Source organism: Bos grunniens, chromosome 3 (assembly GCF_055505025.1).
Source record: "Bos grunniens cultivar Pamir isolate PY7600 chromosome 3, Bosgru_T2T1.0, whole genome shotgun sequence".
NCBI classification, from domain to species: Eukaryota; Metazoa; Chordata; class Mammalia; order Artiodactyla; family Bovidae; genus Bos; species Bos grunniens.
Genome location: NC_141167.1, coordinates 30748015 through 30820103, shown reverse-complemented (window position 1 = coordinate 30820103; position 72089 = coordinate 30748015). Strand labels below are relative to the sequence as shown.

Here is a 72089-nt window from a genome sequence, read left to right as displayed (position 1 = left end):
TAAAGAGGGGAGGAAAGGAAACTTGTAATCAACTCAATAACAATGATCTTCTAACGCAAATGTTGGGTGCTCTTGATATATTATCTCAAATGTTATTATTCTTACTCTTGCAAGTCTCTATTTGCAGTGCAATGAACTGAAGTTTGAATCTTAGTCCTTTTACTAATGAACTGTGTGGCCCTGGAGAGTGAGTGGTGGAAACAGAAAGCAGCTTGCTTAGAGGTGAAAATTTAATGCATGTAAAGAGTTGATACACTCATGCACTCTTATTGCAGCCCTAGGCTCATGATAGAATCACATTATATTTATTTAGGTCTATGTCCAATGCTGTATAGTTATAACCTTTTAACTCCCCTGCTACATAAATCCCCCCAAACCTGTTTCTCAACCCATGTTAAACTTTCAACTTAAAAACAAAATAACCATTTCATTGCCAACCATCTCTCTCAGCCAAAAGGAGGCAACAAATGCAGTCTTTTAGCCAGAACAAAGCCAGTGCTCATAAGGCACAAGGGAAAATGGACTAGGATAAGCAACTTGCAGTTTCTATCACACTGGCTGAAAGGAAATTTGACCTCACCAACAATGCTTATGATTTGGTTATTGATAAACTGTTTCAGGAATAAAGCATGGAGTATTAAAAATTATTTCCTGGTAGTGAGCATGTGAATGGTGTGGAGTGGACAAGAGTGTTAGTCACGCAGTCGTGTCTGACTCTTTGTGCCCCCCAACAACTGTGGACTGTAACCTACCAGGCTCCTCTGTCCATGGAATTCTCCAGGCAAGAATACTGGAGTGGGTTGCCATTCCCTTCTTCAGGGGATCTTCACAACCCAGGGATTGAACCTGGGTCTCCTGCATTGCGGGCAGATTCTTGAGCCACCGGGGAAGCCATGTGAATTGCACCAAAATAAAAATAATTACTAAAGACAAAGTAATTTGCCTTAGGGATGAATGCATGCATTTCATGCATGTATTCTTTGGATTTCTTCTAGAATGACCACAGCATAAACTTCCTCCTGCACAGTACTTGCCTTCCAGTGCTTCCTTAGAACCAGGTTGATGACCTCTCCTTAGAGGGGCTTAGTGAACCAGTCAAGCAAAGTCTGCTCTACACAATCACATTCCATGTATCAGAACATACAGTTGCAAAGTTACGCTGTAGTGAACTTGGTTTATTGTATGTACACTAAGCCCTAACCCCTCTATGAGCATTGTGTGTACACCACACTCTGCCCATTGCTTCATATGGCAACTGGCTCTTAATGAGTGCTGAACAAATATTTGCTGAGTTAAATGTCAGTTTCTAAACTAAGTTTCTCTTATTATTTAGTATGTTCCTGGTACAGAGCAGGCACTCAGAATAAAAAATGAATTTGTGAATGAATGAGGGTAAAAAAAACACATGAGCAAGGAGATAAAACTAACACCCTTTTCTGTGGGGATTATCCTAATTTCACAGATAATAGCCGCCAGAAAAGTGAAAGATTTCTCCAACAATCTCTCCAGGCTACTAAGTGATGAGATTGAGGTTTAAGTTCAAGAATGACTGGCTGTAAATGCCATGCTCTTGACTCAAGATTTCTTTGGCTTAGCTCTTAAGGCTCCAAAGCATGGACAATGCCAAATGTGCTTTTCATTTTTTTTGCAAAAGCATATAAATTTAAAAGCTCCTTAAATAGCCTGATATTTACCCAACTTCTAGTATCTGCCTTGGGAATTTTTCAGCTAGAAAGGGAGTTGAAATATCTTTTGTAGAATGAGTCTATTTGGTAATATAAAGATGCAATTAACAGAATGTTACACACTTCCTGAAGAAATCTGGCTGTTATTGGGTTAAAAACTATGAGGTTCAACCTATGCCCCTAAACAATTGCCCTAGGATGTCCTCTCCCCCCACCACCCTCAGGAATAACTGGTACAGCAATTACCAGGGTTCAAGGATATATCCTTACTCTCTCTAGAGTCCAGAGGCAATGGAGCTGTTTTCTGTAAGAACACAGATGGTTCCTTTATGCTTGTTCTGTGACCCAAGCAGACAGACTATTCACAATGTCAAATCCATTGCCCCTCACAATGACCTTTGAGTGCCAAGGTCAGCGTATGCTTGTTCCCTGTGAAAGCATATATTATGGTGGGTGCTCCAGTATACAAGGCCTCTCAAGGATCCTGATTTCAGAGCATGCCTCTGCCATCCTCGGGACTCACGGTCCTTCAGCAGCATTAATGATCCCAGAATAGCCAAAATATAATGGGCTGCTGGGAAGCTTAGACTGTGAGGCCATCTGGAATGAGTTTGGAGCCAGGGCCCACCTGTGATGCATTAGGCCTCAACTCCAGAACCGGCTTGGTGGAGACGAGCAGCTAGGGCTGCTAACTGAGGAACCTGGGGGAGTGTAATTAGAGAAGGGTGATTTTGGAGCACAGGGCTTGCCAGGATCTTCATGTCTCCCGAGAGTGTGCAGGCAGGCTGTCTGCTGAAAGGGTTTTAAGTTTCCACATTGTGAAAGGAGAAAATGACTATATATAAAGATGGTTTGTCTTTTCCTCAGACAACCCAGTGACAGAGCAGAACTGTCTCTCAGATTACACCACTGGGCCAAAAAATGGTGAAGTTTGGCGTGCTGGACCTGAGGCTTGGAGGTCAAACAGCCTAAGTTCTAATCTTAGCTCTCACTCCCTTTGCTGGGTGATCTCTTTCCCTCAGTTTTCTCATCTGGTTTATAATGCCCATCATTTGCGTGGACTGCTGTAACAATACCATAGAAGAGTGGATTCTAATTCTCACTATTCTGAAGGCTGACAAGTCAAAGCGCAAGGTACTGGCAGATCAGGTTCCTAGTGAGAACCAGCTTCCTAACTTATAGACCGTTCCCTTCTCACTATGTCCTCACATGGCAAAGAGGAGAGGGGGAGAGGAAGTGAGAGAAGGAGAAGAGAGAGGACTTTTCTCTTCTTTGTCTTATGGCTACACTAATCCCATAATGGGGGCCCTACCCTCATGACTTTGTAATCATAATTATCTCCAAAGGTCCCACCTCCAAATACCATCACTGTATTAGGTGTTGGGGCTTCCCAGGTGGCTTAGTGGTGAAGAATCCACCTGCCAATGCAAGGAGACTCGGGGGACATGGGTTCGATCCCTGGGTCAAGAAGATGCTCTGGAGGAGGAAATGGCAACCCACTCCAGTATTCTTGCCTGGAAAATCCCATGGACAGAGGAGCCTGGTGGGCTACAGTCCTAGGGGGTTGCAAAGAGTGGGACACAACTGAGTGACTGAGCACACACACACATTAGGTGTTAGGGCTTCAAAATATAAATTTGGAAGAAGACAATACAGATATTCAGTCAGTAACAGTCTCCTTGTGAGAATCTACTATAATAGATTTTATATATGTTGGTTTTAATTTTCTGGACAACATAAAAGGGAGATATTAACTTCGTTATTTTACAAGAAAAATCAAACAAAACTGAAACCCAGAGGGGAAGAGTAACATGTACAAAGTCACAAGAATTTGAACTCCAGTTCAATAGGCTTCAGTGCTCCTGTTTTTTTCACCATGACATGCTAACTTGGTTGAAAGAGAGGTTAAATTACATAACCAAGATTCTCTCTTATCTTGTGAAAAAAAAGTCACTTTTTTAGAATGAGTTGATTTGTGTTAGCCCCTTAAGAAAAACAAATTGCCTCAAAGGAAACTCATATTAAAATTTTAGATGCTGATAAATAGAAAGGGCCTATGCTCATTTGGGCTTCCCAGGTGGCACAGAACCTGCCTGGCAATGCAGAAGGCATAAGAGACGCTAGTTCAATTCCTGGGTCAGGAAGATCCTCTGAAGAAGGGCGTGGCAACTCACTGCAGTATTCTTGCCTGGAGAATCCCGTTGACAGAGGAGCCTAGCAGGCCACAGTCCATAGGCTAGCACAGTCTAATGTGATGGAAGCAACTTAGCATGCGCATGCACACATACTCATCTGGCTCACCTCTGATGGGTGAGAAATTGGATGTACAGAGAATAGAAGGGGCCTACATAAATTCACACCACATAGTATAGCAGATTCAGAATTTAAACCCAGAATTTTTGGACTCATTCCCAGCTCTCTTTCCCCCAGTATTATACTTGCTTAGTTAAAATGACTTGTCTATCAGATAAAAGTCAGTTCTTAGATTTTTGAGTTCAACTTGAATTTCTGAATTCAAGTTCCCAAGAGGGGTCATTATTTTTACTATTGTTTAAATGCAAAAACGATCTCACCAACAGGTCAGAATATTCTGAGCTATTTTGTTTTCCAGGTTTAAGGTTTTGACTTAGTAATTTCAAATTGGGATTTTCCCTTACAAGTCTACTTATGAAAAATTTTGCAACATTTCCCATCTACCATAATAATATCCCTGACTGTATGAAGACCAGAAAACACAAATCTGCAGAGGGATCATAATTTGTTTCAAAATTTAGTTGGTATTTTAAGAAAATATTTTAAGAGGTTCTGCCTGAAGTTGACATGGGCAGCTATACAAAGAACTTTTACATATAATTCTGTGAAACCTGCCTTTTCATTTAGAATAGCTTTTGAAAAATTAATTTTTCTCATTATCAATTCAAAGTTTTCTTGTGCTTATGTAAAGAGTAAAATGATAAATGTTCATAGATTGACATAAACCTGGCATTGTATAACTATTGGCAGTTTTTTCTGTCAGTGCAATGAAATGTCATAAATACAAATGAATTAATTTCAACAATGGGCACCTTTTTCACCAAATTAATAGAATCCAGTGAAAAACTTGTGAAGTTCATTCAGACAAAGATGAAATGCTGATACCACCATTTTATACTCAAAAAGTTAAACATGGAAGATAAAAGTGTTTGGAACACATGTATACCTGGTATACCTGTGGCGGATTCATTTTGATATTTGGCAAAACTAATACAATTATGTAAAGTTTAAAAATAAAATAAAATTTTAAAAAATGTTTTTGTGATGGTTATGCAAACAACAATTTTGTAGAACACAGCATTGTGAAAACAATATTCTTACCAAATTAAGTCTCTATGGTACTGTGCAAATATACTTGGAATTGGTTGTGGTAACACATAATTTCCGCTTTACCCCAACTCAATCATATTCTACAATTGAAATGGAATTTATAGTTATCAAAAGTTATTGTTTTAACAAATTTAAAATTTTAAAAATTGTGGCAACATTAATGTTCAATAAAATATATATATTCAATACTACATATAGTGTATATATAGAATAATAAATATGCAGAATTAATAATTCTATATGTAGAATATATATATATTCTAAATAGGAGGAGACTGGAATTCACCACCACACAAGCAAGGGAGAAACTGAATAGATTAGTCGTTGAGAACTCAAACTGTCTGCAACATGGAACTTTGAAAAGTTTTAATTGCATTTTGGAATGTCTCAACTTGAGGAAAGAATCTTTTGATGAAGCTCCTATTTCTAATTGGATAAATGTGTATTCTATTCCAGAACCAAATGACATTGAGAACATCTACACTTCTGAAACATAAATTTGGTAAAAATAATCATAAATAGAGACAACCTAATTGGTCAGTTTTGTCTTCTAAAAATATTTTTCAAAGAAAGTTTTTCAAATTGGAATAAATGATAGAACCCATGAAAATATTTAGGCTATGCACATTTTAATACACACAAAAATAAAAATTATGTATTCATTTAACAAAATTTCCTCTAAACTCACTAGATGCTTCAATACTTATAGTTTCCTCAAAAATATTATCTTAAAAAAATTTATATAGAATTTATTAACTCAAAAATAAAACTTAGAGACTATGTCATCCAATTGTATCAAAAAGCTAAATAATAAGACTACTGAAAAAATTAATTCTGCAGAAAAACACCAATAATATAGTACCACAGAGGGTGGTACGATAAAGAATTAAAGAGGGTGGTACAATAAAGAAATTGATTGAGGGTATGTGTAATTATTTTAAATTTATTTTTTCCTTTTAAAATCCCATTTTCACTATAAAAAATTTCTAACACAAACATAAATAAAAGAATATAATGGACTCCCATCCACCCAGCAATACATAGCTTCACAACTATCAAACAAGGCCGATCTTGTATCCTCTATACCCCCTACACAAGTATGGTCTGTTTTAAGTTAACTATTTGGCCACAAGTGTAGATTATTTTCTTTTCCTTATATAGTTTTTAATTATTCTTTTAACTTTTACTGAAGTATTGTTGCTTTACAATGTTGTGTTAGTTGTGTACAGCAAAGTGAATCAGCTATATATATATATATATATATACACACACATATATTTATCTTCATTTTTGGATTTCTTTCCTGTTTATGTCACCACAGAGCATTGAGTAGAGTCCTTATGTTTCTTTCTAACGCTCACCTAAACCATATAAAGAAAATTTTAATTATTAGAGATATTAGTCTCCGACTTATCTTATTAGTAGGAGATGACTGAGCAACTTCACTTTCACTTTTCACTTCCATGCATTGGAGAAGGAAATGGTAACCCACTCCGGTGTTCTTGCCTGGAGAATCCCAGGGACGGGGGAGCCTAGTGGGCTGCCGTCTATGGAGTCGCACAGAGTCGGACACGACTGAAGCGACTTGGCAGCAGTAGCAGCAGTCTTATTTTAACAGTTTTATTTTTAAAAATAATATAAGAAGAGAATTCCAGAAAACATCCCCTTCTGTTTCATTGTGTTGGGAAGTGCAGCGCAAAATAGCCTTGAAGGAGAAGGTCCTTGGGAAAATGGCAGAGGGCCAGAAGTACCCAGGCTTTGCGATAGCTGAAAAACATCTCCTGCTTTTAGCTATGCTCGGTGCCAAGATTTAATAATATTAAAGATGTTGCCTGAGAAACTGGGTCATGGGATAAACACCTGGGTCATTTAGAACACGCTGTCCTTGAAATATCTTTTATTGATTATGTCTTAACCCCATACATGCTGTGCTGGCCATATACTCTTAAGCTCTTTGTTCCTGCTTCTATAAAAAGGCTTGACTGCAGAAATAAATTTGTCAGTCCTTGCAAGAGACTGTCTGAGTGTTGTTCTTTCAGGTTCGTCGTTTCCATGTCCCGGGGAGAAAATCCTCACACATTGACTATGCTAAAGCCTTTGTGTGAATCACAACAAACTGTGGAAAATTCTTAGAGATGGGAGTACCAGACCACCTTACCTGTCTCCAGAGAAACCTGTATGCTGGTCAAGAAGCAACAGTTAGAACTAGACATGGAACAACTGATTGGTTCAAAATGGAGAAAGAGTATGACAAGCCTGCATGTTGTCACCCTGCTTTTTTAGCTTATATGCAGAGTGCTATGCTATGCTATGCTAAGTCACTTCAGTCGTGTCTGACTGTGTGTGACCCCATAGATGGCAGCCACCAGGCTCCCCCATCCCTGAGATTCTCCAGGCAAGAACACTGGAGTCGTTGCCATTTCCTTCTCCAATGCATGAAAGTGAAAAGTGAAAGCGAAGTCGTTCAGTCGTGTCCGACTCCTAGCGACCCCATGGACTGCAGCCCACCAGGCTCCTCCATCCATGGGACTCTCCAGGCAAGAGTACTGGAGTGGGGTGCCATTGCCTTTTCCGATATGCAGAGTACATCATATGAAATGCCAGACTGGATAAATCACAAACTGGAATCAAGATTGCCGGAAGAAATATCAATATCCTCAGATAATACCACTCTAAGGGCAGAAAGTGAAGATGACCTAAAGAGGCTCTTGATGAGAATGAAAGAGGACAGTGAAAAAGTTGACTTAAAACACTCAGAAAACTAAGATAATGGCATCCAGTCCCAACACTTCATGGCAAATACAAGGGGGAAAAGTGGAGATAGTGTCAGATTTTCTTTTCTTGGGCTTCAAAATCACTGCAGATGGTGACTGCAGCCATGAAATTAAAAGATGCTTGCTCCTTGGAAGCAAAACAATGACAAACCTAGACAGCATATTAAAATGTAGAGAGATGACTTTGTTGACAAAGGTCTGTATAGTCAAAGCTATGGTTTTTCAAGTAGTCACATATGGATGTGAGAATTGGACCATAAAAAAGGCTGAGCACTAAAGAACTGATGATCTCAAATTGTGCTGGAGAAGACTCTTGAGAGTCCCTGGGACTGCAAAGAGATCAAAACAGCCAATCCAAAAGGAAATAAACACTTAACATTTACTGGAAGACTGATGCTGAAGCTGATACACCAACACTTTGGCCACCCTAAGCAAAGAGCCAACTCATTGGAAAAGACCCTGTGCTGGGAAAGATTGAAGGCAAAGGAGAAAGTGGTGGCAGAGGATGAGATGATTAGATAACATCACTGACTCAATGGATGTGAATTTAAGCAAATTCTGGGAGATAGTGAAGGACAGTGGAGCCTGGTGTGCTGCAGTCCATGGGGTTGAAAAGAGTTGGACACAAGTTAACAACTGAACAACAACAAGAATTATTTACAGGTTGGTGAATCTGTTAGCCAATCAAGTACTTAAAAAAATATGTAAGTTTAATTATTTTAATGTACTCAGAGCATCCCAGTTTAGATAATAAATTAATGTCACTATCCATAAAGACAGATGAAGGCATCTGGCTCGTTCTGTGAAATGTAGCCTCCCCAAATTTGTCCTGTGTCCAGTGAAGATTAAAAAATTATTATACCTACAACTATGAGTCTCTCTCAATAAAAAGCTTTTATAATGATGGGGACAAATCTGCAAATTCTGAGAGGCCAGAAATGACACCTTCTCACTTGATTTCTCTGGATTAAGTGAGCCAGGGCATCCTTGTTTAAATTTCCTTCCCAGGAGAGCTCACAAACCAAGGAAAATTACACAAATAGGTCTCCTGTACCAACTAGACCTGGGACAGGGGTTTTCTTTATCCAGTCAACAAAAAATCTCTATGCTCAGCCCTCAGTTTGGGATAGAGAGATGATTAATCCACAGTACCTGGCTCAGTCTATAAGAAACAGTAAAAGTGTATTCAACTAATTCTAAAAAATAGAATGAGATAAAGCTAACTCGAGGCTTATGTCAAAGGCAGCACAAGCAAAAGGAGGCAGCAATTAATCCTGGCTGGGAGATCAGCTGTGGTGACATTAAACTGGGGCTTGTAGGGTTTTCATAGTGAAGACGGACGTTTAGGAAAGGCAAACATGGGGCTTCCCTGGTGGTCCAGTAGTTAAGAATCCACTTGCCAATGCACAACATGAGTTGATCCCTGGTCCGGGAAGATCCCATATGCCATGGAGCAGCTAAGCCCTTGTGCCACAGCTACTGAGTCAGCACTCTAGAACCTGTGAGGTACAACTACTGAAGCCTGTTCACCTAGAGCCCTTGCTCTGCAACAAGAAAAGCCACAAGAGAAGCCTGTGCACTTCAACGAAGAGTAGCTCCTGCTTGCTGCAACAAAGACCCAACAGAGTCAAAAAATAAATTAAATTTAAAAAATAAAAGGCAAAGAATAGTGAAAAGTAGATTATATAGCTAGTATCCACAAAATTAAGTGATAGATGGAGAAATGTTTCTTTTCTAAGAGCAGATTTGAACAACACACATGAGAACCAGCAATAACTGGCAGGTATGGTGTTATATGAGCAGTTGCTCTCAGGATATTTAAAGGGAGATCCAGAGCGAGCATATATACATCTGACCCTCACTTCACACTGCTGAAAAGCTCATAAAAAGATCTGAATAACAATGGATAAAGTTAAACTGAGACTGCAGATACCCCACAGGCTGGCTTAAGACAGCACAAAAAACAGTAATATTTGGAAGTATGAATTTTTACTCCCTTTAGGGAAAACATTCCTTACTTTTTCTTTCACTCCCCACCTTCACATAATGTGATCTGATCTATCTTCTGACCCCGACTGGATACCTACTAGTATACAATGATCAGACAGCCCAACAAGAGGCTGCTTCTGGGATGAAAAATAACAACTGTTATAGAAAGTTTCGAATTCAAAGGGACATAACTTTTTTTATTCATCCACTTTATCTATTTGAACATGAGAAAAAATGTGTGATATGAGAAGAGCATAATTCTCAAAATTTTTACTTATTCACTACATTAATGAAAGTTTTTATAACCTTTTATACAGTAATGTTTGAAAAATAGATAAGGTTCTAAATTGAAAGGCCTCTAATGCCCTTCTAAAGAGTCCAGTGTTTCCATATTACCCACAGTATTAAAATCAAAAATTTACCATGAATAGCACTATCCAATTTGTCCCCTTTAGGAGGATCACTTTAAGTAGCAATATAAATAACTGATTGGAGAAGAGGTATTAAGTGCTTAATCAGGAAACCTATTAAAGAGACATTGTAATTATTCAACATAATTTATCTCTTAGGGTGGTGAAGTAACAGGCTCAAAAACCATCTATAAAGCCAAATAGAAATCTATCATCCTTGACTGTATCCTTTCCATGACATTTTGAATCCAATTGTCACTATCTTCTAATTGGCTGGTGTGAGTGGATAGTAGTAACAACATAACCTGATTGTATGAAAGGAAAAAAGATATTAGCTCTGAGAAGAGAGATATGGTGAATTTTGTTTGGACTAAACAAAGTTTAAAACTGGTGGACTGACTTCCAGGTTGGAACTATCTAGCAGTTGTTTAGATAAATGGATCTAAAGCTTAAAGGAGTAATCAGAACACTGGCTATAATTGTGTGGGAAGGAGAAACATTTCCTAAAATTTTTCTATCAACTGCTAAACTTCAGAGCATTTTGCTCAGAAATCTGGCTAGTATCCTAGAAAAAATTTGGTAGCTGAAAAGATATTTTCTTCAGAAGAAAAGAAAATGTAAGTGGGCCAATAAAAGAAGTTCCACGCCTTGTTCTTACAAAGTTTTATTTCGTTAGTTAGCTGTCTCTGACTTTGCAAAACCCATGTGTTAGTGCATGTCTGTTCTTTCTCTTAATAAAGGTAATTATAGTTTAATGCATTCAGTTGGAATACTGCCAAGAAATTGCAGGCAACGATGTGCAACTGTAACTGAAAATACCCAGTACCCACTTGGCCAAAAACAACCCTACCAGAGACCACCCATTCACACAAGAGAACTCTATACCATGCATGTTCTGACCCATCCATTGTCCCAGTGACCTAGGGAGAGGATGCATCAGGGCTACTAGAAACCTAGACCCTGTTTAGGGAGGTAAGAAGGAAAAAAAGAATATGTCCTGTGAGATTTGAATGCAGGGATAGAATTTGTAAACCCTAGGCTCTGCTTTGTTCCTGGCCAGATTTTTAAAAGTGGCCAGCTCCCTTAGACCAAGATTCCTCCCACATCCTATGCCACTGTAGGAGTAGCCTAGCCCCTGGTAGGGGCTGGCCTTGGCTGAATAACATTTGAATAATTAATTTAAGAAATGTAAAGGCAGTTTTAGGTACTTGATGTATTAGTTAAGGTTCTTTTGATTGCAAATCAACTAGCACTGGCTTAGGTTTAAAGGCTTTTTTTTTTTTCTTAAGAATACTGGGATACCATATGGAATCCAAGAGAAATTAATAAAGCAGCAGAATGGGGTAAAAACCAAGATTTCTCCAGGGACCAGCAGGAGTTTGTAGACCTTTTCTGGAAGCTTGTCAAAAGGTATGAAATGCCTCCAAATTTCTAGGCTCCAGGCCTTGGGTAAAATTCTCAAAGGAGAGATTTTGGCTCATTTTGACCAGCTACATCCAAATGGTGATAAGAAAATATAATACCAGTATGGTTTCCAGGGCCCTACCCTATGGCTCAGGACCCTAATCTATTGCAGAGCAAGGCAGCTAGGCAGACATTCCAATAAATAGCCACAACTCTAGGGAAGTGGCGTTAGTTGGAGCACTCAGCGTCAAGGTTTATCTGTCACCTTTCACTAGGTTCTTCTCTGACAATAAACACATTTCAGTGGTACAAAACTTACCTTTCAATTACACTGCTTGCTGGATTCAGAAAATCAGTGGCTCTATTCCAAGTTATGGGTCAGCTGCTGCTTTGCTCTATGTAGGGGATCCAGGCTGAAGAAGTAGGCTCTACCTGAGTCATGCTATTCTTAAAAGGTTGAATGGCAGAATGGCTCTTAAAGTTTCTGGGGAATATTATAAATATACATATATTACATATAAGACATAAGAATATATATACACATAATTTTATGGGCTTCCCAGGTGGTGCCAGTGGTAAAGAACCTGCTTGCCAATGCAGGAGTCATGAGTTCAATCCCTGAGTCAGGAAGATCCCCTGGAGGAGGAAATGGCAACCCACTCCTGTATTCTTGCCTATGGAATCACATGGACAGAGTAGTCTGGTGAGCTATGGTCCACAGGGTCTCAAAGAGTTGGACATGATTGAAGCAACTTAGCATCTGTGAGTGTATATAATTTTATACATATATATGTGTGTGTGTGTGTACACACATTCTATTCTGTTTCTCCAGAGGGCCCTAACTAACACAATCTCCAACTATAATTGTTAAATTGTCTATTTATCCTTTCAATTCAGTTTTTAAATGTATTTTGGGCTATTTTAAGGAGCATATATATTTATATCTATTACATCTATCATGACAGATTGATGTTTTTATCACTATGTAATTACTCTCCTTGTCTCTAGTAATATTTATCTTATAGTCTATTTTGTCTGACTTTATTAAAATTATTCTAACTCTTATGATTTCTGTTTGTGTTTGTTTTTCCTTTTTAAATTTTTTTCAACTGATTTGTGTCTTTAAATCAAAGCTTTAAAGATGGATCTTGGTTTCTTTATCCAGTCTGAAAATATATGCCTTTTGATTGAATATCTAATCTATCCACATCTAATACATTTATTGATAGATTTATGTCTGCCATTTTGCTATTTGTTTTACAAATGTCTTGTGGCTTTTGTTCATTTTTTTCTCCTTTATTTACTTCTGTTATACAAATATTTTTAGTGTACCATTTTAATTTCTCTGATAGCTTAACTATGGTTTTGAGGTATTTTTAGGGGCTGCTCTAGAGTTTTCAATATTTATCTATTACTTATCACAACCTACTTCAAATTAATGCTAACTGTATCCCTCAGAAGACAGCACACACAGTGGGAAGGAAATCAATCTATACTGGCATGAAGTAGCTACTATTGTCACATATATTACAACTACAAGAGCTATAAATCCAGTAATACTAAATTATATTTAATTCTTATGTTTTAAAAAAAAGTGAGAAATGAGAAAGGCAAAACTGTCTATTATGGAGCTCTTCATTCCCTCTTGTGGATCAAAGTTACCACATGATGTCATCTACTTTCAACCTAAAGGAGTTTCTTTAGCATTTCCTGTAGGGAAATTATGCTGGCAATGAATTCCCTCAGTGTTTATTTGGGAAATGTTTTTATTTCATCCTCATCTTTGAAAAATAATGGGTATAAATTATTGATTTTCTTTTTCTGTCATCACTTTGGATATGTCATCTTATGCCTATTGGACTTCATATTGCCATCAATTGCATTGTTGTGTCTCTGAATTGTTTTTCTCTTTGTGCTTTCAAGACTCTTCTCTTTGCTTTGGTTTTCAGCAGTTTGACCATGTGGTATCCAAGTATGACTAGGTTTGTATTTTTCCTATTCTGGGTTCATTGTAGTTCTTGGGGATCTTTAAGTTAATGGTTTTCATCAAATTTAGGAAGTTTGGACCATTAGTATGTACCCAAATATTTGCTTCTGTCTCTATTTCTAGCTTCTTCCTGAGTCTCCATTATACATGTATTGGAACACCTGACATTGTCCTACAATTGTCTGACACTATGCTCATTTTTGTTCAATATTTTTCTTCTCTGTTCAACTTGAATAATTTCTGTTCATATTTAACTGATTTTTTCTCTGTACTTTCAATTTGTGCTGTTGAACATATCTGCCACATTTTTTCATATCAACTTTGCTAGTTAGAATTTCAATTGATTATTTTTAAAATACTTTTTCTTTTAATAGGTTTCCTGTTTTTTGATTAATTGTAAGATATTTTCCTTTAATTCATTTAACATAGCTTACTTTCTTTAAACACATTTATAATGGCTGCTTTGGAGTTTTTATCTGAGAAGTTGAACCTCTGGATTATTTCACCCACTATCATTTGTTCTGTGAGGGTTCAGTTCAGTTCAATTCATTCACTCAGTCGTATCTGACTCTGTGACCCCATGGACTGCAGCATTCAAGGCTTCCCTGTCCATCACCAACTCCGGAAGCCTGCTCAAATTCATGTCCATCAAGTCAGTGATGCCATCCTATCATCTAATCCTCTGTTGCCCCCTTCTCCTCCTGCCTTCAATCTTTCCTACAGCATTAGCATTTTCTCTGATGAGTCAGTTCTTCGCATGAGGTGGCCAAAGTATTGTACCCTCAGCATCAGTCCTTCCAGTGACTATTCAGGACTGATTTCCTTTAGGATAGACTAGTTTGATGTCCTTTCAGTCCAAGGGACTCTCGAGAGTCTTCTCCAACATTACAATTCAAAAGCATCAATTCTTCAGCACTCAGCCTCCTTTATGGCCCAACTCTCACATCCATACACAACTACTGGAAAAACCATAGCTTTGACTAGACAGACCTGTGTGGGTTGGGGAATGCATATGAAGTTTCAGGCAATTCTCAAGTGTACCTTGGCTTTCTTTTTTTGCCATGTTCTCTTGTGTCTCCCCTACGCACATTTAGTTTTTTAGACAGCAGAAAAAGTGTGGAAAATCTTATCTCAGGCTTTACATCACTATGTCCTTTCTACAGTGTCTCCATAAAGTTTCTGAATCGTCTGTCATTCACCCCAGATTGGAATGGCAACCTTGGTCCTGCACAGATGTGGGTTTTCCCCATCCATTTCCAATTAAGTCTGCCATTTTAGCTGGCAGTCAAATGGTTTTGCTTCTCATTCCTGTCTGAATTAATCACTTCTGGCAGTAAAGCTGCTGGTTTTGCAGTCAATCCCAGACTGACAAAGCTACTGTTCTTCCTACCCATCTGGTAGAGGGAGGGAGGAAGGAAGGGAGCAGACTCAGGCAAGAGGACCACAGTCAAAACTAAATGCTTCTTAATTTTTGTCTGCCTTTAGTCAATTCCTTGTGTTTTGAAATGGTTGCTTTCAACAACTTTGACAAGTTTTATACTTGTTTGTGAAAGGAAATCACCAACTTCTACAGCCACCTTTATTGAAAGTCCTCTCTGTTTTCCTTGTCTTTGAATGCAAGATAGTAACATCTACCTCAGATTTCTGAGTATGAAATTAGGTTACCTATGCCAGTCAAATAGTACTCCATGATTACGCTGACTTATTATACTGAGAATGATGCATAATACTCAGATTCTAAAGAAAGAATTACACCTCTTCTTCTTGGCAAGTTAACAATACATTCAAAGGTGGATTCCACTTTTAAAAAATGACACTTAGCAAAGTTTCCTATGAGGATTTCCAATATAAAACAATGTGAACATCAAATATATGAATGTTCAGTACCTGGATCAGTGAATGTATGGCTATGAAAAAGTTATTAAAGTAAATATAAAGGTAGTCTTCTAAAGTTTTAGGGAAGCTTGACCATAGATAATTTAATGAAAAGAATGACAATTTAACAACAAAAGGAATGAGAAACATAGCTACATCTATTTCTCCATTCTGCAAAAATTATCTTATTAAAAATTTCAGCAGGCTTACTAGCCGAACATTACAGCAATGGAAATGCAACAAAATAGAACAAAATGCAATAATCAAATGAATTTCCAAATGATGGTATCTTTAATGAAAATGTCCATGATGTATGAGTAGGTAACATTTTTAAATAAATAATTAGATTTTGAATAACTCAGTAAAATTGGGAGTTAAGGAATAAAATTATTCATTGAAAAAATATAAAAGCAATGGATTTGTTCAGCATCAAAAGTTTTCTTTTTATGGAAAACTATCAACCCTAATAAAGTTATTGTATACAGTTTTTTAAAGGTGAAATATAATTAAATAAAAATTCCCTGTCTTGGCTAAACTGTTTGATCAGTTTCAATGATGGGACCGAAGCTATGAGGCTGGTGGCAGCTTCTTTGAATTCTAGGAAGGAGTTCAAATACAGCAACATTGGACACACAGGCTGCTTCTATGTGCTTCACATGCATTTGGGAACCTAAGACATCAACTTGTTCTATTTCTTCAGAACTTCAATCTCTCAGAACCAAAAATTAATACAAAATGATTTGTATAAAGTGAACCAAAGGGAAATATCACTAGTTTTAAAAAATTACATTCTAAGACTTCAGATCTGGCCTTCTATCTACCTTTATGAGAAAAGTTCCTTTCTCTCTTTTGACTTCTCTATTATGGTATTTATCCTGTATTTTTTTTTTTTTTCTTTTTCCCCCACTATACTTGGAACAATTTACAAGTAGAGATCATTCCATTTTAGAAACATGGGTTTCTAAACCTTCCACAGAACTGAATAAGGAAGAGGTGTCATATATATAGAGACACACACATGCATCCAATGGGATATTACAGAGCCATAAAAAAGAATAAAATGTTGCCATTTGCAGCAATATGGGTGGACTCGGAGGGTATTATGCTAAGTCAAATAAGTCAGATAGAACGACAAATACTGTGTAATACCACTTATATGTGAAATCTAAAAAATACAACGAACAATTTTTAACATAACAAAAAAGCACATTCACAGATATAGAGAATAAATTGTTAGCAGTGGGAAGAGGAAAAGGGGATTGGGGCAAGACAGGGGTAGGGAATTAAGAGGTACAAACTATTAGGTATAAAATAGGCTACAAGGATATACTGTACAATGCAGGAAATACAGCCAATATTTTATAATAACTAAATGGAGTATAACCTTTAAAAGCTGTGACTCATTGTATTGTACGCTTGTAACCTATATAATATTGTACATCAACTATACTTCAATTTTTTAAAAAAAGAACAATTAAGGACTAACAAATAAAATCTTTCATCAGGAATATGCTTGGATTATATGGTAATAGGAAACAAACAAACAAAAGAAGTATTATGAGAATGTTAATAGCTCATTCGTGTCTGACCCTTTGTGATCCCATGGACTGTGGGCTGCCAGGCTCCTCTGTCCATGGGATTCTCCAGGCAAGAATACTGAAGTGGGTTGCCATTCCCTCCTCCAGGGATTATGAGAATGTACTCTGTAAAACAAAACTGAGCAGGATTCCCTCAAGTAGGGAAAAAACAGCTAGAGATCAGCTTATTATAAAGTTTTAATAATATAAAAAAAAGATAATGAAATGAGAGTTAGCCAAAAAGAGAGATGGAGAGATCTGAATACTCCCCACAAAAACCAGATATAATTAGGTAAAATATTTTTAATTCAAAAGGTTAAACATAATTTTTAAATATTCAAAAACACACAGAACTCAAAGAATCAAATACATGGTAGACTTTGGCATCATGGACCAATACCTGATTTTCCTTCCCTTCTTAATTCCCAGGAAGAGTACATTTCTTTGTCATATTATAGAAAATATGACTTGTTTTGGTCAATAGTCTGCTATGAGAAGCAATGCATGTCACTCTGGGCCAAAGCACTTACAAGCTGATGCATGACTTTCCATGCATCAGCTTGTAAGTGTAGGCCTCAGACTGCCATAACAAAATACCATAGACAGGGTGACACAAACAACAGAAATTTGTTTTTTCAGAGTTCTAGAGGCTGAATATCCAAGATCAAGGGGCCGACCCATTCAACTCACTGAGGAGAACCCCCACTTTTTTGGCTTGCAGACAGCTATCTTCTTGCTCTGTCCTCATGTGACAGAGAGAGAGAGATTGCACGCAAGCTCTGGTGTCTCTTCTTGTAAGGGTGCTAATGCCATCATGCAGGCCCTATATTTATGACTTCATCTAATTCTAATTACTCCCAAAGACACCAGCTCCAAATATTATCACATTGGGAGTTAGAGCTTTGGATATGAACTTGAGGGATTCATTCCATCCATAACACATGTTCTCTTCCCCTCCACAGTGACTAAGAGCCCTAGTGTTTCAGATGGTGCAGAAGCAAAACATTGTAGCTTCAGTCAGCCTGGATTTATGAGGAGTTGCATAGAGCAAAGCATCCCGCTAATTTTTCAGGACGTTGTTTCGAGCCATCAAGAATGTGGGACTGTTATTACAGAAGAATAGCATAATCTAATCCAAGACACGATGGAAGGAAAGACTTACTTGGAAAAAACAAGTCAGGGAATCAAAGAAGAAATATGAAGCTATAAACACAATACACAAAATAGAAAAGATACAAATGAAGAACTAGTAAACTGGAAGTAAATCTGACAAATTACTCTACATGTAGCACAGAGATTGTATGGGAGGTCCTAGTCACAGCAATAAACAATAAATACAAAATACCAAGATTGAGGGGAAAAAATAAAATTGTATCGTGTGCAGAGATGAAATTATCTACTTGAAAAATTCAAGAGACACTACAGAGAAACTAGAGAAGTTCATAGTTTCAGGTAAGGGTATCAGTAAATAAAATTTAGTTGTTGCTATAAACCTGTAGATCTACAACAATTGAAAAACCATAAATACCATTTAAAATAACAACAAAAATACAAGACACTTAAGCATAAATCATTCAAAACATATGTGAATATCTCCTAACATCTTTATAGAGGAAATTATAAAACTTTATTGAACATAAAAATATAAATAAGATATGTGGAAGATATGGAGAGGATGTGGAGAAAAGGGAACTCTTGCACACGGTTGGTGGAAATGTAAATTGGTACAGCCACTTTGGTGGTACAGTGTGGGAAACACTATAGAAGTTTCTTAAAAAACTAAAAATAAAACTACCAACTGAGCCAGCAATTCCAGCCCTGGGTAAGTAGTTTAAAAAAATAAATAAATAAATTTGAAAAGATGCAGGCACCCCTATGTTCATAGCAGCATTATTTATAATCACCAAGATATGAAAGCAACCTAAGTGTCTATCAATAGATGAATGGATAAAGAAAATTTATACACACACACAGACACATACAACATAGTGGAATGCTTCTCAACCATAAAAAAGAATGAAAATTTGCCATTTGCAGCAGTTGTTCTTGGACGATATTATGCTAAATGAAATAAGTCAGAGAAAGACAAATACTGTATGATATCACTTAATTGTGAAATCTAAAAAATTAGTGAATTCAATAAAATGGAAACAGACTCACAGATACAAAGAACAAACTATTGGTTACCAGTGGGAAGAGGGACGTGGAGGGACAACATAGATCACTATATTGTACACTTGTAAATTATATAATACTGTATATCAACCATACCTCACTAAGAAAAGACTAAAAATTAGCCTATTTTTTCTGAAAATAAGGTAAATAAATGAAGATGTAAATCACATTTATACTTGAAAAGACAATATTATGACATTTTCCCTAAAGTAATACAAAAATCCATATAATTCAACTTTTTAATCTCTATAATTGTTTTTATACAAATAAAGATGTTGATACCAAAATTTTGTAAGAAAGATGAAAGATCAGAAATAGCCAATCCTATGGTGGGGTAGAGGCAAATTTACTTTACTAGATATGATTAATTAACAAAAGATATAATCACTAAAATGTGGTAAGGTATTGACTCAGAAATAGAGTCTCAGACGCTGCCACCAGAAGGCAAGGGCTTGGCTAACAGTAGCACTCCTCTGGGACCCGCAGTCTCGGGACCCTTGAGTGCCGCTCGGTGGAAGCTCCTGCGGCAGATTCTGAAATAAAAGCACCTGGATGACTGTCTATGACATACATCTGTAAGAAGATTTAAATCATTTAATCTTTTTTCCATAACAGAAGTCAAAAAGGGGAAACTAAAGAGGAAGCTGGTGACTGGGTCCAATATACAAGCATCTTCTATCCTGAATACAGTATTTTCTCAAGGCATAATAGTGGATCTTTGAATATTGAAGATGTTCTTACCACCTTTGACAATACAGGAAATGTCTAGCTCAAGCCCTGAGCCTTTGGAGTGGGAGCACTGACTCCAAGACCCTAGACTACCAGAGAACTAACCCTGCTGCTGCTGCTGCTGCTAAGTCCCTTCAGTCATGTCTGACTCCATGCGACCCCCTAAACGGCAGCCCACCAGGCTCCCCCGTTCCTGGGATTCTCCAGGCAAGAACGCTGGAGTGGGTTGCCATTTCCTTCTCCAATACATGAAAGTGAAGTCTCTCAGTCATGCCCAACCCTCAGCCACCCCATGGACTGCAGCTTTCCAGGCTCCTCCATCCATGGGATTTTCCAGGCAAGCGTACTGGAGTGGGGTGCCATTGCCTTCTCCAGAACTAACCCTGCTGCTGCTAAGTCGCTTCGTTGTGTCCAACTCTGTGCGACCCTATAGATGGCAGCCCACCGGCCCCGCCGTCCCTGGGATTCTCCAGGCAAGAACACTGGAGTGGGTTGCCATTTCCGCCTCCAATGCATGAAAGTGAAAAGTGAAAGTGAAGTCGCTCAGTCGTGTCTGATTCTTAGCAACCCCAGGGACTGCAGCCTATTAGGCTCCTCCGTCCGTGGGATCTTCCAGGCAAGAGTACTGGAGTGGGGTGCCATTGCCTTCTCCCGAATTAACACTAGGGGGTATCAAATAGTGAGAACGCTCACAAAGGAAACCATTGAAATACAAGACATGGCATCACCCAACCACCAGTAGCACCCTGTGCAGGACGCCTCATCTAAACAACAAACAAAAATACAAGCCAAATCATCAACAGACAGGATTATCACCTCCCTCAGACTTGCCCATCAGGGGAAAAACAAACAAATAAATAAAAACTCAGAACAAATCTCATCCTATAGGGAGCTTATACAAACCACTGGACCAACCTTAGGAGGGCAGAAACCAAAAGGCAGAAAGAATTCAACCTTGAAGCCTGGGAAAAGGAGACCTCAAACACAATAAGTTTAAAAAAATAATAATGAAAAGACAGAGAAATACTACATAAATGAAGGAATAAACTAGAAACACAGAAGTCCAAATAAATGAAGAGGAAATTGGCAAACTACCTAAAAAAGAATTCAGAATAATGATAGTAAAGATGATCAAAAACCTTGAAAACGAAATGGAGAAAATGCAAGAATCAATTAGCAAAGGCCTAGAAGAATTAAAGAATAAATATGCAGAGATAAACAATACAATTACTGAAATTATAAATACCCTGGAAGGAATGAATAGCAGAATATCTGAAATGGAAGGATGAATCAGTGAGCTGGAAGATAAACTGGTGGAAATAACTTCTGAAGAGCAGAATAAAAAGAAAGTAATGAATGAAGAGAATTGAGGACAGTCTCAGAGACCTCTGGGACAATATCCAACACACCAACATTCAAATTATAGGGGTCCCAGAAGGAGAAGAAAAAAAGAAAGGGCATAAGAAAATTTTTGAAGAGAGTATAGTTGAACATTTCCCCAACATGGAAAAGGAAATAATCAAGTCCAAGAGTCCCATACAGGATAAACCCAAGGAGAAACACACCAAGACACATACTAATCAAACTAACAAAGATTGAACACAAGAAAAGAATATTAAAAGCAGCAAGGGAGAAGCAACAAGTAACATACAAGGGAAACCTCATAGGCTTAACAACTGATCTTTCAGCCAAAACTCTGCAGGCCAAAAGGGAATGGCAGGATATAAAGTACTGAAAGGGAAAAACCTACAACCAACATTACTGTACCCAACAAGGATCTCATTCAAAATTGATGGAGAGATAAAAAGCTTTTCAGACAAACCAAAGTTAAGAGAATTCAGTACCACCATACCAGCCTTACCACAAATGTTAAAGGGACTTACATAGTAATACAAGAGAAGAAAAAAGATCTACAAAATCAACCCCAAACAATTAAGAAAATGGCAATACGAACATATATATCAATAACTGCTTTAAATGTAAATGGATTAAATGCTCTGACACAGACTGAATGGATACAAAAAGAAGACCCATATATATGCTGTCTACAAGAAACCCACTTCAGACCTGAAGACACATATAGACTGACAGTGAGAGGATGGAAAAAAATATTCCATGCAAATGGGAAGCAAAAGAAAGCTGGAGTAGCAATCTTCCTATCAGACAAAATAGACTTTAAAATAAAGATTACAAGAGATAAGGAAGGACCCTACATAATGATCAAGGGATCAATCCAAGAGTAAGACCTAACAATTGTAAATATCTATGCACCCAACATAGGAGCACCTCAATACATAGGACAAACACTAACCGACATAAAAGGAGAAACTGACAGAAACACAATAATAATAAGAGACTTTAACACCCCACTCACACCAATGGGCAGATCATCAAAATAGAATATTAATAAGGAATCACAAGTCTTAAATGATACACTAGATGAGATGGATCTCATTGATATCTTCAGGACATTCCATCCAAATGCAGAAGAATATGACTTCTTCTCAAGTGCACATGGAACATTCTCCAGGATAGACCACATCCTGGGTCACAAATCAAACCTCAGTAAATTTAAGAAAATTGAATTCGTATCAAGCATTTTCTCCAACCACAGAGCTATGAGACTAGATATCAATTACAAGAAAAAAACTGTAAGAAACACAAACACATGGAGATTAAACAACACATTTCTAAATAACCAACAGGTTACTGAATAAATCAAAAGGAAAATAAAAAAAAATTTCTAGAAACAAATGACAATGAAACCACAACAACTCAAAATCTATGGGATGCAGCAAAAGCAGTCCTAACAGGTGAATTTATAGCAACACAATCCTACATCAAGAAATAAGAAAAACATCGAATAGACAACCTAACTTTACTCCTAAAACAGCTAGAAAAAGAACAGAAAACCCCCAAAATTAGTAGAAGGAAAGAAATCATAAAGATCCAAGCAGAAATAAATGAAAAAGAAAGAAACAATAGTAAAGATTAATAAAACTAAAAGCTTATTCTTTGAGAATATAAACAAAATTGACAAACCTTTAGCCAGACTCCTCAAGAAAAAATGAAAAGAATCAAATCAAGAAAATTAGAAATGAAAAAGGAGAGGTTACAACAGACAATGCAGAAATACAAAAGATTATAAGAGAGTATTATGAAAAATTATATGGCAATAAAATGGATAACCTGGAAGAAATGGACAGATTCTTAGAAAAGTTCAGTCTTCCATGACTGAACCAGGATGAAATAGAAATTAGGAACAACCCAATTACAAGCACTGAAATTGAAGCTGTGATCAAAAATCTCCCAAGAAACAAAAGCCCAGGACCAAATGGCTTCACAGGAGAATTCTATCAAACTTTTAGAGAAGAAATAATGCCTATCCTTCCAAAATTCTTTCAAAAAATTGCAGGGGAAGGAACACTTTCAAACTCATTCTATGAGGCCACCATCACCCTGACACCAAAACTAGACAAAGACAACACAAAAAAAGAAAACTACAGGCCAATATCACTGATGAACATAGATGCAAAAATCCTTAACAAAATTTTAACAAACAGAATTCAGCAACATATAAAAAAGCTCATACACCATGATCAAGTTGGGTTTATTCCAGGAATGCAAGGATGCTTCAATACAGGCAAATCAATCAATATGATACACCATATTAACAAATTGAAAGATAAAAACCATATGATCATCTCAATAGATGTAGAAAAAGCCTTTGAAAAATTCAGCACCCATTTATGAATAAAACTCTTCAAAAGAAATGGTCATAGAAGGAACCAACTTCAACACAGTGAAGGCCATATATGATAAGATTACAGCAAGCATTATTCTCAATGGTGAAAAACTGAAAGCATCCCCCCTAAGATCAGGAACAAGACAAGGGTGTCCACTTTCACCACTATTATTCAACACAGTTCTGGAAGTCCTAGCTACAACAATCAGAGAAGAAAAATAAAAGGAATCCAGATCAGAAAAGAAGAAGTAAAGCTTTCACTGTTTGCAGATGACATGATGCTGTACCTAGAAAACCTTAAAGATAATATCAGAAAATTACTAGAAATAATCAATGAATTTAGCAAAGTTGCAGGATACAAAATCAATACACAGAAATCACTTTCATTTCTACATACAATCAATGAAAAAGCAGAAAGAGAAATTAAGGAATCAATCCCATTCACCATTGCAACAAAAAGAATTAAATATCTAGGAATACACTTACCTAAGGAGACAAAAGAACTGTACACAGAAAATTATAAGACATTAATGAAATAAATCAAAGATGACATAAATAGATGGAGAGATATTCCATGTTCCTGGGTACGAAGAATCAATATTCTGAAAATGACCATACTACCAAATGCAATCTACAGATTCAATGAGATCCCTATCAAATTACCAATGGCATTTTTCACAGAACTGGAACAAAAATTTCACAACTCATATGGAAACCCAAAAGACCCCAAATAGCCAAAGCAGTCTTGAGAGAGAAGAATGGAGCTGGAAGAATCAGGCTTCATCTGACTTAATCTGAATCTGACTTCAGATTATACCACAAAGCTACAATTGTCAAAACAGTACACAAAAACAGAAATATAGACCACTGGAACAAGATAGAAAGCTCAGAAATAAACCCATGCACCTATTGGTACCTTATTTTTGACAAAGGAGCAAGAATATACAATGGGGCGAAGACAACCTCTTCATAAATGGTACTGAGAAAACTGGGAAACTACATGTAAAAGATTGAAATGAGAACACTTCCTAACACCACACCCAAAGATAAACTCAAAATGGATTAAAGACCTACATGTAAGACCAGAAATTATAAAACTCTTAGAGAAAAACATAGGCAGAACACTCGATGACATAAATCAAAGCAAGATCCTCTATAACCCACCTCCTAGAGTAACAGAAATAAACACAAAAGTAAACAAGTGGGACCTGATTAAACTTAAAGCTTTTGCACAGCAAAGGCAACTATAAGTAAAGTGAAAAGACAACCCTCAGAATGGGAGAAAATAATAGCAAATGAAACAACTGACAAAGCATTAATTTCCAAAACATACAAGCAGCTCATTCAATGCCAGAAAAACAAACAACCCAATCAAAAAGTGGTAAAAAGACCTAAACAGACATTTCTCCAAAGAAGACATACACATGGCTAACAAACACATGAAAAGATGCTAAACATCGCTCATTATTAGAGAAATGCAAATCAAAACTGCAATGAGATACCACCTCACACCAGTCAATATGGCTATCATCCAAAAGTCTACAAACAGTAAATGCTGGAGAGGGTGTGGAGAAAAGGGAATGCTCTTGCTCTGTTGATGGGAATGTGAATCGACACAGCCACTCTGGAAGACAGTATGGACATTCCTTAAAAAACTAGGGATAAAATGACCACCATATGACTCAGCAATCCCCCTCCTAGGCATATACCCTGAGGAAACTAAAATTGAAAAAGACACATGTATCCCATTGTTCATTGCAGCACTATTTACAATAGCTAGAACATGGAAGCAACCTAGATATCCATTGACAGAAGAATGGATAAAGAAGTTGTGGTGCATGTAAATAATGGAATATTACTCAGTCATAAAAAGGAACTAGTCAGTGCTGATGAGGTGGATAAACCCAGAACCTATTATACAGAGTGAAGTGAGTCAGAAAGAGATAAATATCATATTCTAATGTACATATACAGAATCTAGAAAAATAGTACTGAAGAATTTATTTACAGGGCAGGAATGGAGAAACAGACATAGAGAATAGACTTATGGACATGGGGAGAGGGGAGAAGAGGGTGAGATGTATGGAAGGAGTAACATGGAAACTTACATTACCAAATGTAAAATAGATAGCCAAAGGGAACTTGTTGTTTGGCTCAGGAAACTCAAATAGGGGGTCTGTATCAACCTAGAGAGGTGGGGTGGGGAGGGAGATGAGAGGGAGTTTCAAAAGGGAGGAGATATATGTATACCAATGGCTGATTCGTGCTGAGGTTTGACAGAAAACAACAAAATTCTCTAAAGCAATTATCCTTCAATAAAAACTAAATTAAAAATAAATAAATAACTTGAATAGTAAGCCTAAGTTTTCATCATGTAAACAAAAAAGATGCATGTTTAAACATTTATCTTTATTTCTTAGATATTTAATATATTCAGCAATTTACTAATAAAAATAGATTTTATTAAAAAAAAATAGATTAAAGAAAAATAGTGTTTAGAAATGGATTTACACATATATGAGAACCATAAATATGAGATAATCATTAGAAGTTGATGAAACAGGAAGGATTAATCCCCAAATGATACTGGGGTAACTGACTCTCTATGTTGAGGGGAGAAAAGATAAAAATAAATATTTAAAATTTATGAAATTAGAAGATGTAAAGCTATAAAATGAAAGCAAAACTCAAACTTTTAGAAGGTAACATAAAAGTATCTCATGACTTCAGGGTAGGGGAAGATTTACTGAATCAAAACACAAGAAGTACATGCAAAAGAAGAGATTAATAAGACAGCACTTTAAAAAATTAAAGCACACATTCAACAAAAGCCAGCATACTTGAAGTGGCAAGACAAGCTTTCAAGTAGGGAGATGGGATTTGTCAAGCAGGTGAAGTAACAGGTTTTCAAATGTTTGGGATGATGCCAGCTTCAGGGGAGCTCTGGTTCCTAGGAAGGGCAGGATACAGCAAAGAGGTTTCAAGTTTTTACAGAGAGATGCAGTACATTTTTCAGCTATTAAATCTGGATCATGGATATGCTTGGGCATCTATTTTCTCATTTTTGTGTATTTTGAATATTTCATAATAAAAGAAAAATCTACATCTACCCTTGCACGTGGACACACTCTCTTGTTAACTTCTGCTTCTGTGAACATAAGCATGAAAAGAAACTGAAACTCAATCCTTAAGTCCTGGTTCAGAGTAGTTTCCCATACATTTGTAATACTTGGCATACAGCAGGTGCTCATAAATGCTTATTGAATTGAAATAGTTTCTGCAATTCCCAGGATTCCCTGTCTTGTCCCTCAGATTGAGGACTTCCAACATTCCCTGTACTTACTCATTCCACCCAACACTCATCAGATTGGACTAGAAATATTCAGTTAATATCTAGTTAGCTCTGTGAGGGCAAGAAGAGCATCTCCAGGAGATAGCACAGTGCCTGATACTTATTAACTAAAATAACAATGAAAGTCCCATCCACTCTTCACAATCGGTAGCTACCCAGATCAGCCCATTCTCAATACTCCAGAGACAAAATGTGAATCAGGATCCCTTGCCTCTTGCCTTCTAGAGAATTATACCAGGGCTGGTCCCCCTTCTGCCACTCTCTGAACTCTGCCCAACTGAGGACCACTTTGCAAACTTGTCCTGGGTTACCCTCTGACTTTGGTGACCTCGCTTTGTACCTAACTCTTCAGCTGCTGCCCTCAGAGGCACCTGGAATCTTTTCCATCCTCCTGCTTTTGGCCACCCGGGTAGAATCACTGGGCTTAAGGGTAAGTTTGTGCTCAGGTTGGTTTTAGTATTGGGTCACCTGGGTTTGGCAACCTGCCTACAAGGAAACTATCACAGAGCCCCTTGACTGAGCAGGTCCTACACACAGGACACTGAAAAAGCACTCAGAATCCCTAGATCAATCTTGAATGGCCAGTTCCTAGCCCACAGGGAAATGGCCTAGTGGCCAGCAATGACTTTGGGGCTGCTTGATCTTGTTCCCAGGGACTGGCCCCACCTTGGACAGGGACAGTCTCGTGGGTAGTCACACAGTAACCAGAAGTCAGGGCTTAACAGTGACTGCCAGTGCTAAACCCCCTCTGCTAGGCTCTCTCTTTACAAATGGATTACATTGGGTTCTTGTTTGGTTGTCTTTCCAGTAGCTGAGGTTCAGACACTCCCATCTCCTGGTACTTAACATTCCTACCTAGGCAGCACTACTGCTATATATCACTTACACTCCCTGCTGACATTTTATAGGGATTTTAAAGCAGCAGGTGTGTGAGATAGAAGCCATTGTCAATCATTGTGTTAAAAATGCTCCGCCCTTTCAAATGCCTAATCAGCAAGTTTGATGGATTGCAGCTGGTTGCAAACCAGCCAGGGTTTGAAGCTTTCAAGGCAAATAGCACCAACCCACTTTGGGAAAGGAGAGGGTGGAAGGCTTGGGAAATGGGCAACTGAGAAGCCCAGGCCAGGCTAAGGCACTGCGTGCGTGCGTGCTCAATTGTGTCCAATTCTTTGTGACCCCATGGACTGTAGCCCACCAGGCTCCACTATCTATAGAATTGTCCAGGCAAGAATACTAGAGTGAGTTGCCCTTTCCTTCTACAAGGGATCTACCCTACCCAAAGATCAAAACTGTGTCCACTGTATTGGACTCCACATCATCATAAAAGTAGTGGAAGTGTTTATCCACCAAAAGGAAGTCAGCATAAGTAATGTGCATGGTCTTGTTCCATACTGTTGCTCTTTGCATGGTATTTATCCATACCAAAGGTTATATTTTGAAGAAAGCATCCTTAAGCTCTGGGGTGTGTGTGTGTGTGTGTGTGTGTGTGTGTGTGTGTGTGTGTGTGAGTTGCTCAATCATGTCTGACTCTGCGACCCCATGGACTGTTGCCTGCCAGGCTCATCTGTCCATGGAATTCTCCAGGCAAGAATACTGGAATGGGTTGCTGTTTCCTTCTCCATAAGCACTGATAGATGTCTTATTTAGATAACCTGAAGGAGTACCCTCTCAGGGTCTGGTCTCTTTCAAGAGGAGTATTAAATGGGAAACAGGTAACTGACCCACTTCATATGAGGATCTAGATAGGCTGTGAGACTGCAACTTAATTGTGTGTTGACTGAACTCATTCACCTTATATCAGAAAACCCCTTCCCTTTACTGTAAAGATTTGGGGGATATTCCCATAAGCAATGTCTGGGGAAATAAGTCCTTGGATCTTCAGCAACTGCAATAACACACATAATACTCGAGCCTCCAAGGTGGCTCAGTGGTAAAGAATCTGCCTGCCAAAGCAGGAGTCACAGGAGACACAGGTTCAATCCCTGGGTTAGGAAGATCTCCTGGAGAAGGAAATGGCAACCCACTGCAGTATTCTTGCCTGAATAATCCCATGGACAAAGGAGAATGGTGGGCTACAGTACATGGGGTCACAAAGAATCAGACACGACTGAGCGTGCAGCACTCACTGGTGAACCTCAATGACTAACATAGTCTATCTTTTATAAGTGCTCTCCAAGTACACAATAAATGTCCCTTTCTGATCCAGACTGTACTTCCAGATTCTACCTATTTCTAGATTCTTCCATTTTACCAAATCAGGATACCACACTTTAAGTCAAATAAAGGAGAAGTGGGATGTGTGGCTTTGGACCTCTGTAACCATCTCAGGATGTTTGCATGCTACTCCATGAGACCCACTGAATAAACTTGAGTCCTTGTAACTCTAGCTCTGGGTTTGCCTCTCAGACACTGGCTCTACATTCTGTCCCTTCCTGCACTTCCTGTCTCCTCTGTCAACTGCTCTTGACCTCTGTCTGTCCACTCAGCACTTTCTGTGCATGCTTGTTGGTGACCTGCCTATGAACCCACTGTCTGGGGTACATCTTTGAACTCAAGTACATCTTTGAACAGGGCTCTGGAGAACTTGTTTTTGAGCCTTTTATCCCCACTCAACTAATAGCCTCTGAAAGGTAAAGTCATACTTTACCTGCAGTAACTCAGTACAAAGTAGTTTGTCTCATTAATCTCTGCATTATCAGTCCTCTAACCTCTGCTGTAACATTTATTATACAGGATCCAATGTCAGTGAGTTAATTGTCTAGTACAAGAGCAAGTTTACTTATCTTTAAGAAACTGCATTTAAAAATACACAAAGGGAGCATATACAAAGGCCAAGAGGAAGGGACAGCCAAGATACAAATAGCCATGATATTAGGGGATAGGAAGAGGTTAATTCTCACATGGTGATCCAAGAGATCTTGCTTAGAACTGATGATATTTATAAAGTACTCAGAAGACTGGTCAATCTTCTAACAAAAGAGGAGCTAATGCTGAAAAGAAAGGTAGAACATAAGCTCTGGGGAACTTTGTCACTGACTTTGCCAGTGTAAGGATGGGGCTGAAAGAAGACAATTCCACAGGAAACAGGACAAAGACCTCTGGTCTTTTCCCCCACACTCTATTTAAATACCTCTTTTGCTCCTTCTTCTCTGCCAATTGGGTGAAATCTAGGGCAATTCTTTTGACCCTACTGCTCACTCTTTTTCATGAAAGAGTGATGGAAATACACAACCCCAGGTAATGGCCAAAAATTCCAAATCTCATTTTCGTGTAAGCAACTTTCCTCTTGCAGATTTTGGAGGTGAGCGTCTTTTTTCTGTCTGATCTCCTATTTCTCTGTTACTCCCCAGCTGGCTAGCCCAGGGTGTAAGGAGGTGTTTGGGCAGAGACTCAGGAGGGAGCAGAGAGAAGAAAAGATGCACCCAGATTGATACTATTGTCATCATCCATTGGTGCCCTTGGATAAATGTTCAAAACTGGCTTTTTTCTCTAATGGTCTGCTTTTGTGGACCCTTCAGTGATTACCTTTGGGAACATTTGACTAAACTTCTTTTAATAGGAAGTATGAGTTACCTGTTACCACATAGATATACATAAAATACCCTAAAACTTAGCACCTTCAAACAATAAACATTTATTATTTGGTTAATATTATTTGGCACATGGTTCCTGGGCTCCGGAATTCAGGACCAGCTTAGCTAGGCAGTTCTGGCTCAGTGTATTTCAGGAGGCTGTAGTCAAGCAGTTGGCCTGGAAATAAGTCATCCAAAGGCTTGGCTAAGGCTGAAAACTGCTTCCAAAATAGTTTAATTAACATGATTGTTGGCTTGAGGCTTCCATTCCTTGCTATGAGGAAGTTCCAGTATCCTTGTAACGCGGCACGGTGGTCTTTTGTAACACCTTCCTCTATCCCAGGATGAAGTCTTGAGCTGGGTTAGGACACCAGGAAGTACATCTTGCCCCTGAAGTGGCCACTTCTTCGCTCCACCACTAGGAAAATAGCAAAACCTCTTATCCATAAGACTCTTCAGGTGTGGGTCAGACACAAGGTCCCAGAGCACCCACATCTCTCAGATGGACTCTCTGCAGCCTCCTCATTAAACATGGGATGAGGAAGCATCCACGGAGGAGGCTGAGCAGGGAAAATGCCACCGCATCATAAAACCTTTCTTCTCGGCCCACTGTATACCTCAAGGGTATAGAAGCAGTTGCGGGCAGGAAATCCCCGATAAAAATTAAGAAATATTTTTACCAGCTCAGTTGAATAGGAACTCAAACAAAATCAGTTGCTCTGTGGGAAAAAAAAAAAGAGAGAATGATATATTGTTTTGCATACCTGAGTGTATAAAGTGCTTCATACTCAGGGCAGAAAGCAGAAAACTACTTATGAGAAATGTGAAAGCATATAGTGACAAATATATTTAAGTCTATGCATTAATCTCATGAAACTGAATGAGATCTTCACCATAAAGTTAGTGTTGGTTTATTTCTGATTCACCTGGAGGGAAATGAGGATCAGAATAAGAGAGGAACTTGCCCAAGTAATACAGTTATTGAGCACCCCATTTGGAGTTAAAACACAATCTCTCTACAAAACTCATTTTCCCCATTTTGCTCCCTCTCCTCCATCACATGATCAATGAACCTCTCTGGGACCCAGTTTCCTTTTTTTGACATGCCTATTCATCTAATATTGAGCACTCACCATGTGCGAGGCTCTATACTGAGAGTGAGGACATGTAATTACACGTGAATATTGTGAAGTTCCTGCCCACAAAGGAGCTTGAATATAAAGGGTTCGTATTCCTAAATACAAAGTGTTTTTAAGGTTATGAAGGAAGGATAGAGTTGGGGGTGCAAGGAGATAGTGGGGAGGTGACGTGCTCAATGTGAGCACAGACTGCTGTGAGTTAGTGCCACAGTCTCCAGACTGGACTTGGAACCATTTCGAAAGTTTTTCCTAGTTACAGAAAAGGTCATCCTGGGTGTGGGAGTCAGCACAGGCTCTGCTGGAAAGTTATTTTTGAATATGCATCCTGCAGTGCAGGGAGAGTTAATCCTACAGTGCCACTTCCAGTTAAGGGAGGTCACCCTGAGAAACTCCTTTGTCTAACTAATATTTGAAGTTCTTTTGCTCTGATTCCAGTCACCTTTTCCAGTTTTATCTTCTGCTCTTCCTTGAACTCTAATTTGCAGGCCAATCCACCTTTATGTAACTCCATGACAGTATCCTTAATGTATCTCTCTTCCATGCTTTCCTCTTCTGCTAAAACCAACCCATCCTTTTCCCTGGAAGAGATGATGGAGCCTACTTGCTAGGATTCCTGTATTCAGAGGAGAAAGCAAGGTTGAAGTAGGTGGGAGTTGGGTGGGGGGGTGGGGGTGGAATGGGATGAAGAAGGAGGGAGGGGATGTAATCCTTAATTCAAAATACAGAGGCCTGAATTCAGTCTCCTACAGTAAGGCTACCAGGCTACATGACTTTACAAACAGAAAGACCTTACTTCTCTCTGGACCTCAGTTTCCTCATCTGTGAAATATAAAAAGAAGCTTGCCTACCTGGCAGAACAGCTACAAGACTCAAGATCATTTTTGTAAAATGCTTTGCAAATTGTGAAGCAATCCTTTATGCATGTGTTTGCTTATGCAAACGCAAGGGATTGTCATTAGTATTCAGAATCTTCCTAGCTGATGTGTTTTTGCAAGAGTTTGGCTAGAATCATGACTAAGATATGTCCCAGCTGAGTAGCTTCTTCCACTGCAGCTTCATCCAATAGCCACAAAGGGGATAAAATAGGTCTTTTGTGATTATTTTCACATAGTTGGAAATATTTCAAAGCAAAGTGAGCTCTGCTTTATTTGCATTAAATCTAGGTCCTCAGTGCCAAACAAGTACCATAAACTTATGATTCCAAAGTTAATAGCTTAAAATAAAAGATAAATGTCCTGTAATTTTTTTTTAAGATTCAGGATTTGCAAAGAATTCATATATCACTGACAATACTGATGAGTCACATTTGAAAGGAGAATTGAGGAAGCAATTCTGGTTAAATAGGAAGTTCTTCTAGGCTGATAATGAAGTGTAAAACTTTCTCCTTGGCTGTCAGAAAGATACAACTTGGATTTATTGATTGATTACTTCATTGGATCTATGAACAAACACAAACTAGAAAGAAAAAAACATAATAATCCAAAACTTGAAGGAGAGTATTCCTACCTAAAAGATACTGAAAAAAGGAGTAGGTTGGGGAAGAATAGGATGAATTCATTTTGGAACATATTAATTAGTTTCCAACTGCCTTTGAGAGTATGCACATGTACGTGCTCAGTTGTGTCTGACTCTTTGCGACCCCATGGACTGTAGTCCACCAGGCTCTCCTGTCTAAGGAATTTCCCAAGCAAGAATACTGGAGTGGGTTGCCATCCTTCTCCAGGGGATCTTCCTGACCCAGGGATTGAACCCAAGTCTCCTGCGTCTCCTGCACTGCAGGCAGATGCTTTACCGCTGAGCCATGAGAGTAGGGGTGGTGGATTTTGGAGATGCAATGCTAAAACTCAAAAGTGGTGAGTTGAGCTGAGATTTGCAAGTATTGGCATATAGCTGTTGAAACTGGAAGGAGAGATGGTGAGTGAAGGGAATGAGTGCAACACTGAGGGATCGGCACAAAGATGAGCATCCAGCAAAGAAGGCTCCAGAGGGGCTACCAGAAATGTGGTAAGAAATTCAGGTGAATGTGGTATTAGAGTCAGGGTAAATGTAAAGCAAGACAGAGGGTCAGTAGTCAGAAGTGAGAGGCTGCTGATAAGTCTCATACAATGAGAACTATTGAAACCGGTTCACTGGATTTAGCAACATACAGGTGACTCAAGAAAGAGCCACTTTGGTAGAATTACAGGGCAGAACCAGTCTGGAACAGGATGAAGAGAGAATGAAAAATGAAGTGGAGACAGAGTAGTCAAGTTTTTCAAATTTCTGCAATTAAAGGAAGGAGAGGAAGGAGGCAACACCTGGAGGGGACGTGAGCTCCTGAGTCTTTTGATGAAATTGGCAGAGATCGGGGCATGCTTGATTGTTGACAGAAACAGCCCAGTTGAGAGGAAGAAGTTAAAGACAGAGGGGAAAGAGGCACACAATTTCTAAAAAGACAGAAGCACATTTTACCAAAGCACAGATCAGGGTCACTATTCCATCTGACGGTGGAAGGAAGCTACCTGGTGAGGATGATACCTGACCCAACCCATTTAGAGGATGGGTGAATGTATCCAGGCAGGAGAATAGATGAAGAGAAGTGGAGCTCACCCAGTGCTCATTTCAGTTTTACCACTGGGCCTCTCAAATTGCTTGGATTGAGTGGAAGAAAGTGCTCTTGACTAACATTTCATGGAGCTGTAATTTTTCTAAACTCATTTTTATAAATAAAATGTGGGTTTGCTTATACAAGGCTTATATTGTATGTCTCCACCCAAGGTATATTTCTCATCTGGGTTATTTCCTTTAGAAAATGTGCAGCCAATGATATGAGTCTTAACTCCCAAGCGTCTGCAACTATTTATATAATGCAATGGGTTGCCTGACTCCCTATCACATTTCCTATGTTTTTCGTAAGTGAATAATTTCCTTATAATCATGATGCTGCCTAATTAGAATCTGTCCATCTCAGCTGAAAGGAAGAACTTGGCCTTTTAGGTGGTCAGGACTGAACTCACTTGATGAAAGACATATTTTTTCAGTGGTGAGAGTTTGGGGGTGGGTCTGGATTGGGAAGAAGGTTTTAAAGAGGCAGAATATTCTGTAAGAGGCACTATCCACAGGGAAAAAAATAAGCTATTAAAGATGAAAATGTTTTATTTTTTCAAAGCTAACTGTGTGTACTAACCAAAATACACGGGAAGAAATTTAATTCACAAATAAGTACATGGAATGATATTCAAACTCTCTAATAACTTAAGAAAGGCTCATTAAATTGAAGTAATATTTTCACTATTCAATTAGCAATAATTTCTTTTAAAATACTAGTAACTAAAGCTAGTGAATATATATATGGTGGAAGCAATACCTTCAATCATTCCTAACATTGGGGTAAATTAAGGTAATTTTTTGGGAAAATGATAGAACCATAAAACAAGATATGTAAAAATGTTTATATATCTTGATCCAGAAATTCTCCTTCAGGAAATTTATCTTAAAAAAATAAGGTATGAATTTTATCTCACATACTTAGGGTGAAATAATTCTGATTTTTTATAATGTGATGATGATGTGAAGTTGCTCAGTCGTGTCCAATTCTTTACGACCCCATGGACTGTAGCCTACCAGGCTCCTCCATCCATGGGATTTTCCAGGCAAGAGTACTGGAGTAGGTTGCATTTCCTTCTTCAGGGAATCTTCCCAACCCAGGGATTGAACCTGGGTCTCCTGTATTGCAGGCAGATGCTTTACCATCTGAGCCACCAGGGAAGCAAGTTGGTTTTTTATAACTCAACTCAATTTCTGACTCTGAAATCCATTTCTTTGATTATCCTGGAAAGTTTAATCTCAATTATCAGGGTTTCCTGAATATAGGATTGCATCAGGATTCCAGGATCATTTACAGTTCTGAAGCTTCTTGAGATTGGGATGAAGTTGACCTTTGAAAGTGAACCATCACCCCACCTTTAAGGTGCCTTAGAGCTCAGCCTCTCTATTGCTTTTTCATCACATGTAAGGCACAGGGATCACTGATAAAAAGGAGAAGAATTTTGTAAAAGGTTGTGTTTTTAGCCCAAACCCAAGCCCCCTCCATGCTGTTTGGATGATAGGTGGGGACACAGAAAAAATAAAGATCTCAAAATATTACCATGATATACGTGCATGAAGATTGCTATGATAGAAAGAAATGGTGAAGGAAACAAAAAGTTATCCAACAATGGGACATGATCATGTAATCAGTCTCCAGAGCAGACTTTAAAAAATTTTCCTGATTTTAATCCTCATAATAATCTTTGATTGACTATCATGTAATCATTAGAAATAATTCTAAAGACAAGGCATCAGCCTGGAGTAACATTATCACTAGTAATCTCTGGTTGTATACAAATATATTTTATATTATCACAAAAACCAAAAGTCATCAGCAAAAATGAAAATATCTTATGCATTTAGGTGGTGGGATTTTGTGTGAATTGCTTTTTTAACTAGGATGATGTAATAACATTAAAAAGAAATCAAAACAGAGGAAAAAATACTTCTTTTCAGATTTGGAATGAAAAATGAAAAAATCCTTGTGGATTTTGCCTCAAAGGGGATTATTATAATCCAGTTCCTAGAATTCAAAGCTGTTCCATCAGCTGCCATTGTTAATGAGTTGTGATTACAAAGACAATCTGTTTTTTCACTTTATTTATTTTTTATTGACGGACAATTGCTTTACAGAATTTTGCTATTTTCTGAAAAATCTCAACATGAATCAGCCATAGGTATATATGTATACCTATGAGATTACAAAGACAATCTCTTGATTTAACTTCCTCTGATCCACTAATGATAACATCACCAACTCAATGAACATGAGTTTGAGCAAACTCTGGGATATAGTGAAGGACAGGGAAGCTTGGCGTGCTGCAGTCCCTGGGGTTGCAAAGAGTCAGACACAACTTAGCTACTGAACAACAACAATGACAATCCACTGAGACCTCTTCTCTGCTTCTCCAGATCCTGTCCATCCTTTAATCCTGGAGAAGTTCAGGATAAGAAAGAATTAGAAAGAAATAGTCATTGAGACCTTTGATAAGTGGTGAGCCACCTGGCCCATATGACAAAGCTTTTATCTCTAAAGAAGGGAAACACACTGGCTGAGCACCTTCTGTATTCCAGACCTAGGGGCAGAAACTTTAATATCATCATATTTAACAGACTTTATTTGTTTCATTTTACTTAGGTGGAAACTGAGGCCCAAAAAGACTAAGCAATTTGCCAAATGCCATTCACTGACTGAATCAGAATCCAGACTTAAGTCTGCCTGAGCCCAGAGGCCCAGTTATTTTCCATGACACTATGTGGCTTCTTCTCAAAGTGACCTCTCATTGGCAAGCCTGAGGCAATTTTAAAACACAGAGAAACTTCATTCTCAACTTCAATTAGTAGAAATACTGAACAATGCATTGTTCTTACTGGAAAGCAATAGCACCATAGACCAGCATTTCTCAAAAGCAAAGTCCAAGAATGGTCCCTGAAAGAAGGGTTCCATGGCCAAATAACATGGGCAGAGGCTCTATACTACTGTTCCCTTTTGGAGAGTCATAGTCCACTGAAAGGCTCTGAGTATAGCTAGGGAAAAAAAACCAACTTCATTTTTATCTTTTTTAGTCCAGTGATGCCCAGAATTTCATAGTCACAGAAGACTTTTCATGCTAATAGTCTTACAGCTCCTGGCCCAGTTGCATAAACCTCTCTGAGACCATGGAGGTGGTCTCCAGGATTAGGCTAAAGGAAGCTACTCTCCTGGGGAAGGAGGGTATTCTCTAAGATACTAGGACAGCTGTGCTCACTGAGATGGCCACCCTAGGAAAAAGCAATGTTCTCCTCAATCCTGAGCAGAACCAAAAAGGCCTTAGCTCAGTGAAGGCTCTAGGAATGTGAATCCACTTTGGCACAGCAAAAGCCCACAGCCTTGGGAACATCTGAAGACAGGCAGCATCATGCCATGGCATAGAGGCATGATGTTACAGTGATGAGAGGTCCTCTGGTGTTTCCCAAGCCACATGCCTCAGTAAGGGCAGTTAGAACAAGAGAGGAAGGCAATGCCTGGCTCAGTACAGGCACACAATCAATGCTAAATGAAAAGATGAAAAGTTTGCTTGAATTTGCTCGAGTTCCCACTGGATCACAGAAAAGAGATAGTGGACTCAAGAGCTAAACTGAACAACAATTCAATGAAGGGGTTTTTTATAGAGGACTTCCCTTGTGGCTCAGATGATAAATAATCTGCCTGCAATGCAGGATACCCAGGTTCGATCCCTGAGTTGGAAAGATCCCCTGGAGAAGGGAAGAGTTACCCACTCCAGTATTCTTGCCTGGAGAATTCCATGGACAGAGGAGTCTTGTGGGCTCCAGTCTCATGGGGTTTCAAAGAGTTAGACATGATTTAGTGACTAACACATGCTTTTTACAGATACATGGAAAGCGTTAAAGGAATCAACAAAGGATGGAAAGGTATCTAGCATTGGCAACTGCAGGAAGCTTTTTCCACCCCTGGGTCTAAGGGAGAAGGGGAGAAAGCAGTACCATTGAAGCTTGGTGGGAACTGGAGCCACAGAAGAGGCCCCATCTGCCAGGGAATGTGAGAGGACAGAAGAGCCAGCCCAACAATAGGACATTTGGGATGGGCTAACAAGCCTGCAGACATGGATGGTGAAAAAGTTAGTGGAATGTGGATAATTATTATTAACTTACTGACCACAGATGTAGTAGTAAGTTTTTTGTCACCCAAATATCATTGACTGGAGATGTATCCATATTCATTTACATAACCGATCGCATTGACTGGAGATGTATCCATATTCATTTACATAACCGATCGCTGGCAACGGGTGTTAGTTTCTGCAAAAATCCCTTGGTCAATAATGTTTTAAGAGGTCACAATCTATTGGGTTGGCCAAAAAGTTCATTCAGGTTTTTGTGTAAGATGAAACAAACTTTTTGCCCAACCAAATATATTTGTAGGCTAGGGAGATGTAGACATAAGAATTACAGCAACAAACTCAGAATCTAAGAAACTCAGAATCTTAGAATTTTAAAATATATATATAGTCATGGTTAACTTGGAAAAAATATATATTTGGGTGAAACTGAGGCTCTGCTTTCCACCTCTGTGGCCCACTGCATTTTCCTCTGACTCAACACACAAAGTTTGCTGAGTTAGTTTATGTGTGTTGCCTTCTTTTCAGCTTTCCTCAGATGGGACACTTGAAAACCATGGTGGCAGGTTTATTTGCTTAAACATTTCCTTTGAATGAGCCCACCCAGAGCATCAAGGCTTTTGCCTTAGGTGGAGTGCTTCTACCCCAGCTAAAGAGAAATAGGCCATCAGACCCCACCACGAGCCCCAACCCTGATTTCATTCCAGGAACACCCAAGGAACTGTTGTTCTTGGGGCTTGGGTCCCCATGTCCTTCTCAAAAATGTGCTTGGAAACCACAGGGGTGCCTGGATGATGGCCCAGAATGTGTGGAATGTAGGGCCCAGGATTCTGTGGACCAAAAAATGGATGCATACAGTCAGATGTCTCTGAGAGTGGGCCCTGCATAGAGAAAAGATGAAAGATTGGCCAAGAGAAGATGATAGCCATGGCCAAAGCCACTATCACCTGTAGGACTAGAGAGACAGGGAGGAGATGCTGCTCCCAGAGTGCCATGAAAGCTAGAATGCCAGTAAGCCTGCTTAGTGGGAGCTTGGACCATAAATAGAATTATCCAGTGATAGCCAGATTGACTGAAGCAATGAAGGCTTTGCTGGAGATGCTACTGAAAGCAGAGAGAGTTGGGGGGGGAGATACCCTGGTGCATCTTCTCCTTCTGCCCTCCAGTCTCCCTCCAGTGTCTCCTATAAACTCAAGCTAATCTGAAGCCAGATGGCAATGGATATTAGAAACTGTATTTCCCTACAACATAGAACAGAATGAAAAAAAAGGTATGGAATGGATATAAGATCAAACAGGCAAATTATTACACCCTATTCTCTATGGATGTTCAGCCATCACATCTCCTACTGATCTCTTCAGTATAATCAATGACCTTTGTATTGCCAGCGACTATGGTAAATTCTTATTTCTTTCCTTAAACTCTCAACAGTATTTCAACCAGCTGGCCAATTTCTTCTTAAGTCATTTTTCACTTGGTGTCTCTGACACATCCCTTGGCTTCTGGTTTTTTCCTTTATCCTTTGCTACAACTTTTTTGTCCCCTTTTCTAGTTCCTCATTTTCCCATCATCTGTGTTGGAGAGCCTTAAGAGTCTTTCTTTGATTATTTTCTATTTTATGTCTACTTTTATGCTTTAGGTGATCTTATCTGGTCCCATGGACTTAACTACCACTTATCTAGACATTGTTGGTAGTGTTGTGTTAGTCTTTCAGTTGTGTCCAACTCTTTGCCATCCCATGGAATGTAGCCCACAACACTACTCTGTCCATGGAATTCTCCAGGCAAGAATATTGGAGTTAGTTGCCATTCCCTTCTCCAGGGAATATTCCCGACCCAGTGATTGAACCCCTGTATCCTGCACTGCAGGCAAATTCTTTACCATCTGAGCCACCAGGGAAGCTCTATCTAGACATTAGCACCCTGAAATATATAAATCCAGATTCATTCCTATTATATCTTGTGTATTTCATGTATCCAAATGCCTCTTGGAGGGATCCAGTGGGATACCAGTAGGTATCTCAAATACAATGTATCCTAAATTTAGATCTTTTTTTTTCTTCCAGAAATCTGTCCTTTCTCCATTTTCAAAGCTCAGTTCTGTGCTCAGAGTAGATGTGGAATTTATATATACTGTAGTGAATATTATAAATACATTTTCCATAATCATTGTGAAGAGTTTATAAGCATTTCATTCAATAAACACAAGCCTGAGAGGTGCCCAACTCTGCTCCTGAGTGAGGCACCGAATAAAGAAAAGTGAATCAGACATGGTACCTGACCTCAAGGAAGAGACAGACACATCATTTATGCCCTTTTGAGCATAAATTGTATATATAATCTTCCAGCTGCCTTTAAGTTCCTTGACCTCAAGTATATTGTTACAGTTCTTTGAGTTGAAATATGGGCTAGTTTGATCAAGAGGCAGGATTTGGGGGTCTCTCATAGAAGTCAGAGACTCATAGTAATTGAATCACAGGAAGGTAGAGAGACCTCAGCAGCAGTGTGTGTGACTTTTCTCTAGAATGCCATGATAACAAGATTCAGTTCCCGTCTCATGGGCATTAAAAGAATAGAATCACAAAGGAGATCAGCTCTGTGAGCTCCAGGCTCCTCATCTGGAAAACTGAAAAATTAATAATGCAGTGCTGTTGTGAGGATTAAAGAACAGATACACACAAAACACAGGGCCTGATATCTGGCCACAATAAGAGCAGCTCTCACTCACTGGGTGTTGACTATTTTAGTGTTATTATCATTATTATTTACTGTGACTCATCTTTTAAGTGGGCCTCCCAGGTAGCTCAATGGTAAAGAATCTTCCTGCCAAGCAGAAGACATGAATTTAATCCATGGGTCAGGAAGATCCCCTGGAGAAGGAAATAGCAAAGCACTCCATTATTCTTTCCTGAAAAATTCCATGGAAAGAGGGACCTCGGAGACTACAGTCCATGGGATCACAAAGAGTCGGACTTAGCAACTAAAGAGCAGAACAGCATCTTTTAAGTAGATGAAAATTAGGGGCCAGGAGGACAGCAATTTAATGTCACCCTATAAGTTAGAACCGGACATGGAACAACTGACTGGTTCCAAACTGGGAAAGGAGCACAACAAAGCTGCATATTGTCACCCTGCATGTTTAACTTATATGCAGAGTACATCATACAAAATGCCAGGCTAGATGAATCACATTTTGGAATCAAGACTGTCAGGAGAAATATCAACAACCTCAGATAGGCAGATGATACCACTCTAATGACAGAAAGTGAAGAGGAACTAAAGAACCTTTTGAAAGGGTAAAAGAGAATAAAAAAACTGGCTTAAAACTCATGGTATCTAGTCCCATCACTTCATGGCAAGAAAATGTGGGAAAAGTGGAAACCATGACAGATTTTATTTTCTTGGCTTCCAAAACCACTGCAGATGGTGACTACAGCCATGAAATAAAAAGACGCTTCCTCCTTAGAAGGAAAGCTATGATAAATCTAAACAGTGTATTAAAAAGCAGACACAACACTTTGCTGACAAAGGTCCATATAGTCGAAGCTATGGTTTTCTCAGAAGTCATGTATGGATGTGAGAGTTGGCTGAGCACCAAAGAATTGCTGCTTTCAAACTGTGGTGCTGAAGAAGACTCTTGAGAGACCCCTGGACCGCAAGGAGATCAAACCAGTCAATCCAAAAGGAAATCAACGCTGAATATTCATTCAGAGGACTGATGCTGAAGCTGAAGCTCCAATATTTTGGCCATCTGATGCAGAGACAACTCATTGGGAAAGACCCTGAGGCTGGGAAAGATTGAAGGCAAAAGGAGAAGAGAGATAAGATGGTTAGATAGCATCACCAACTCAATGGACATGAAATTGAGCAAACTCTGGGAGACAGTGGAGAACAGAGGAGCCTGGCGTGCTGCAGTTTGTGGGATTACAAAGAGTCGGGCACAACTTAGCGACTGAACAACAAGAAGTAACTTATGCAGTTACAAAACTGGGACCAGAATCTTGGCCACCAAATTGCTAGTCCAGCGCTTTCTTGATAACATCATTGCGCCTCTTCATAAGGTTTATCCCCTGAGACTCAGAGTTCTAGAATCACCATATTTGATGGAATTTTCATGTTTATCAATGATTCATCTTACATTACACAACTAAAGGCTGAACCTATCTGTGAACCAATGAACTCCCCAACAGAGCCCATTTAGGGGCAATCTTCTAGAAAGTTCTATGTATATCATACTGAATCTACTTCTTTCAACCTCAGCCTTTTGTTTTACCTTCAGAAGACATTCCAAACTTGAATCAATCAGTGTTTTTTTGTTTTTTTTTTCCTATGACAGCTTTTGAGGTATTTGAAGAAAGCGCTCATCTAACTGAGTTTCCCCTTTCCAATATAAATGCTTCCATCCATTCCAAGATAAAAAAAATTGTAGTCATTCTAAGTTCTGGCTTCCCTTATCTCTGAAACTCTATTAAATACCAATTCTTTTAGTACTACCACATTATAATATCTCAAGAAATTCCCTATGCTCTTACCTCTACTGCCACGACTCTACCAAAGATTTTGGCTACCTTTCAGCCAGATTACTGCAATTATCTCTTTAGTGTGGCCTCCACCCTCTACTCTTTACCAGTTAATGCATTATCTATACTTGGAGCTAGAGTAATTTTTCTAAAATGCAAATTTGACATCATCACTTGGTTCCCTAAGTAGATGTGTCTGTGTTCAATCGTATCTGACTCTTCATGACCCCATGGACTGTAGCCTTCCAGGCTCTTCCATCCAATGAATTTTACAGGCAAGAATATTGGAGTAGGTTGCCATTTCCTTCCCCAGGGTATCTTCCTGACCCAGGGATCAAACCAGTGTCTCTTGTGTCTCCTGCACTGGCAGGTGGATTCTTTATTGCTATGAAATCTGGGTTTCCTATTGCTTACCAAATAAATTCTTAACTCCTTACCATAGCATATGCAGACCTTCATGAAAGAACCTCTCGTATATCTTACCATTCCTATTCAATGATACTCAACTTTCAAAAGCAGGCTAGGAAAGGCTGCTTTAAAGTTGAAGTGAGAAATGAGAGTATTCATAATGAGGGTGGTGGGACTAGAATCTCAAAACGGGTTGTTGGACTTGGAAGGTACCTCAAAAATATATAGTTTTTACTTATCTCTGCCATCCACAGATAATTTCCAGATTTCCATTTTGATTGACAAAAGAGATGCTGGTATCATTCACAGAGACTAACACACAGAAGGAACATGATGGGGGAGCTTAGGAAGTACAAGATGACAAGTGCCCTTTGCAATGAGATGGAAGAAACCCTCTGCACATACAGAGGTGTGAGAGACGTGACACGGGAAGCTGCACATCAGTAGTGCAGCCTGTTCTAGAATCAGCTTTTTCAGTGGCCACAGGGCATGGCTGGTTCTTATTGAGCTACAAGTGGAATAAATTCTAGAGATGAAAGGATAATGAAGTCTCGGCCCCTGTCTGACCTTGGAGTGGGAAACCAGCTTCAAAACAGCCATTGTATGTAACTGAGGAAGGTTGTTTTTATTGCTGTAAAGAAACAGTCTACTTCACTCAAAAGATTTGTTTGTTTATCCTTTAATCATGAAGAATGCCTCCAGCTGCGGTAACTCTTCATAACTTATGCTTTCTTTTTCCTTGCCCATGACTCAGAGCTCATCCATTAAGGGAGGGAGGTGGGTCTTTATTTGGCATAGGGATGAAATATAGGCTAAAATGATAACCTTACATCTCCAAGATACATATAGTAGCCTCGTCAGTGGCCAGGTGAAGACAAAAAGTCAGAGTAATCCATTTTAATAATGATAACCACCATTTTTTTATAATAGGTTCCAGTAGATCATCAGCAATTATTCAAAAATCTGCCTTTCAGATGGAGATACTAAAGTCCAGCCAAGTTAAATAATTTGTTTAAGGTCACACATCTACTAGTCAGATCTGTGTGACTCCTTCTGTCTGTCCTCATTATACCCTTCAAAGCAGTTAAAAAATCAAACAAAAAAGCTAGGAGATTGGCTTTGCTAAATAAGTAGCTATGTGCAGAGACACACAGGGTCAGGAGTGCACAATAATTTGCCATGAGACCTAGGTTTGGATGTAGGGACTAGGATTGCTTATTCTTCTGTGTGACTTGCAGCCATTCACTTCATCTATTTCTCACCTGAAACATGAGAAGAATTTTCTTTGTCCTCTTTGCCTGATAATGTTGCTATGGTGTCCAAGCAAGATCAGTTAAGAAAAAATGAGCTACAAACTTTAAACTTTGTACACACATTATTTGCTTAACTGCTCAGTTGTGCCTGATTCTTTGTGATTCCATGGACTATAGCCTACCAGGCTCCTCTGTCCATGGGGATTCTCCAGGCAAGAGTACTGGAGTGGGTTGCCACGTCCTCCTCCAGGGGATCTTCCCAACCCAGGGATCGAATCCAGGTCTCCCACACTGCAGCTGGATTCTTTATCGTCTGAGTCACCAGGGAAGCCCAAAGTCTAACCACCCTAGATGGGACATGAACCCACAATCCCTGGCTTAGGAAGCCAGCGCCTTATCCATTATGTAGAGATATTAATCAAGATCATAATTTGTGCTTATGATGATTATGATCATTATAATAGCAAAGTCATCTCCTTTTCCTCGGAGCCTGAATTAGCACATCCATAAAATGTTTGACTTTCACCAAATAGTTTCTAGATTCCTTGAAGCCCTATCAGCAAAGAATCATGAGAACTTTAAATACAGAAAGTAAAGGACTAGTGTGTAAGAAATACAAGGAAGATCCCCTTTGCCTGAGAAAACTGCAATGTAAACCGAAAACTTTCATCTTGAAGGCTAATTGTCAATTTAAGAACCCTGATTAAGCCTCAAAGAACAATAAAATATGTGCATTCTTGAAAATCAATTAGGAAATGCTTTGAAGTGAAGTGAAAGTGGCTCAGTTGTGTCCAACTCTTTGTGACCACAAGGACTATATAGTCCATGAAATTCTCCAGGCAAGAATACTGGAGTGGGTAGCCTTTGCCTTCTCCAGGGAATCCTCCCAACCCAGGGATCGAACCCAGGGTTGCAGGCAGATTCTTTAGCAGCTGAGCCACAAGGGAAGCCCAAGGAAATGGTTTGGGGCCACCTAAATAGGGTCACATATATGTAAGGTCGGTTCAGTTCAGTCGCTCAGTCGTGTCTGACTCTTTGTGACCCCATGAACTGCAGCATGCCAGGCCTCCCTGTCCATCACCAATTCCCGGAGTTTACTCAAACTCATGTCCATTGAATCAGTGATACCAACCAACCATCTCCTTCTCTGCCATCCCCTTCTCCTCCCACCTTCAATCTTTCCCTGTATCAGGGTCTTTTCAAATTAGTCAGCTCTTTGTATCAGGTGGCCAAAGTATTGGAGTTTCAGTTTTAACATCAGTCCTTCCAATAAATATTCAGGACTGATTTCCTTTAGGATTGACTTGTTGGATCTCCTTGCAGTCCAAGGGACTCTCAGAAGTCTTCTCCAACAACATAGTTCAAAAGCATCAATTCTTCGGCACTCAGCTTTATTTATAGTTCAACTCTTACATCCATACATGACTACTGGAAAAACCATAGCCTTGACTAGACAGAACTTTGTTGGCAAAGCAATGTCTCTGCTTTTTAATATGCGGTCTAGGTTGGTCATAATTTTACTCTCAAGGAGTAAGCGTCTTTTAATTTCATGGCTGCAATCATCATCTGCAGTGATTTTAGAGCCCAAAAAAATAAAGTCTGCCACTATTTGCCATCTATTTGCCATAAAGTGATGGGACCAGATGCCATGATCATAGTTTTCTGAGGGTTGAGTTTTAAGCCAAATTTTTCACTCTCCTCTTTTACTTTCATCAAGAAGCTCTTTAGTTCTTCACTTTCTGCCATAAGGGTGGTGTCATCTGCATATCTGAGGTTATTGATATTTCTCCTGGCAATCTTGATTCCAGTTTGTGCTTAATCCAGCTCGGCATTTCCCATGATGTATTCTGCATATAAATTAAATAAGCAGGGTTACATTATACAGCCTTGACATACTCCTCTTCCTCTTTAGAACCAGTCTGTTCAGTTAGAACTGGACATGTTCTAACAGTTAGAACATGTCCAGTTCTAAGTGTTGCTTCCTGACCTGCATACAGGTTTCTCAAGAAGCAGGTCAGGTGGTCTGGTATTCCCATCTCTTTCAGAATTTTCCACAGTTTATTGTGATCCACACAATCAAAGGCTTTAGCATAGTCAATAAAGCAGAAATAGATGTTTCTCTGGAACTCTCTTGCTTTTTCAATGATCTAGTTTATGTTGGCAATTTGATCTCTGGTTCTCTGCCTTTTCTAAATCTAGCCTGAACATCTAGAAGTTCACAGTTCCAACGGCTTCAATGGAAGTCCACAGCTTCAACGGTTGTTGAAGCCTGGCTTGGAGAATTTTGAGCATTACTTTACTAGCATGTGAGACGAGTACAACTGTGCAGTAGTTTGAGCATTCTTTGGCATAGCCTTTCTTAGGGATTGGAATGAAAACTGTCCTTTTCCAGTCCTGTGGCCACTGCTGAGTTCTCCAAATTTGCTGGCATATTGAGTGCATCACTTTAACAGTATCGTCTTAGAAATCCAGGTGAGGTATTTCAAATCCTATCACCTCCACTAGCTTTGTTCATAGTGATGCTTCCTAAAGCCCACTTAGGAAGGTCATGCATGGTCAACCATGAGCATAAAGCCATAGCTGCTGACTTGCATGGGGTTCAAGGAGGTGGTAGGGTGGAAGACTTTATTGCCTGAGGGCTTGTCCCTTGACCTTCACCCATGAACACTTTATATTAGGAACATTCTGGAGATGTGTGCATATTAAATTATTTAACATGTTCTCCTTTCATGAAAAACCTATCTTGATATATTAATGTTTTCCCTCTCATTCCTACATACCTGGTCCTCTTTCTTAGTACTTTAACATTGATTTTCATATTTGAATGTAATCTGACCCTGTAAAGCATCTCCTGATGCTGGGAAGGATTGAGGGCAGGAGGAGGAGGGGACAACAAAAGATGAGATGGTTGGATGGTATCATCAACTCGATGGACATGGGTTTGGTTGGACTCTGGGAGCTGGTGATGGACAGGGAGGCCTGGCGTGCTGCGGTTCATGGGGTCGCAAAGAGTCGGACCCAACTGAGCGACAGAACTGAACTGAAAGCGTCCTGGCTTGGGGAGCATAGAGAGTGGGTTGAGGCCCAGACCTTGACATCTGCTTGCCATGTTGCTGCTGCTAAGTCGGTTCAGTCATGTCCGACTCTGTGCAACCCCATAGATGGCAGCCCACCAGGCTCCCCTGTCCCTGGGATTCTCAAGGCAAGAATGCTGGAGTGGGTTGCCATTTCCTTCTCCAATGCATAAGAGTGAAAAGTGAAAGTGAAGTCGCTCAGTCATGTCTGACTCTCAGCAACCCCATGGACTGTAGCCCACCAGGCTCCTCCATCCATGGGATTTTCCAGGCAAGAGTTCTGGAGTGGGGTGCCATTACCTTCTTGCCATATTAGACCTTGGATAAATCTGATTTTGGTTCAGGATTCCTTTCTGTGGGACTTGTCTATTACTTTGGGGACTTGCTCTTCCTTAAGAACTATCTGCTGCTTCTGGGAATTCCCCAGCCTTCAGTTAAGAGGGTATAAATCCGAAACCATTCCTTAGTCCATACAAGCTCATCTGTGTACAGAGCAACTCAGACCATCTCTTCACAGGACAACCCTTCAATTTCCATAAGCACTGAGCACTCTATTAGGTGCTGCAAGTACTGTAGACTCAAAATTTATCTGTTAAATCTTAAACCCAATGTGATAGTATTTGGAGATGAGCGTCTTTGAGAGGTGCTTAGATCCTAATAGTGAAGCCTGCATGAATGGAATTTCTGTTATTATAAAAGAGACCACCATTTTACGAGCTACCCCCCTCCTTCTATCATGTGAGGACCCAGTGAAGAGACTGCCATTTATGAGCCAGAATACAGGTGTTCACCAAACACCAACCTGCTGCATCCTGAACTCGGGCTTCTCAGCCTTCAGACCATGAGAAATGTCTCTATTTTATAAGCCTCGCTGTATATGGTATTCTGTTACAGCAACCTGGACTCACAATGACAGGACAGACCCCAAATAAGCTAAAGACACTGCTCTGATCATGAAGCTTAGACTCAGTTTCCTGGACTCAAATTTTTAGCTTTACCACTTCCCAGAATCATCTTGAGAGAAATTACCTAACCAATCTGTGCTCCAGATTCCTTGCATCTTAAAGGGACAATAGTTATATTTACCATATTGGACTACTTTTTTTTTTTTTTTTTTTGCCACAGCATGAGGGATCTTAGTTCTCCAACCAGGGATCGAACCCATGCCCCCTGAAGTGGAAGTCCAGAGTCCTAACCACTGGACTGCCAGGGAATTTCCCCTTGTTGGACTTTAATGATGATTAAAAGACATAATTCATTTAAATGATTTACATTAGGGTCTCCCAACCTCCCCACTATTATTATAGCACCTTGAACCAGATAACTCTTTGCTATGGGGGTTTCCTATATAACAGGGATCCCCCACCCCAGGGCCACGGACCAGTCCGCAGCCTGTTTGGAACCAGCCTGCATAGCAGGAGGCAAGCAGCAGGTGAGCAAGTGAAGCTTCACCTGCCTCTATCACTTGTATTACCGCCTGAACCATCCTCAACCTCCCACCCCCACTCAAGTCCATGGAAAAATTGTCTTCCACAAAATCAGTCCCTAGTGCCAAAAAGGCTGGGGACTGCTGCTATATATTGTGGGATGTTTAGCAGCATCCCTGGCCTCTGCCTGCTGAATGCCATAGCATCCCAAATATGCTTTCAGACATTATCAAATGTCCCCCAGGATCAAAATTGCTCCCTTGAGTTGAGGACCACTGCTTTACACAAGCAATAACTTGATGAACGTTATAACTATTCTTGCAATATTTATTATTGTGTTTGGGTTATCAATATCTTCTTCTAAAGATGAAGTATGGGTTTCTGTTCTATGGTACTGTAGAGAGGAAAGAACTCTGTTTTTAAAGCTCAGAGAAATAAAAGAATTCTGGTATCACAGATTTTCTGGCTCCAGTTTCCCTGTGTGTTAACTAGAACAACATCACTGCTTCTGGGGCTGGTGCAGATTCAGTGAGCAAACACAGATCACACAGCCTGGTACTGAGTGAGCGTTCACTGACTGTCCCCTGAATCACACTGTAAGGAGAGGGGTGCTATGAGCTGAATCCCTGTAAGCATCTGCAGGAGGGGCGTGGCTGGGTGGTAGGTCACAGGCTGTACTTGTCTCAGCAGAGCAGAGTCAAGGTGGGTGAGCACAGCTGGGAGTGGCCTTTCCTGGGGTTCCCTAGGGGTGAACCTCTACTCTGTAGATGAGTCTTTTGGCATCAGGATGAACTCAGCTAAGCCCAACTGAGTGTCTGCCAGGCAGAGAGCAGCCTGAGTCTTGCCCACACACCTGCAAACCTCTCCTGCTGGTTAAGGAGGAAGTAAATTCACCTCCAGCCCCTCTGCCTGGGAGAAAACTGCCCTTTCTAAATAACTTGCTGGGAACCTCAAGTGTGTATTTGTGTCAGACTGACGCATCGCAGGGGTTCAACTTACATTTCCTAAAACCCTAGACTGTGCTGATTTTATATATACTGCTTCACTTAACCATCAAAGGAGTCAATATTATTATTGGATTTTGTAGATTAAGACATGAAATCTCAGGGAAGTAAAGTCTATTTCCTAAGAAAACATAGCAAGCAACAGTGAACCTTGGATTTGAACCCTTGTCTGTCTCACTCTGTGCCCTCTTATCTTTCTAATATCATACCTGAAAAAAATTTAAGGAGAAAAGTAAATCAGGAGGTGGTTTTCTGGGATACCTAGCTGTCCAAGTCTTGTGAGAAATATTTGTTGAGTCTCAAACAGATGAAGAAGTTATCCACTCAAAAACACCAAGAAACATCTCTGCACCTTTATTAGGAGCAATTTTATATCTCTGAGAAGTCAGTGTCTCACATATTCCCTCTCTGGCAAGGCAGACCCAGTGTTAGAGCTAAGAATCCCTGATCTGAAAAGCCTGATTCAAAGACTTGCCTGCTCTTGAAATGTCCATTGAGAAAATAGAAGAGATGGTCCTTTTGATATTTCCTTGCAAGGTCTCGATTGTGACAATTGTATATTCCAAGTGCTATGGGAGCAGCAATCAGCTCCATCTGGGGAAATTAGATCCTCCCATTGAGTCAGATGTGACTTAGCGACTAAACAATAACACTGAAGACAGCTAACTGAATCTTAAGGGATGACTAGGAATCAGTACAAAATGATTTGTTCCTAAGCCTGGGCCTGTATGTGGTTGGATGCATCGCAAGATGCAGCCCTGGCTAATGGGCTAGACACTTGCTGGTAATTCATGACCCTTCAGGATATTATATCATGGCCCTCCAGGATATTATATCAAGACATTAATGAGGAAACCTGAAGCCCGGAGAAGTAACCTGGTTTGTTCAGGGCCACTGGAACGAGAACCTCTCTAGTAATTCCCAGAACAACATTACCTTCATCATTGGCTATTTCTTGCTTAATCACTCTCACTTGGAGCCACCGCCTGTTTGTCTCCTGCCTGGCCCAGATTCCTGGGTCTCAGACCACAGGAGACCTAAGAGGGTACGTTAGTCATTTGTATTATTATCCAACCAGCACACTTTCCTGGCCACAGAGGCTTCTGGCTTTGAAGATGTATAACATGTGCTCATTTCCCTGCTGGGTTCGGCTTCATTTAAACTCAAAAAAATGAGAAATGCTACAAAAAAAATGTACAGTCCTTGACCTTTGAGCTCTTCCACTTGGCCAATGGCCTTGGGTGAATTCCTCCCCTGTGAATCAAAGTAAGGAGACAAGTTGCATTATTTTAAGGACTTCAGGCTCAATGTCTTTTCCCTGTCTGGAATATTTATCCATTTTCCTCTGAAGTCCTACAAGATCTTTAAGGTGCAAGCCAGGTACTATCTTCTTTAGAAGTTTCTCTTATCCCCATCTTTCCATCTCACCCAGCCCATAGTGCTTGCTAACCTCTCTGAATTCCTAACATACTGTTCTTAATAGCCATTCTACACTCAGCATATTTTTATTTAAATATGAGAAAAGAAAATATGGATCATGTCTTGTAACCTTCCCAACATTATATACCTGAAGTTTTTCTCTTATCCCTTTAGGTGTCATCTGTTTCAAACCAATGGCATATTGGCTTCCTTCTACCTTGGTATGTCATTTCTGTCATCCTTCATATTGTTCTCACAGTAACAGCCTTAGTAAGGGCTGAATGCTTGGCCATGGGCCAGCAAATTACCATGCTACCTAAGCTGTCCATTGCAAACTGGATGCTATCTGACCCATCAAGCCATAAAGTTGGGCATACAGAGCTGTACTCCATCATCAAATGGACATGGTATAGATGAGACTGAGCTCACAGAGGCCCTGAAGGCACAGGTGAGTCACATAAAGAAGTGGTCCAAATGCCTGTAGTCCCCACTCCTGCTGTATTAACTTCTCTTCCCAACCTTCTGCTGGCCTCATGAGAAGCACCCTATGATCAGTTGACACCTTCTCTTGGATGACCATAGAAGCCTTCTCCTGGATGACTCTAGAAACCTCTTAACTGGTCCCCCACCTCCAATCTCTTCTATTTTCTACTCACTGCTACATGTTGCCACCATAATCTTCAAAAAAAAAAAAATAATTCCGCTCTGATTGCATTGTTCTTCTCTTCAGAAACCTGTGTCCATAACTGTTACTAGCAAAATTCTTGCTCACTCTTCAAGGTCTTGAACACACCCTACTGATTTCTCTAATCACTTCTCAGATGTCAGCTAGATAGCACTTCTCAAATGTCATCTGCAAGGACTCTTAAGAACAAATGAAAATGAGCAAGTGCCCCTATGGGTCCTAGAGGTACAGCCCAAGGCCACCTCCTTAAGAGTCTTTAAGGACTAATGACTTATCTAAGAATTATGCCAATTTGACCTTCTAGCCCATATTTCTAGAAGTGTTCATGTTATTTAAAAGTTACCTATAAGATTTATGAGCTGAGAACTATAAAACTCTAATAAACAAAATCAAAGATGGTTCAAGGAAATGGAAAGATAGCCCATGCTCTTGGATTGGTGGAATCAATGTAGTTAAAATGGCCATACTACCCAAAGCAATCTACCAGTTTAATGTGATCTCTACTCAACTTACCCTTGAAAATTTTCACAGAACTAAAATAAATAGTCCTAAAATTTATATGGAATCACAAAAGACCCAGAATTGCCCAAGCAATCCTGGGGGAAAAGAACAAAACTGGAGGCACAATCCTTTCAAATTTCAGATAAAGTTACAAAGCTATAAAAATCAATCAGAGTGGCACTGGCACAAAAGCAGGCCTATGGATCAAGGACACAGAATAGAGAACCCAGAAATAAACCCTCACACCTACAGGCAATTGACAAATGAGGCAAGAATACACAATGGAGAAAAGACAGTCTCTTCAGCAAGTGGTGCTGGGAAAGTTTGACAGCTACATGTAAATCAGTGAAGTTAGAACACTCCCTCACACCATACAACAAAATAAATTCAAAATGGCTTAAAGAGTCAAATATAAGACATGATACCATAAAACTCCTAGAAGAGGACATACACAATATGTTCTCTGACCTAAATTATAGCAATGTTATCGTAGGTTATTCTTCCAAAACAATAGAAATAAAAGCAAAAATAAACAAATGGGACCTAATCAAATTTATAAGCTTTTTTGTACAGCAAAGGAAATCATAAACAAAATATAAAGACAACCTACTGAATGGGAGAAAATATTTGCAAATAATGCAAAAAACAAAGGATTGATTTCCAAATTATACAAATAGCTCATACAATTCAATAGCCAGAAAAACAAACGGGCAGAAGACCTAAGCAGACATTTCTCCAAAGATATACAGGTAGACAACAGGCACATGAAAAGATGCCCAACATCAATAACTACAATGATGTATCTCCTTATTCTGGTCAGGTTGACCAAAATCAAAAAGTCCACTAATAATAAATGCTGGAGGGGGTGTGAAGAAAATGGAACCCTCCTACAGTGTTGGTGGATATTGGTGCAGCCACTAAGGAAACAGTAGGGAGGCTCTGTAAGAAAATAAAATTAGAATGACCATATTCTTCAGCAATCCCATTCCTGGGAATATATCTGGAAAAGATGAAAGCTCTAACTCATAAAGATACATGAGCTCCAATGTTCAACATTTACAAAAGCCAAGACATGGAAGCAACATTAAGAGTCCTTCAACAGATGAATAGGTAAATAAGATGTGAAATGTACACACACACACACACACACACACACACACACACACACACAATGGAATAGTACTCCACTATAAAAAAAGAATGAAATAATGCCATTGGCAGCAACATGGACGGACCTAGAGATTATCATACTAAGTGAAGTAAGTCAGACAGATATATTTTATATATCACTTATATGTGCAAACTAAAAAAAAATAGTACAAATGAACTTATTTATAAAAACAGAAACTAACAGACATAGGAAACAAACTTGCGACTAAAAAAGGGGAAGTGGGGGAGGGAAAAATTGGGAGTATGGGATTAACACATGCATACCATCATATACAAAATAACAAAGACCTATATAGCACAGGAAATTATATTCAATATCTTATAATAAACTATGATGGAATCAAAAACTAATATATATATATATGGATATATATATACAAATCTCTTACACTTGAAAAGGGTTAATTTACTTACATGTCTCTAGTAAATTTGATATTCCATGCAATGTTTTATCTTTATCCTGTAGATCTTTATATACAGCACTGACACACCATCAGCCTTCCTTCATGCTAGTATTCTCAAATTTGAGAAAAATGGACCCTCTGGCACTTTTTCTGGACTTCGGTGATGTGGGCATGTTTCTGTGCCTGAGAAACTCAGTCTAGAGAAGAAAACCCCATACCTGGCTAAGAGTGGGTATACATCATAAATAGTACATAGTACACAGTACTGGCAGAGAAGGCAATGGCATCCCAGTCCAGTACTCTTGCCTGGAAAATCCCATGGGTGGAGGAGCCTGGTGGGCTGCGGTCCATGGGGTCGCGAAGAGTCGGACACAACTGAGTGACTTCACTTTCACTTTTCACTTTCATGCATTGGAGAAGGAAATGGCAGCCCACTCCAGTGTTCTTGCCTGGGGAATCCCGGGGACGGGGGAGCCTGGTGGGCTGCCATCTATGGGGTCGCACAGAGTCGGAAATGACTGAAGCGACTTAGCAGCAGCAGCAGCACACAGTACTGGGCATCTGCAGGGCTTGTGTACTCTCAATATCAACTGAAGGCTAAATTCCTTAGCCTGAAATTGAAGTTAAGTCCTGACTTCACACAAGAATCTTAATAATAACAGTACTATTTACATAATACCAGTAGCTGCAACCTATACAGTACTTGCTCTGACCAAATAATTCTCTAAGCTTTTCATTTGTATTAACACATTCAATTCTCAGATCCACCTCATACAATGAGTCTTGTTAATATTTTCATTTCAATTATCTGAGGAGAAAACTGAGTTTGGCTTTGAAGCAGGCAGCCCAGCTTTGATGATCATGACTTAAACCACTCTGTTATGACACGTCCCAATTATCTTTAATATTAAATAATTGTAATAACAGCAGAAGTTATAATAATAGTTGCAGCTGTAACCACAGTAACTACACCCACACACACACACACACACACAGTCTCTTAGACATTAAATGAGATAGCATATAAATCACCATGAAATCCTCCCAGCAGAGACTAGTCCATTATAAGGCCTTCCTAAACAACCGCTCTCTAAGCTCCCCCGCCCTTTACTACCCACAGAAGTTCAAGCAAAGGTCTCCTAAGATCTCTGTGGTTAAAAGTTCAGGGAGAACATGTTGAGATTGGATGGCTATGCAAACAAATGAAGACAGATCTGTGACTGGAAGAGTCATAGGCAATAAGAAGGTGCAGTTTCAAAAAGGTGAACTCCTCTCATGGGTATTCAAGGACCCACTTTGGTCTGGCTCCTCCTAACCAATTGGTATCCTCAAACTTAAGATGCCCTTCCTCAGAATGAAATTCATGTTTTAGATCCAGGAACAGGCTCTATTATTGAAAGAACGTAAAGGAGCTAACGGTGGGAAGCCGCAGGACATGATTTCAGATATAACTAACCCCATGTAATCCCCACAAGGTCCCAATGATGGAAGTAAGACCGTCATTTTTCAGATGAGGACACTGGTGGTCAGAAAGATCCCATACCTTACCCATGGTAATACAGAAATAAATGTGCAGCACTGGTATTTGGAGTCATATACATCTCCCCACAAAGCTTATTTATAGCATACATGCTACAAAGGGCCTATGTTTCTGACCAAGGATATAACATTGTTATAAAACTCTAAAAGAAAATGGCCTTAGAAACACTAGGAACTTTAAATTTGAAGTCTCTCGCTTAGTGTGACTGCTTTTATAGGACATGGTTTCCTAAAATCTGAAGTCAGAATTCCCTTAAATGTTGTGCATTATTAGATGAAATGGATGCTTTTCCGCCAGGTGTGGTGACAATGGCCCAAAGTGTACTTTCTAGGATCCAGCCATTTGCAAAGCTGAAAGGAAAGGGCAGGGGACAGAGGGTAGACACAGCAACTGGCGATAAGGGAAAGTTTGAGCAGGAGAGAAACACCTCTGAAGATTTAGCTCAGTCAGTTATTTGGAGGAAGAGCAGTTAAATGGATAAGGGTGGGGAGTGGTTATGGTTGCTATTGGGAGAAGGAACCAGCAAGGACTTCCAGGTTTGGATTTCACTGTTTTCCCCTAGAGGTTACCAAAAATGGTATCAGGAACAAGACCTAAGTCTAATAACAGAAACAGGAGCAGAGGCCAAATACCCAAACCAGAGATCAATGCAGGAACAGGGTTATCAGAAAAGGTAACTTGACGCAGAATCCCAGGAAATGCCAAACAAGGACTCTTATCTGTATGTGGCGATAGCTGTGTAGGATTTTGCCAAATGCTGAGATCATAAAGGGTACAAGAGGCAAAGAACAGCATGTACCAAAACACAAAGGGTGGATCGGTGTGGCATTTCAGGGGAATAGTAAATCTTCTATTAGGTCTGGGATTAGAAGAAGTCATACTTATTAGGGGCAAATGATAGAGGGACTTGAATGTTAAAGATCCTGGAGTTTACTGTAGGGAATCAACAAGTCTGGGTGATGCCAGCTGGTAGATGATAGAGAAGAAGACACAAGATCCGTGGTGGATACTTTAAAAAAAAATGGATTGTGCATTGACTACAGCCAAGGGGTGACACACAAAATAATAAAGAAATGATTGAAAATATTTAAGTTAGAAAGAGATCTTGGGGACTCCCTGTGTAATTCCTTATTTTGCAGTTGGGAAGACAAGTCTATGAGTGGGACCTCACGGTGATTCATAATAAACTGATAACCAATTCTCTTTCTAGTCCATTATACTTTGCAATTGCAAGGTTACAAATTCTATTTAAAAATGCTCCATATTTTGGAATTGTTGGTTATAAAGTATGGGGAAAAAAAAGAAAATCAGAAAATTGTGTCCTGGGAGTGGGGCTAAATAATAACTCAAAGTCAATTTTCTGTCTTAAAAAACACAAAGTCTGACTTGACCATGGGTTGTGCTTGGCTCTTCTCCCCAACTGCTGCAGGTCAGCCTTTTGTGTATTTAATCCCTTGGTCTGCAAGCCTTTTAACCTGTAAACTGCATAAAACATTGAAAAGTCAGGCAAATAATTGCAAGAGATTTCCTGTTTGACTGACTTAGCCTGGAAATGAAATCTGATCCCAAGAGAGAGCTAGACACTAAATCCAGGGAAATGAAAGATCAATATAAAGATAAATCCAGTTAAGTTACCAGCCACCAGCTGGCATGTTCCCTTTCCCTTAACAGAGGCCTAAATAGAGAAGTAAATAAAATGAACTTCTAATACCTAAGTCTCCCAAGGTGGCAGAGATCCACTGCTTACTTCTGTCTGTCTCATTACACACGGCTGCTGTAAGTGAGACAGAGACACTCATTGTGTACATGGAGCCCAGAGGAGGAAACCATCACCACTGGGGGAACCAGAAGCCTCACCAGGAGACAGATTTGAATTCATCTTTGAAAGATTAGAAGGTACTTTTTCAGACAGACAAAAGACAAGAGGAAGGTTATTTCAACAGAGGACACAATTTATGCACAAACATGAAAGGGACTACTGAGTGGATAGCAAACAGTTCAGTTTGGTGAGAAAATGAAGAGATTGAGGATGTGGAGAAAAGAAAAACATTTCAGGCTTATGAGAGGACATTCAGGTGTGAAAGAACCTGAGTCTCAGGGCAGTGTCAAATAGTTCCAGGTGGGCTGAGCCCAAGGCTACACAAGCAGGCATGTAGAGGCAGACAAGGCTGGAAAGAAGAATGGCCCCAGCCAGGGAGGCTGTGAGTACCTTTATAAAGAAGCTGGCTTTTATTTTGCAGGTAGTAATGGGTGGGGAAGCTAGGACAAACCTAGACAATGTGTTGAAAAGCAGAGACATTGCTCTGCTGACAAAGGCCCATATAGTCAAGGCTATGGTCTTTAGAGTGGCCACGTACAGTTGTGAGAGCTGGACCATACAGGAGGCAGACAGCCAAAGAATTGATGCCTTCAAACTGTGGTCCTGGAGAAGATTCCTGAGAGTCCCTTGGACAGCAAGGAGATAAAACCAGTCAGTATTAGGGGAAATCAACCCTGAATATTCACTGGAAGGACTGAAGCTGAAGCTCCAGTATTTTGGTCACCTGAAGTGAACAGCTGACTCATTGGAAAAGTCCCCAGTACTGGGAAAGATCGAGAGCAGAAGGAGAAGAGGGTGTCAGAGGATGAAATGGCTGTATGGCATCATCGATGCAATGGACATGAACTTGGGCAAACTTCAGGAGATGGTGAGGGACCGGGAGGCCTGGCATGCTGGAGTCCGTGGGGTTGCAAAGAGCTGGACACAACTGGGAGACTGAACAACAACAACAGGTTGGGGGGTTAGGGGAGAAAAGCACCTGAGCAGAAGGGTGACACCATTAGAGCATATTCTGGGGGAAATGGATTAGAAAATGAGACTGGAAACAGAGTGGTTAAAACATGTGCTAGGTAAGAAATTCAAAGGATGCCAGCGAGGGCCTGATTAGTGATCTAAAGCCAGTTCTACCAAGAACGTTTCCCCAGGTTTTCCATCTGCACCAACATTGCCTTGCTCTCCCACATGACTACTAACATGAGTCCTGGCTACTGGACATTTAACAGCACTACTAACTGTAGATTTGCTCTCTGCTGTGAACAGCTTGAAGGCAAGGATAGGGTCTGAATAATCTCAGTATCCTGGCACCTAGAAAATAGCCAGCCCCATGGAGAAGTCTGTTGAGTGAATGCAGGCTGGCATGTCCAAATCAATCAATGGAAATAGGATGCAGCTGTATACACCACCCACCTTGTTCCCTTTCCCATCCCCTCCCATCCTTACCCAGATCCTAACACTGGCTGAGTACATAGGGCATAATTGTTTCTTCCTTATTAATTACCTTTAAGGACCACTTGCTTAACCACTCAAGGAATGTGGGGGCAAATATAACCAGTTCACTGGTGACTGGAAGGATGTCCTATTTCCTCTGACCAGGACATCCTGAATGTAACTCACGCTATTCCTCAGGTCTACCCTGCTTCTACCTATACCCCGCAGAGCTGAGTCCTGGTATTGAAAGGAGTGATTAAAGAACAGACACAGTTGGGTCCTTAAGGCCTCATGTACCTGGCTCAAGACCACAGGGATAGGATCCTTCCAAATAAGTAACTGTCTTTTCCCATCTATTAGCCATCTGTACTGGATGGCACAAGAACATCACAAAGTAGGTTGGTTTTACTGTCCCCATGTGACAGATGAGGGACCCAAAGCCTAAAATGATTAACTCAGTGGTTATCAACCCTGATTGCTGTGGACAATCAACTAGGCAGCTGTTCAGTGATTCCACGACCAAGCCCCAGGCCAGGCTGCTCCAATAGAGCTTCTGGGATAAGACTCAGGTATCAGAGTTCAAGGTAACTTGGCTGGTGAGTAGAAAATTTAGGACTGGAACTCAGCCTCCCCCAACCTCAGTGCCATTTCCAGGGCTCCATTGGAAGTAAGTAAAATTCTGTAGGAGCTCTAAGTCTGATGAGGAGCTGAGTAAGAGACAGAGAGGATGATAAATGGAAAAAATAGACATCAGTCTTTCCGTTTTTTATGCTCTTGCTTTTTATCTCAAATCACAGGATTGATCTGTGACTTCTATGGGACATCAACTGTTTAGGTTCCTCAGGTCCATCCTACTCAGAACACAGCACAGCCGCTTTCCTGCCAAGCAAGAACTTCCGGGCACAAAGGACTTGCCTCTGCCTTCTCTTGGGGGCAAAGCAAAGGGCAGCTTTGGCAGCTTTATGGGCTGCTTCTCAGGTTGCTCATGCAGCCGCCTGACTGATGGCCTGCCACCCTGCACTGCTGGGGCCATGTCCCCAGTTCCACCAAAGGAGCTCACTCAGGCATGTGTTTTGGCTCCTTTTTATGGGAAGATCTGTGTTAGCCATGAATCACAGAGTATCCATGCTGAAAAACAACTTTAAAGTTCATTTTGTCCCCGCCTCAACTGTCATCACTCCCTGGACACTTTTCTGATGGGAAAATGGAGGTTTATTTGATAATGAAGTATTAATAATCACAAAATTCAATATAGTAAAATATTTCAATACCAAGAAATGACTATAAAATGGATGTTTACTTTGCATCAACTACATGCCAGAGACTACTTCACACACATTATCTTAAATAATTTTAAGGGCCACTGCATTGCACAAATCCAGGGGTCATCTTTAGTTTCATAGAGTATATATGATACATGCCAGGATGTGCATTGATTCCCTAGAATACTGCTATACATAATTTGTGTGGCCATACCTGGTAGCCTCATAAGCCTAATGTCAACCTTAAAATGAAGCTATCATTTCTGTAGTGGTTCAGGTTACCAAAGAGCCCTCTTCCTTCTGGAGCACAAAGATTACCAGTTAAACGGGAAACAAACATCACTTTTTAAAATTTATGTAATCATCCTCTGTATCTGGTAGCTTTTGTTATATAACAGATCACCCCAAAACTTATGAGCTTAAAATGATAACCATTTGTTACTGCTCAGAAAGCTACAGGTCCACTCAGCAGTCCTGCTGATCTGGGCTGGGCTGGGCTGATCTTGGTTGAGCTCACTGATCTATATGCATAATTTTTTTTTATATGCATCATTTGATAGGGCAACCAGAGGATGGCCAGTCTGTGATGTCCTTGATGGGGCTGGTTCAGATGACTGAGACCTCTCTCCGTTGGTTTCTTTTCATTCAAAAAGTCAGCCTGGTTGCACATGGAGGTCACAAGGTTTCAAAAGAACAAAGAGAAGCAGGTAACATCTCTTAAGGCCGAGGCTCAGACCTCTCCAATCACTTATGTTTCTTTGCTTTGGCCAAAGCAACTCGAAAAGCCAATCCAGATGACAGAGATAAAGAAACTGACTCCACATCTCAAAGGGAGAAGAAACAAAATCCTGTGATCTGTAACTCAAAATTACTGTCAAGGGTTAACAGTTGAAAGGACTTAGGTTTCCATCTGAAAGCAATATGACATACACTCTTCCTGTGATACACCCAGTTATACAGGGAGAATCTAGAACAGGCAATAGAAAATGGTAATTGTTAGCAAGTGGTCAGAGTTTTCCTTCCATTGGCACTGAGCATATTAGATCTGCTTTTCAGAGAGAAGTGTGTAATAGAGTGGAAAAAGAGTGAGTCAGTCTCCCTGAGAGGAGTGTAGAAGGGACAGTCTCTCCTCTACAGGTCAAGGTGGAAAGTGGAAAGAAGAGAAGATCCCTTCTTCATCAACAATCTCCAGTTCTCTGAGCCTCCATTTCCTTGTCTAGATTTGAAGTTACAGGGCCAAAAACACTTAGAATAAAAGACTACACGTGTTGCCCAGATTTTAATATCAAGGCCAGCTAGGAGCAGCTGTGCTTGATGCCTATCCTTAATAGCTAAGAGCCCTTTGCTGAGAGAGCCAAACAAGGCTCTCAATTGTATGAGCTGATGTTTTGGTCCAAGCACCCTTCTAAGCTCCTTCACAGAAAATAGGACCTAAAATCTTCACCACTCCAAATGACAGCATTATTCTTCTCATACTGCATGAAAAACACTAAATTCTGAGAGGTGATGAGATGTATTCAAGATTACAGTTAGTTAATGGTGTAACATGGACCTAAATTTGAATTAAGGTTCTCACCAAAGTCCAAATTTTTTCTCTTTGTCATATATTATACACAGCAGGCAAACTGGGTTATTTTCCTTTCTAAAAGATTCTTCTTTATTCTTTAGTTCCTGCTTTCTCTTGCCTTGGAATGTGCTAACAACCTCATTTTGGATGATGTAATCTTCCCTACCTGCATCTGCTACCCTATCTCAATCTATATGACCCCTAGCATCTTTAAAAGACCAACTCAAATACAACCTTCTTCAGGATCCAGAATTAAGGTCTGCTCTTTCCTCATCCCTCCCGCAGGAAGTCATCTCCCCCTCCTTCCTCTACACTCCTACAACTTTTCATTTCATACCATTTTTGCCATACGCCATTACTGATATTTACTTATTTACATCTTCTATACCTTGAAAGCTTGTTGAGTCATAAGGCTCATCATTGCAACCCCAATACCCAGAACAGACCTTTGTCATTGACTGAAGGGACAAAAGCAACGACAACAACAAAAAAAATAGGAGCTACATCATTTCCATGTGCAGGTTGCAGGCGTTGAGTAAATCCTCATTTGCTGCTAGCAAACCTGGGAAGGCTACCTGGAGGAAGCTTTGGATCTGGAACCATGAGAAACTTCTGATTTTCCTCATTGCTTTCTGTCCTTCTTACCTCTTTGGTCTCTGATGTCTAAAAAGGGTTGAAAGCACTTTGGCAGAAATCAGTAGTTTGTCAAGTTGGTTACAGACATTCTTGGAAGAGACAAGGAGGAAAAGTGCACAGAATGGTATGGTAATAATTCATTTTATCCAAATAAGATGTGGAAGACTGCTTGAAGAGACACATTTCTGGCAGTTAATTGTCCCCAGAAAAAAGAAAGGAAGAGCAGAGAGCACTTTGTCGAAGCTCTCACCACTCCAGAACTGAACCGCTCTTCTTTCTAATTCTCAGAGAACAGAGGGAATGGGAGAAGTGATCTTTTAAAGGTAAAAGAGTAAAAGTCTTCACTGGCTGTGAATGGGGGTCAGGTATCCAACAATTCCTAGCATGTGTACAGCACTTTATAATCTATAAAGTGCTTTCCAACTGGTCCCCCAGGCACATAACAAGCCTAGGCAGTAGATGAACCCTTTGGAGAGCAAGAAGTGCTTGAAGCTTAATCTCATGGTATAATTTAAATTTTGCATTGACACTTTTAGTATGACACATGTTTTCTTTTCGATGACCTTTGACTCTTATTCCAAGACACAAAGACTGTCTCTTTGAAGACAACTCTGCCCCCGCCAGGCAATCTAATGGAGAGGAAGTGATCCAAGACAGAAGAATAAAAGGAGTAAGATAAAGACTTGAAAGCAAAAGAAACATTTCTGGCTCCAGATTCTAGCCTGGGCTTGCTTATAACCCACCTCAAGACCTTGGACAAGTTGTTTCAAAAGTCTTAAGTTTCCCAGGCAAAGAGTTCATCATTTCCTCCACTTTCTTCCCAGAGTGGTTTCAGCACTATATTATCATTTCCATGGTTTAATGTGTACTGTTTTCTACAAGCTTGTCTACAAGTCAGACTCCCTGATCCTCCTATGCGGCATGGCTTCACTCATCATTATTCTCAGTCTCAGTCCCTTGCTGGCTACCTTCATAGCACTGATCACAATTTACCAGTATTTTCTTTATTTCTTGGCTTACTTGGCAGCATTTCTGGCTGTCTCCCCAGATGGAATGGCAGCCTGGTGAGGGCAGAGGACAGGTCCCGTTTTGTTCACCAGTTCTGTGCCTCAAGGAAGTCAGGTCTAAAATACTGAGAGAGTGAGTGATGCCTCCTGCAGGAGATGGGGGAGAAGCGGGGTTCTTCTTTCAGTCTAGGTCTGTCACAGGACTAGTGCTCAATTAGGACTGTAATTGACAAGAGGAACATGGCTCCACCCCTGACCTCACACTTCAGTCTGAGGCCAACAAAGGAGGGAGTGTCTGCTCCAGCCTTTATAATAGATATAGACAAAGCTAATTAGAGCTCATTAGTTGGGGAGGCAAAGCATTCCCATAGTAAAAGTGCTATCAAACCAAAATCAGAGAGTGCCTGCACTAGAAGATACTGAAGGATGATTTTCTACTTTAACGGTCTCTTTTTACAGGTGTAAAAACAGGTTCAGAAAGGTAAAGTGACTGGCCCCAAGTTAGCCTAAACACAGTTGTTCATAAGAAGCCATGATGCAGAGCTTGGGAAAGTTCTAGAAATCCATGCAGAGAGGTTCAAAGAAAAATGGGTTGCTTGGTGTGTGTGATCCCTCACTGGGGAAGAAGATGCCCTTTCTTTGCACACAAGGCCTGGGTTGCACGTCCCTTCCTTTAAGATCTCATGAAAGCTCCCTCTATTATTGGGAGGTGGGGAAGTTTAATTCTTTGTCCAGGAGATCATTCCTAGGAAGCCATAAGCCAGGCCTAGCAATTTAGTCCTCACAATTCTCCATCAAGATGGGCATCACCTCATACTGTGGAGAAGGAAACTTAAAAGTACCAAACAGCTCTGATACTCTAAGTCCAAATAACACAGCTCATAGCTGCCCTCTCTGATGGGGATGGGGGGAGGGAGTGGACAGCTGTCTTGTTTCTGAAGACCTTCTCTTCCCAGGCACCCTGTGGTACCTGCTTCTGCTCTCCCTTGGTCATTTGTTAATCAAAATCACCATGCTTATTTGTTTGTAGTATTTGTTTCTTTAACAGAAAACATGCTTCATGGGGGGAGGGAATCTTGTCTGCCATGTTTTTAAATATTTCTCTGGGCTTTGGGCAATGCCAAACACTCAAGAAAGGAGGAGGGAAGGGAAGGAAGAGGGAAGAAGGAAGGGAAGGAATAGGGAAGAAGGAAGAGAAGGAAGGCAAGGAGGAGAGGGAGGGAGGAAAAGAGGGAATGAGAAGACAGAGGAAGAAATTCTGTTTCTGCTCTTCTTTCTAGAATCAGATCATTATAATGACAAACCTTCAAATGTGTACAGCCTTTACCTTCTACAGAATTTTTTTGCATTGCTTGCATCCTTCCAATAGCCCTGTGATTAAAAAGAGAAGGATCTTTATCCCTATTATATAGATGCATCCATAAATTAATCATCTCCTGACAACCACTGATAACCATGATAGACATGGGGTGCTGCTCTGACTGCAACCTGGCTCTCTCAGGGTTCTGTTTTTGCCCATCTCCCCAAATGAGTATTTCAAGCAATAGGGGCCTGGAATGGGGCTTTGTACAGAGGGAAGAAATTTGTTCCAAGAGGGCTTCTGGAGCTCTGTCTTCCAGGCAGAGCAGATGCTTGAGATGAGGTTTGGAGGAGCATGTGTGGAAGAACAGCACATATGAAAGTGCACAAGTCTGGGAAAGGGTGGAGCCTTCTGAGACCAATGCGGCTGGAACCTCAAGACCCGTGCAAAAGAGCAAATGCAGGTGCTGAAACTGGAATCGTGAATGGGGGCCAGACCTCAGGGAGGCCTTGAAAGCTTAACATCAGCTTGAGACAAAGGGACAGTTGATGGTTGTGTGCTAGACAGTGGCCTGACCTGATCTTCACCCTGGGGGAGAGTGGAGTGGAGCAGGGCAAGGTTGAAGGGCAGCAAGAACAGTTAGGAGGCTGGAAGGATCACCCTGGATGGACAGGAAGGCAGACTGTACTGAGGCTGGCCTGTGGCACTGCAGCTGAGGCAGAGGGGGAAGGAAGGATCAACACCAAGAGGGACTGAGCTTCTGGAAGTGCAGATCTGCCTGAAGGCTCCAATGCAAGCAGTTGGCAAGCCTAAATCTTCCACATCCTAGTCTAGCATCCTTTCCCCGCAGGGCGAGCACTGCTTCACACTCTCATACATGCTGGCTGGCTCCCTGCTTTCTCACCCCCACTGCAGTCTACTCTCCGCTCACCCACCAGCTCCTAGGACTGGCTGCCTCTGTATGCCACCACAAGATTAAAATTTCTTTCCCCTCTCAGGAGGTTTAGAAATTACAAAGCTGCAAGTGATAGTTAATCGCTCAGTCGTGTCTGACTCTGCAAATCCATGGACAGTAACCCACCAGGCTCCTCTGTCCATGGAATTCTCCAACCAAGAGTTCTAGAGTAGGTTGCCATTTCCTTCTCCAGGGGATCTTCCAACCCAGGGATCGAACCTGGGTTTCCTGCATTGCAGGCGGATTCCTTACCATCTAAGCAACCAAGCGCGTAATAGGAGAATGTCCAATTCCTCCTACCCTTGCAAGTAAAAGGGGGCCATCACCCCCTGCTGTACCTCCTATTCACTGGTTTACTCAGCAAGTATTTATTTTGTGCGGAGCACTGGGACTCACCTGGCCTCTTGGGAACCTTCTTTACTTCTATTTCTGAAGGCTTGTTTAGTGTTAAAACTCAAGAAAACCTTTGAATTCACCTACCCGCTCCAATATTCTTGCCTGGAGAATTCCATGGACAGAGGAACCTGGCGGCTACAGTCCATGGGGTGGCAAAGAGTCAGACACGACTGAACAACTAACACTTTCACTTTTTTTCAGGTTCAAGAGAACCATGTGATTCATTTAAGGCCACAGCAGGTAAGTGGGCAGGTCAGGTCTCTGACTCTCAACCGCACAGAATTTCCATGACCTCTTAGTGGCCTAGAAAAGTAGGACTTGAACTTGTGTCTGGTTGAACCAGAATGCTTTCCTTTAAAGAAATGAGGAGGGTGGTGATGCACCAAGGAACCAACAGGTGAGTGACTGTCATTGGTTCCAGGTGAGGCAAGTACAGAGCTGGCTCCCTATCCCCCCACAGCACCAGTCAGCACTCTGATACATGTGGTGTTTATCTTTCTCTCATTCTGCGGTGATGTGTTTGTTGATGAGCTGTGGAACACATCCAGAATGTTTTTGGAGCTGTTAGCTATTATGTCCTAAAAAATAATAGATCGCATGCTGTGGCTCTGTTTCTTACCCCTTTTCTTGCTTTCAAAGCAACTGGAGGGCTAAAAATTCCAAGCTTCTTCCAGGACCCACATCGCATCAGAGTCACCACCAACAGGAGGGTCCCCCTGGCCCTGGAGCCCTTGTTTACTTTGAAAAGCTCACTCAGCACCAGCTGAGAGCCCTCTTGGCCCCGGTGCCTCCCAGAGGATGCCTTCCTGGGCTCCTTTGTGCAGACACAGACGGAGGGCTGCCCATTGTGCTGGGGTACAGAGCTGCACCCCCAGCCCGTGGCTGGCCTGCTCCCTGGGCCACCAGGTCTGCGTTTATTATTCCAGATGATAAAGCATACTGTCCTGAGGAGTTCAAAGCTCCAAGTAACTGGCTGCCTCATGGGCAGGAAAGTTGCCATTGTTTATTTCCTAGAATAACCAGCTCTCCCCTTGCCCTTCCCGCCCCTCCCTTTCTCTCTCTCTCCCCTCCTCACCACCCCTCTTCTCCCTAACCTCTTTTTATCTTTTCTTTCCCTCTCAGAACCTATTCCACTATCCTCTATTCTCTATTCTGCTCCTCTTCTTTTCCTATTCTTTTCTCAAGCCCCTGAGGCAGCTGTGTAGAAAACAGTTTGAAATCCCTGAGTTAGATGCTAAAGTGCTCCCTGGCACTGATGTCATGTAAGAGCCATTCCTTGCCATTGCATCTTAGGCAATGCATTTGGAGTGAGAGTGTAAAAGGTGGGCACTAACTGATAAATGGGTATGAACTTGAGCAAATTCCGGGAGACAGTGGAGGACAGAGAAGCCTGGTGTGCTGCAGTCCATGCGGCCACAAAGAGCAGGACACAACTTAGCAACTGAATAACAACTGATAAATGCCCAGCTCTCAAGCCAAGGAATAGAAATCCCTGGTCCACCCTAGCCTGCCTGGACTACAGTATATTAATAACTTATTGACCAGAGACATATTAATGTGTCTTTTGTTACATGAAAGTGTTTCAATAGTCACTTACATAGCAAATCACTGGTCACAGGCATTGATTTCTGTAAAAATCCCTCAGTCAATTATGTGTTAAAAAGCATGAGCAGAAATGAGAATATCTATGTGAATTGATTAGAAAATTAGACAATGCCTCAACATTTCTAGATCTGAGGAAAATTATTTCTCTGTAGGCCTCAGCTTCTAATACATCTAAAGAGGTTAGGAATCCCTATCCTGCCCTCTCCCAGGAAAGATTAAAGTTTACCTAGGATCACAGGAAAATTCTTTGGTGCCCGCACACCAGTATAGTAATTTTATTAAGGGCTACATACTACCCACGATTATGGTTAAGAGTGAAATAGGAATATGTTTATAAAATCCCTCTCAGTGTCAGGCATCAAAAAATAACATTGACTGCAATTGTCACTTTTGGCTAGATAGTCCCCAAAGCAGCAGGCTGTGAAGGGGTGTGCAAGCATGAACTGTATCTGGGAATGCTTTCAGGAACCCCATATCCTAAAAGGGAATGAAAGGAAAGGAGGCAAGGTCAGGTAGAGGAAGATGTGGATGGCAACCCAGCTTCAACGGAGGTCTCGGCCATTGTTAAGTGGGAAGGGACTTTCTGAGATACACCAAAATAGGGGAAGGGGGCCAAGCATTTATAGCCTACCCTACCCACATCACTGAACGTGGCTGCCCCAGGAAGGCAGTATGATCTCAGAAGGGATAGTTCATTCTCTTCAGCTGATGCAGTCCTCAAAGAGGACTAAAAATTGAGGGCTGTCTGCTGGCAGCCCTCCCAGCAGCTAGAGGAATGATTTCTTGAGCACAGAAGTGAGATTTGGGCTATACATCCCAATATCCCCTACAACATCATTATAATTACATAAATAGAGTGATTTATTTTGTTTCCTTGTGTAGCTATAAGAAATTTGGCTATTATCCAAAGAGTTTGCAATATAAGAGAAATGTGGGGAAAATATTTCTACCTAACAAACTAGTAAGTAACCCCTGATCAGCAGCTCCCCAATGGAACACGTCAGACTGACCTAGCCAATAGGTCCACAACAGAGACTCATTATTTCTCAGATTAACTGTAATGGCCTCTTAATACTCTCCCAGCTCTGCACTCTCTGTCACTCCCTACTGGCCAATCCTGTGTACTACCTCTGTGGCTTTCTTCCTCTTGCCCCTATGTCACCTTATTGTTTAAACATAACTGATGACTTTCGTCCCCTAGGAAAGCAGTGAAGACTTCTCTTCACAATAGCCCATCTCCCCCTTAGCAGGCTCACTCCCTGCCCCTCCTTCAACCCCTCCACCTCATGACCCCAGCAGTCATCCAACACTCCAAACGCAGTGCTGTGTTCATGCCTAGAATCCCGCCCCACATTTTCCTCATGATGGATTCCTACACGTCCTTTCAAGCTCAGCCCAAATGCTCCTTTTTTTGTGTCCTGGATGCACTGCAGTTATAAGACTTAGATAAATAAACAGCCAATCATCTTCAAGGTGATGCTTCTGATACTAAAAGCAGAGCATCGCTGTAAGGAACAGGCTTGGCTTTACAGCTGAATGGCCTTGGTTTGAATCTATTCTACTGCCTCCTGACTTTAAGCTGGGAAGTCTCCTAAGAACTTGGAGGCTGTTTCCTTATCTGTTACCAGAATAATACCTTCTTGAAAGGATTGTTTGGGAGATGGATGTATAATATTCGACTGAGTGTTGGGCATGAAATCAATTTTGCCCAGCTGCGCTCCCTGTTAGGCACACAGGGAGCAGCATCCACTCTGCCGTTTCTTCTTTGAGCACAGATTCGGCATGGCACAGTTAGGTTCCCTGAGGACAAGGTCTCTCTCTCCTTGCTCATGATTCCTTTCCTCATCTTTTGAGCTTCAGTGCCCCCCAAAAGATTTTTTTTTTAAACAAGTGAAACACAGCCATTCTGGAAATGTTGAAGTAAATGGACTTGAGTTGAATTCCTGAAATTGTCTCCAACACAGAGGATATCCATGTCATTTTTAGAGAAGGGTGAAATGAAGGCTCCTCAGATGGTGATCAGCCCTGCAGCCTTGGCAGATAGGTTTAGGGGTAAGAACGGGCCTGCCATGATGATTAACACCCCCACCTTTCTTTTCTTTCTGAGGCAGCTGCTCTCCACAGTGACGCAGCCATGCTGGACAAGTTCAGACTAAACACATATACATCATTGTCTTCATGTGTGCTTCTAATGTGTCCGCATCAAACTCTGGATAGGACTCCTGGGGACAGTAAATGGGGCTGAGACCACCTCGAAGTAATTTGGAACGTGCGTACCTGTCATCCGCCTGTCAGTCTTCCTGGAGTAGCATCGGGGCAAGTCCAAGGGGGCAATGATTCCATGTTTCCATACAATCTCTAAATGCATCCTGCATGACCTGGACCCAGGCCAGCACACCAGATCCCACTTCTAAGAAGAGAGCATATCATGTGGCTGACATGAATTCCAGTGAGAAGAGCTGGTCACCTCTCAGCTTCTTTAATTGTTCCTCATAAGGGACATTTATGATATAACGATGGGTTTTTGGAGGAGCTCACATTCAGACAGTAATTTACTTGGGGGGGAAAAAAAACCTATAAACACTGAAAAGACAAAGAATATCAAAGGTTGTATTTTTCTTTCTCACTCGATAGTGAACAAATATTTATTAAATATCCACCATGTGTCAGACATTACTCTGTGTATTAAAGGCCCAGGGATATGAGACTCATCCCTGGCTATATAAAACTCACACCTAACCAGGCAGTCAGTGTTATGAGTCCTCTGGTTAGGTAAGTATACAGGCAGATCAGAGCCCCACTCTGGACTTGGAAAGATTCCCAAGAAAATCGTAATTTAGCTGAGGCCTAAGGGATCATCTCCAGAGAAGGCAATATCACCCCACTCCAGTACTCTTACCTGGAAAATCCCATGGACAGAGGAGCCTGGTAGGCTGCAGTCCACGGGGTCGCTAAGAGTCGGACACGACTGAGCAACTTCACTTTCACTTTTCACTTTCATGCATTGGAGAAGGAAATGGCAACCCACCCCAGTATTCTTGCCTGGAGAATCCCAGGGATGGGGGAGCCTGATGGGCTGCCGTCTATGGGGTCGCACAGAGTCAGACACGACTGAAGCGACTTAGCAGCAGCAGCAGCAGCAGCAGCAAGGGCCAACACAGGATCTGAAACTTGGGAGACTCTCACTGAACGAAGGTAGTGGATAGTACCCTTCTACCAAGCATTTTGATCTTGCTTGAAGGTCTTTTCTGGCTCTTCTGTGCTCTAAGAAAAGATCTGAACGTTCCAACATGGTTTCTAAGTCCCTCTGTTGTGGGGTCTCTGCCACCTCCTGCAGCCTCCTTGTGACCACTCATCTGCACACTCAGTGTTCTAGCTGCCATAACTTGATTTGTCATTTCTAATGGCCAATCCTGTGTTTTGCTCTTATGCTTTCTCACATACCATTTTCTCTCATAGAAGCACATTTTCCCCATATTTCTACTGCCTGTTCTCACAAGAGGAACTCTGAGATGATCCCTTGCTGCTGCTGCTGCTAAGTCACTACAGTCGTGTCCGACTCTGTGCGACCCCATAGACGGCAGCCCACCAGGCTCCCCTGTCCCTGGGATTCTCCAGGCAAGAACACTGGAGTGGGTTGCCATTTCCTTTTCCAATGCATGAAAGTGAAAAGTGAAAGGGAAGTCGCTCAGTCGTGTCTGACTCTTAGCGACCCCATGGACTGCAGCCTACCAGGCTCCTCTGTCCATGGGATTTTCCAGGCAAGAGTACTGGAGTGGGGTGCCATTGCCTTCTCTGGTTGGCCCTTGAGTGCACTCTAAATAATCAACCAGATCTAAGAGAACTTAAGCTCTCTTGCAGAGCTTGTCAAACTCTGAGGGAAAATGAGAAATAGAAGAGTAGACTAATTCGATGGTTAACTCCATGGGTCAGTTGGGTAGGCAATGTACCCAATTGTTTGGGCAAATAGTAGTTTAGATGTTGCTATGAAAGTCTTTTGATTTTCATAGATAAACATTTATAATCAGTGGACTTTAAACAGATTATCCTCCTTAGTGTAAGTGGGCCTCATTCAATCAGTTAAAAACCTTAAATGCAGTTTCCCAGCGAAGAGGGAGTTCTGCCTCAAGACTATAACATGGAAACCATGCCTGAATTTTCAATCTGTTGACCTGCCCTGAGGATTTGAGACTCAAGACAGCAATATCAACCTTTAACTGAATTTCTAGCCAACCAGGCTGCCCTGCA

General features: G+C 40.5%; 2 long non-coding RNA genes across 3 annotated transcripts; one reads left to right on the top strand and one right to left on the bottom strand.

The window, feature by feature from the left end:
* Positions 1–30675: 30675 nt before the first annotated feature.
* Positions 30676–32354, bottom strand: LOC147375415 (uncharacterized). The gene is made up of 3 exons (XR_015161392.1): positions 32216–32354; positions 31318–31356; positions 30676–31055 (listed from the first exon to the last, which is right to left on the bottom strand). It is a non-coding gene; the product is annotated as an uncharacterized LOC147375415 (long non-coding RNA).
* A 25640-nt stretch (positions 32355–57994) lies between these two features.
* On the top strand, positions 57995–70440 carry LOC147375414 (uncharacterized). Of its 2 annotated transcripts, none has more exons than XR_015161534.1 (3): positions 57995–58067; positions 66438–66476; positions 69953–70440. It is a non-coding gene; the product is annotated as an uncharacterized LOC147375414 (long non-coding RNA). The 2 variants fall into 2 exon arrangements; XR_015161535.1 differs by lacking the exon at positions 57995–58067 and adding an exon at positions 65209–65348.
* The last annotated feature ends 1649 nt before the right edge of the window (positions 70441–72089 follow it).